This window comes from Mobula birostris, chromosome 11 (genome assembly GCF_030028105.1).
Source record: "Mobula birostris isolate sMobBir1 chromosome 11, sMobBir1.hap1, whole genome shotgun sequence".
Taxonomy (NCBI): domain Eukaryota; kingdom Metazoa; phylum Chordata; class Chondrichthyes; order Myliobatiformes; family Myliobatidae; genus Mobula; species Mobula birostris.
In genome coordinates, this window is record NC_092380.1 from 28,164,592 (window position 1) to 28,231,275 (window position 66,684).

The 66,684-nt window shown below is 45.1% G+C and overlaps 1 pseudogene; it reads right to left on the minus strand.

Moving 5' to 3' along the window:
- Nucleotides 1-31,032: 31,032 nt before the first annotated feature.
- LOC140204649 (guanylate-binding protein 1-like) lies at nucleotides 31,033-56,337 on the minus strand (annotated as a pseudogene).
- Nucleotides 56,338-66,684: the final 10,347 nt, after the last annotated feature.

The following is a 66,684-nucleotide window of genomic DNA, read 5'->3' on the forward strand; positions in this document are numbered from 1 at the left end:
TTCCCAGGATGCCTTGAACATTCTAGTATGATATGGCATACCATCCAGGAGTCAAAAAGGTTGAGAAGAAACCTGGCTGTAGTTTGGCTTGATCTGGCAAATGCATATGGTTCTGTTCCCAATGTCCTGATTGAGTTTGGGATGGAATTCCTATGGATTCCTGCTAAGGTGAGGAACTTTGTTATGCAGTACTACAAGGATTTCCGGATGAGGTTTTCCACTCAGCAGTTTACAACTAGGTAGCAGAGCTTAGATGTTGGAATCCCAATGGGATGTGCGATTTCACCCATCCTTTTTGTGTTAACCATGGAAGTTATTGTGAGGGCTGCAGAAGCAGTGGGACCAGGTGTCGCACTTGATGGCGGAGGGGAGTTACCACCAATATGAGCGTTCATGGATGATCTTACCTTTTTGGGTCCCAGCACAGAAGCAGTGGAAAATGTACTTTCTAGACTCGAGGAGCTAATGGATTGGGGAAGAACGAAGTTCAAGACTAAGAAGTCAAGAAGCCTTGTTCTTAGGAGAGGAAAGCTGGTTGACTTTCATTTCATCCTTTGTGGAGAGGAGATTCCATTCATTCAGGACCAATCAGTTAAGAGCCTCGGGCGATGGTACACAGAGGAGCTGAGAGACACCAAGAGGGTTCAAAGAGGGTTCAAGAGACAGGAGAACAGATCAGTAGAGGTCTGATATCTGTTGACAAGTGTGGCTTGCCTGGCAAGTTGAAGTTGTGGTGCTTGCAGTGTGGACTAATGCCACGGATAATGTGGCCACTAACTGTCTATGAAGTGGCAATGTCCCATGTTGAGGCAATGGAACAGAAGATCAACAAGATGTGAAGAAGTGGCTTGGAGTACAGAGCAGCCTCACCAATGTTGCAATCCACAGTAGCCAGACAAAGCTTACCATCCCAGTGCAATCCCTTGTAGAAGAGGTCAAGGTTGCCAAGGTAAGATCATTCTTGATGCTTCGAGACTCAAAAGACCTTGTCATCAAGAACACCCAGCCGGATGTGAGATCAGGCAGGAAGTGGTCAGCCTGTGTAGCAGTTGATGAGGCAGAGTCTAGATTGAAGCACAAGTAGATGGTTGGGGCTATCCAGCTAGGCCGCCAGGGACTTGGTCATCTTCTACAGGTAAGGAGCACCTTGAGCTTGTAACACAAGAAATACGAGAGGTAGAAGAGGAGAAGAGGTTAGCTAAAACAGCTGGCCTAGCCAAACAAGGGGCTTGGACCTGGTGGGAAAGTGTTGAACGACGACATCTATCTTGGAATGTTCTGTGGCAGATGGAACCGCTCCGCATTTCTTTTCTATGCAGAGCAGCGTACGAGCTGTTCCCAACACCTGCCAACCTCAGCACTTGGTATGAAGATAAGACAGACAGGTGTGCTGCTTGTGGCGAGAAGGGAACACTTCAACATATTCTGAGTGCATGCAGAGTCAATCTTTCCAGCGGCATGTACACTTGGAGACATAACAATGTTCTCAAAGTTGTAACAGAAGCGGTTGAGCAGAGAGTACTGCAGCACAACTTATCTCATGCCCCATGCTGCACAGAACATCGCATATCATTTGTGAAAGAAGGCTCCAAGTCAAGGGTGTACAGCGCAGGCTCACGATCAAGCATACTGTCTTCAGCCAATGATTGGTGCGTCAAGGCCAACCAGAAGGGAAAGGCAGTTTCCTGGTGCAAATAGCTTTCACAACATTGCGTCTGGATATAACTGTATGGTCTGACACCAGTAGAGAAGTGGTTATTGGTGAACTCACAGTCCCCTGGGAAGACAACATCGATGAAGCCCAAGAGCGCAAGTTAACGAAGTATACAGAATTAAGATCAGAGTGCAGAGACAGAGAGTGGAAGGTCTCATGCTATCCATTCGAAGTAGGCTGCCGTGAGTTTATTGCGTTCACTCTCCAGAAGTGGCTGCGTGACTTTGGCTTCACTAGAAGAGAGATCAAGTCAACCAGCAGGGCTGTAGCTGAGGCAGCAGAGAAAGGATCAGCATGGGTGTGGACCAAGTATGTCCAGAGGGGCAGATAGTCAGACAGTGTATACATATCTTGCAGACCCTTCAGTAGTTGCATAGTCACCTGAAGAGCAGACTATCTGTTGGATGGAAGTGACTGATAGAGGTAGATGCCAAGTTTTTAAGCTCACCAGTGGGAGGTGGTTCTTTAGCACTGCTGGCCCACCACCTCGAGGGAGTCTTGATCATAATCGGGCCGAAATTCCTGAAGACAGGTGGCAGATCAACTGATGATCCCACTGGTGATAGCACAGGACAGTTAACATCTTAGTCCACGTGTATTTTTAACTCTAACTCTGCACCTCTGACCGCCTACCTAAGGAAAGATATCAATAAGATTGAAAGAGTACATAGAACATACATGAGGATGTTGCTAGGACTTGAGGGCTTGTTACAGGGAAAGGTTAAATAGGTTAGGACTCTTGCCCCGGAGCTGGAGAATGAGTGGTGATTTGACAGAGGTACACAAAATGATGAAGGGAAAGGGGAGAAAGAAGTCAACTTAAAAAGACAGTACCAATTTAGCAATATTAAGGCTAAGATGTAAGTTCTGGCCAGAAAAATAGAAAGGGAGATGTACTGTGATTGAAAACTAACTCAATTAACTACAGATTACAACAGGAAATAGAAAAGGCATTTTCAAAGGGGCAATGTTATGATAGTCATGGAGATTTCAACATACAGGTCAATTGGGAGAAATCAGTTTGGTAATGGATCTCAAGAGAGTGAGTTTGTTGAATGCCTATGAGATGGCTTTTCAGAGCAGTTTGTCATTGAGCCTACTAAAGGATCAACTATACGGGTGTTATGTAATAACCCGACATGATTAGGAAGCTTAAGGTAAAAGAACCCTTACGAGGCAGTGATCACAATTTGATTAAATTCAACTTAAAATTTGAGAGGGAGAAAGTTAAGTCTGACATAGCAGTATTTCAATGAAGCAAAGGAAGTTAACGTGGTATGAGAGAGTTGGCCAAAGTAAATTGGATGGAGATGCTGGCAGAGATGACAGCAGAGCAGCAATGGCGTTAGTTTCTGGGGAAAATGAGGAAGGTGTATTGCAAAAATGAAGAAATGCTCAAATGGCAAAATAGTGAAACCATGGCTGACAAGGGAAGTCAAAGCTAATGTAAAAGCAAAAGAGAGGACATACAACAAAACAAAAATTAGCAGGAAGATAAAGGATTAGGAAGCTTTTAAAAGCCTACAGAGAACAACTAAGACTATCATTAGGAGGGAAAAGATAAAATATGAAAGCAAGCTAGCAAACAATATCAAAGTGAATAGTAGAAGCTTTTTCCAGTATGTAAAAAAATAAAAGAGAGATGAGAGTGGATATAATAACGGGGAACAAGGAGATGACAGATGAAATAAATAAGTATTTTTTATCAGTCTTCACTGTTAAAGATACTAGTAGTGTGCCAGATATTGAAGGGTGTCAGGGACCAGAAGTGAGTGAACTTACTATTACAGAGGAGAAGGTGCTCAAAAAGCTGAAAGACCTCGGGGTACATAAGTCACCCGGACCAGATAAACTACACCCCAGGGTTTTGAAAGTGTTAGTGATAGAGATTGTGGAGGCATTAGTAATGACCTTTCAAAAATTATTGGAGTCTCTCATAGTGCCAGAGGACTGCAAAATTGCAAATGTCACTCTACTCTTTAAGAATGGAGGAAGGCGGCAGAAAGGAAATTATCGACCAGTTAACCTGACCTCAGTGGTTGGGAAGATTTTGAAGTCAATTGTTTAGGATGTGCTATGGAGTACTTGGTGACACAGGACAAGATAGGACAAAGTCAACATGGTTTCCTTCAGAGAAAGTCTTGTCTGACAAACCTGTTGGAATTCTTTGAGGGGCTTACACACAGGATAGGTAAAGGGGATGCAGTGGATGTTGTATATCTGGCCTTTCAGAAGGCCTTTGACAAGGTGCCATACATGAGGCTGCTTACTAAGTTAAGAGCCCATGGTATTACAACAAAGTTACTGGCATGGTTATAGCATTGGCTGATTATTTGGAGATCGTGACTGGGAATGAAAGTATCCTTTCCTGGTTGGCTGCCAGTGACTAGTGGTGTTCCACAGGGGTTGGTGTTGGGATTGCTTCTTTTTATGCTATATATCAGTAATTTAGATGTTTGCCACGTGTGCAGATGATCTGAAGATTGGTGGAGGAGCGGGTAGTGGTGAGGAAACAGATAGGCTGCAGAAGGACTTAGACAGATTAGGAGAATGGACAAGAAAGTGGCAAATGAAATACAATGTTGGAAGACATATGGCCATGTACTCTGGTAATAGAAATAAATGTGTAGAATATTTTCTAAACAGGGACAAAATCCAAAAACCTGAGGTGCAAAAGGACTTGGGAGTCCTTGTGCACAACACCCTGTAGGTTAACTTCAGGTAGAGTCGTGGTGAGGAACACAAATGCAATGTTAGCATTAATTTCAAGAGGTCTAGAATACAAGAGCAGGGATGTGATGCTGAGGCTTTATAAGGCACTGGTGAGGCCTCACCTTTAGCATTGTGAATAGTTTTGGGCTCCCTATCTAAGAATAAATGAGCTGGCATTGGAGAGGGCCCAGAGGAGGTTCACAAGGATGATTCCAGGAATTAAAGGGATGTCATACGAGAAACGTTTGATAGCTCTGCTTCCTTACTCGCTGGAATTTAGTAGGATAAGGGGGAATCTCATTAAAACCTTTCGAATGTTGAAAGGCCTAGACAGAGTAGATGTGGAAAGGATATTTCCCATGGTGGGGGAATCTAGGACAACAGCGCACAGCCTCAGGATAGAGCGGCGCCTATTTAAAACAAAGATATGGGGAAATTGCTTTAGCCAGAAGGCAATGACTTGTCTATTTTTTTACCAGGGGAAGCTGTGGAGGACAGGTCATTGGGTGCATTAAAGGCAGAGCTTGTTAGGTTCTTGATAGCACATGGCATCAAAGGTTATGGGGAGAAGTCGGGGATGTGCGGCTGAGGAGGGGAAAGGATCTGCCTTGATTGAACGGCAGAGCAGGCTCGGTGGGCCATCTGGCCATATTCTGTTCTTATGTTTTATGGTAATGAAAGTAAATGCGCAAAGACCACCGATGCTATGCTGAAGAGAAGAGGCACAACCTTGAAGCCTGCCAATCCACCAACAGAGGCTTCAATGGATAAACATACTGAGAAAGGGATAAAGAAGTACAAGAAGACTGAACAACTTCTGGGGCAGCCCCTAGTGCTTCAAGCTTCCAGGCAAACACTGTACGCCTGGAAACTGAAAAGAGTAGGTACTGTATGTGATTACATTTTCTTGTGGTTTATACCAATAGAGCCAGTGAGACAGGACCTATGGAGGCATTTTGATTTAAAGAATATTAACTACTGGAAAGGTGAGACCAAATGAGGCGATGGGGACCTGAATTGGGATTTGAAATACGTGATGTGGTGTTTCAATAAATGGGAAGGTTTGGCTAAAAAGGACCAACCTTCCCCACAAAGCCTAAACGTAAGACACAGGAGGGTTTGAATGTAACGCAAAGAATGGAAGTAGACCATCCTCACCCTCCCTCCCCTTGCAGACTCTATCCTAGGATGCTCGATGACGGGCTGATAGAAGATCCTACTATGGAAATAGCAATGTTTGTCGTAGCCGCCGCACAACAAAGAGCCTAGCAGCTGCAACGACAACTACAATTGTCTCAGTCTGATTCCAGGAGTTCACTTCCCTCATTGGAACAGGCTTCCAAACAGTGTCCCAAGCACAGGGGATCCTTCTGCTCCCATGGAATGGGAACAGTCACTACCAGTGGACACTTGACAGAGCATAGGGGTGCAAACGTGGTTACAGGCCAGGAGAGTACAGTCTACGGAGCAGGTCGCAGGACTTAGTGATAGCCACAGGGAAAGTGAGCTACCTGGTAGTACAACCCATACGCAGGTACCCCAAATAGCGGAAAGAGATATACTGATCCTTTACAGGGATTAGGAGTATGATCAGTGACGTCCCTAACCCTATTAGGAAACCTATCACATTCTACAATTGAAATTTTTAACCCTTTACCCAGCGATGTGAAGCGACTCCAGCGGGTCAAATATAATAGTGCCTGCTCCACCCTGAAACAAGGAATCGCTGTACCCCGGGAAACAAGTAGAGATTGGGTCCCAAATGAAATGGAGATGAAGGCAGCTTCAGGCAGAAATTGTTAGAACAGGCCAAAGAGATCATTTTAGAAAGAGCCAGACAGCTTAGTAACTTTGGGGAAGTCACAAGGAAAAGGGAGAGCCTGTAACAGATTTCATTTCACGGTTTAAAGATGCGTGGGAAGATAGTGAGAAATACCACTGCAAAATAGCAGACTTTTAGCAGTGCAAACCATTTAAAATTGTCTGCGACCCGAAGTAGAACACTCATTCCAATTAGCTAACCTAAAGTGGCAGGATAAAACATGAGAAGAGGTGATAACTTTCCTTTTTGATATGGAACGTAATGGATTGTTTAAAAGTACTGTACTGGAGAAGCGAAGGGACGGTATGTGCAGCAGGTAGGAGGGCGTTATGAAATGTCACAGGAGGAGAACTGAGGGAGGAAGAGCCAAACGAAGGATGAAAGTCAAGATATATTCTGCCGGTGCAGGAGAAAAGGACACTGGGCCAGGAATGTGTGGCATCCATTTTGAAGAGAACGAAAGGCAGGGAAATCTCAGAGAAGAAAGGATGGGAAGTGACTAATCCATTTTCCCACGTTCAGCAATAAAGGGACCAGGAGGGCTGGATGATTCAGGCAGCAATGATCAGGCTTTCTACTACACTCTTAGAAGACCCCCATAGCCGAATTACAAGTAGGCTGAAGACGGGTGTGAGTTCTGATTGATTCCAGCGCTACTTTATCGTCCGTATACTCCTCTGTGGATTTGCCAAAAGGATGGAAAAATGTGGGGATAGCCGGAATTCCTATGCTGGACTTTATCTGAATCTGTTAGTATTAAATTGGGAGACCACACAGTAGAAAATCATTTGTAGTGGCCCAAAATTCATCCATTAATTTGCTGGGTCGAAGAGTTTTGTGCAAACTAAATGCAAGCATCCACTGTATCTCAGACAGATTGTATCTTGATTTACCTGAACCCCATGTGCCATGATTTTAGGGAATGATATTAAAGCAATCTGCTGCTCAAAAGAAGTCGCCTGCCCTATATTGTTGGCAGATGAAGGGGAAACCTGGGAAAATATACTGCAAACCGTAATTAGAAATTAAACTACATACGGGGACATTTTGGTGGGGCTAACTACAACTTGCAAATTACTATTGACAATACATTGCACGGATGCTTTCCGGTTTCCTGATACTGATGATGGATATAAGAAATAAAAACCTGAGGTTCATGACGGAGACCATTACAATATGTGCTTTAAGGGCCAAATATTTTTAGCCCTAAAGGGATAGCTGCCGAAACATAAAAACATAGAAATCTACAGCAGATTACAGGTCCTTCAGTCAACAATGTTGTGTCGACCGTGTAACTTACTCTAGAAGCTGCCTTAAATTTCCCTACGGCATAGCCCCCTATTTTTCTAAGCTCCACGTACCTATCTAAGAGTCTCTTGAAATTATCGTATCCGCCTCTATCACTGTCGCTGGCAGTGCATTCCATGCACCCACCACTCTCTGTGTGAAAAACTTACCTCTGACATCCCTCTTATACCTACTTCCAAGCACCTAAAAACTATGCCCCCTCGTGTTATTCATTTCAGCCCTGGGGAAAAGCCTCTGGCTATCCAAATGATCAATGCCTCCCATCATCTTGTATACCTCTATCAGGTTAGCTCTCATCCTCTGTCGCTCCAAGGATAAAAGGCCAAGTTCACTCAAACTATGCTCCCCAATCCAGGCAAAACCCTTGTAAATCTCCTCTGCACTCTCTCTATCGTATCCACATCCTTCCTGTAGTGAGGTGACCAGAACTGAATACAGTACCCCAAATGGGGTCAAACTAAGGTAACATAAGGTAGCAGTAACATTACCTCATGGCTCTTGAACTCAGTCCCACGGTTGATGAAGGCCAACACCCCATACGCCTTCTTATCAACACTGTCAACCTGTGCAGCAGCTTTGAGTGTCCTGGGGACACAGACCCCAAGATCTCAGTGATCCTTCACACTGCCAAGTGTCTGACCATTAATATTACATTTTGTCTTCAAATTTCATCTACTGAAATGAACCACTTAACACTTATCTGGGTTGGTCTCCATCTGCCACTTCTCAGCCCAGTTCTGCAGCCTATTGATGTCATGCTGCAACCTCTGACAACCCTCCATATTATCGACAATACTCCCAAATTTTGTGTCATCAGCAAACTTACTAACCCACCATTCTACTTCTCCATCCAGGTCATTTATAATAATCGCAAAGAGGAGGGGTCTCAGAACAGATCCCTGCGACACACACTGGTCACTGTCCTCCATGCAGAAAACAAATCATCTACAAATACTCTTTGCCTTCTATGGGCAAGCCAATTCTGGATCCACTAAGCAAACTCTCCTTGGATCCCATGCCTCAATACTTTCTGAATGAGCCTTCCACGGGGAACCTTATCAAATACCTTACTGAAATCCACTGCTCTACCTTCATCAATGTGTTTTCTTACATTCTCAAAGAATTCAATCAGGCTCGTAAAGCATGACCTACCCTTGAGAAAGCCATGCTGACTGTCCCTAATCAAATGATGTCTCTCCAAATGGTCACAATTCCTGCCTCTCAGGATCTTCTCCAACAACTTGTTCACCATTGAAGTAAGACTCACTGGTCTATAATTTCCAAGGTAATCTCTACTCCCTTTCGTGAACAAGGGAACAACGTTTGCAAACTGCCAATCCCCTGATATTTTCTTGACCCTATTGATGATGCAAAGATCATCACCAGAGGCTCAGCAATCTCCTCCCTCGCTTCCCACAGTAGTAGCCTGGGGTATATCTCATCTGGTCGCAGCAACTTATCTAACTTAATACCTTACAAAATCTCCAGCACATCCTCTTTCTTAATGGCTATACACTCAAGCATTTCAGTCCGTTGTCAGTCATCCCCACAGTTGCCAAGGTCCTTTTCACTGGTGAATACTGAAGCAAAGTATTCATTAAATATCTCCGCTACCTCCTCCGGCTCCAAGTATATGTTTCCACTATTGCTTCTGATTCTTCCTGTTCTCACACGGCTCATCCTCTTGCTCTTCATATACTTGTAAAATACCTTGGGGTTTTCCATGATCCTGCTCACCAAGGACTTCTCATGGCCCCTTCTAAGTCTTCTAATTTCATTCTTGAGCTCCTTCCTGGTACCTTTGTAAATTTCTAGAGCTCCAATAGTATCTAGTTTCTTGGACCTTTCAAAAGTTTTTCTTTTCCTCTTAACTAGATTTTCTAGTTCTTTTACCCTACCATCCTTTCCATGCCTCAATGGAACATACCTATGCAGTACGCCATGCAAATATTCCCTGACCATTTGCCATATATCTGCAGTGCATTTCCCTGAGAACATCTGCTCCCAATTTAGGTTCCCAAGTTCCTGCCTAATAGCGTCATATTTCCCCTTACCCAAATTAAATGTTTCCCAAATTCCCTCTCCAGCGCTCTGTTAAAGGAGATCACTACCTCCAAAATGCTCCGCCACCAAGAGATCTGACACCTGACCAGATTCATTTCGCAATACCAGATCGGGTACAGCCTGTCATCTAGTAAGTTTATCAACATATTGCATCAGGAAACCTTCCTGAACACACCTAACAAACCCCACCCCATCGAAACCCTTGCTCTAAGGAGATGCCAGTCCATTTTAGAAATGTTAAATCACTCATCACAGCAACCCTATTATTTTTGCACCGTTCCAGAATCTGCCTCCTATCTGCTCCTCAATGTCTCTGGTACTATTGAGGGATCTATAAATGACACACAGTGGACTTATCGCCCCCTTCCTGTTTCTGACTTCCACTCACAATGACTCAGAAGGCAATCCCTCAATGACTCCCTCCTTTTCTGCAGCCGTGATACTATCCCCGATTATCAATGCCACTCCCTCACCTCTTTTGCTTCCCTTCCTTTTTGAAACAGCCAAAGCCTGGCATACTCAGCAGCCATTCCTGCCTGAGACATCCAAGTCTCTGTAATACCAACAACATCATAGTTCCACGTATTGATCCACGTTCTAAGTTTGTCTGCCTTGCTCATCATACTCCTTGCATTAAATAGACACATCACAAACCATATATGTCTGAGTGTATCTTTGCTCTATCGTCTGTTTCTCCTTCCTCACAAACTCCCTACAAGGGGTCTCTCCTTGTACGCCAATCGCCCCATCCTCTGCCTCTTCACTTCGTTCCCACCCCTCTGCAAATCTAGTTTAAATCCTCCCCAACAGCATTAGTAAACCTTGCTCCCAGGACATTGATTCCCCTCCAGTTCAGGTGCAACCCGTCCCACTTGTACAGGTCACCCTACCCCAGAAAACGTTCTAATGATCCATGAACTTGAAACCCTGCCCCCTGCACCATCTCCAAAGCCACTCATTCATCTGTGCTAGCTTCCTGTTCTGAACTTCACTAGCTCGTGGCACCAGGAGTAATCACCAGGCACCAGGAGATTACCACATTCTGTTGCCGCAGAATCTCCTGTTGTCCCCCTAACTATCGAGTCCCCTATGCCTATTGTTCCGCCTAAATTCACCCTACCCTTCAGAGACTCAGAGCCCACCACAGAGCTATTAGCCTGGGTGATACTGCCTTGGCCAAGCAGGTCATCCCTCACAGCAGTATCCAATTTACTATTTCTAAGGTTTTCTCATCTGTGCATATCTGTGCTGTTGGAGCACTTGTCAAAGGGGGCATTAGAACCCGTGCGCCTAGGTCTTCCTATCGACACTTCAAAAGGGGTCAATTTGATGGAACTGTTAACATGATTTCTTAAAGTGTACAGAGCATTTGACAGCACCTCAGGTCATTTCAAACCCCTCTCTTGGCATACTTTGGCCAGACTGTCTTTCAGTGCCCCATTCATCCTTTTCACTGTTTCCAATGATTGTGGTTGGTAGGGCACTTGCCACTCCCAGGAGATTCCCAGAGTTTGCCCCAATGCTTCAGTTAATTTCCCTGTAAAGTGCATTCTTCTATCACAATTAAACTTAGAAGGAATCCCAATTTGGGGAATAATCTCCTTCATCAGCAATTTGGACACTCTTGTAGTGTCATTTTTTACGCTGGAAAGGCCTCTATCCATTTAGAAAACATGTCCAATATTACTAGCAGATACTTATATCCTCCACTAAGTACAAAGTCTGTCTGTAGATTCGTAAATTGTGCCTCTGAGGTGTGCAGATGATCAGATTTAGCAGAGGACATCTTCCGGTTATTTCTTTGGCAAATCTAACAAGCTCTGACCATCTGTTCTGCTACTGTTAACCCTGGCCCAGACCACTGCTGTCCTATTTAGTGTGTCACTCTTCCTTTCCCTACATGTTTTTGGCCATGTGCCGGTATAACAAGGCATAGAGGAGACAACAGGGACTAACTGGGCCATCAGGTGCGACCGTAATTCACCGGCATTACGGGTGCAATGTTTATTTTTCCAAAGCTGCTGTTCCTCTGCACCGCCGTCTGCTGCGCAGCCAGTAAGGAATCTATGGTCGGGGGTCTGGGTGTCGATTGTCGTAAATTCATTGAATTGCTTATGGCATATTCAAAAGCTCGACAGCTTTAGCGGCTGCACCTGCTCAACATTATCATGTGTCTCCGGGTAGGAGTTTCCATTGCCATTTCAATCCCAAAATCATTAGGTTCACACGATGAACCGTCAGTATAAAGAATCAGATCTTTAAAGAAGTGGAACTCAAATCAGGACGAGGGAAGGTTGTGGCTTTCACAGTTAACACACAATCATGTCGTTCAGTGTCACTGTGAATGTGAACAAGGGCGGCGGATTAAGAGCAGTTGCCCTTTTAAAAAATCAAATTGGCTTTGGTACTAGCAAGCTGTTATGCCCTGGTCGCCTTGCTGCTGGGAAGTGTTGGTAGCTGCTGAACTGAGGAGTAGCATCACTGCGTGAGGAATCAACACTGCAGGAATGGTCCAATATTACAGGCTTTGCCTTTTCGACCGTCACTGCTGCTTCTGCCACACCTCGGAGGCAGCCAGACAGTCCGCGGACCAGGGGTGGCAATTGATCGGACTAATATGCTGCCGGTCTGTTCCAGCCACTGTGTTTCTGAATCACGGTGCTCGCAAACTCCTCCTTTTTCATTAGTATTTAACTGGAAGGATTTAGAGTAGTCAGGAATGCCCAGGCTGGTGAGTGGAGCAGTTTCTCCTTCAGAGTCTCATATGCCTGTTCCATTTCCGGACTCCATTGAAGTTGAGACGCTGCATCCACAGCGTCATAGATTCTGTATTCAGGAACACAGTGTCGATAGTAATTTGTCATTCGGAGAAATGCAAGCATCTGTTTTTTTTTAATGTTCTGGTCTAGGAGAGTATACAATTGCAATTACACGTTCCGGACCAAGTGCTCGAGCGCCTTGCCACAGAACATCGCCCAACTAGGTAACAGTTGTTTGTCAGAACTGTAACTTAGATAATGAGACTCGGTGTCTATGCGTTGCTAGCTGGTTTAATAATTCTATACCCTTTCTGGCAATCCGCCAGCGTCTTGGAAGCCAGCGGCAGATCATCAGCATATTGTAAAATTACTCTAGTGCCTGGCAACAGTAATGTGTTCAAATCGCCTTGTACTGCAGCTGCAGATACCGATGGGCTCTCAGTATAACCCCGAGGCAACTTCGACCAGTTTATTGAGCCCATTATAGGTAAAGGCGAACAGGTATTGACTGTCCTCGTGCAGAGGGACCGAGAAGAAGGCGGACAGAGGTCAATCACAGTGTATCATCGAGATTCAGATGATATAGAGGCCAAAATGACACTTGTGTGAAGTTTAACCGGGAAAATGGGCTGTACCATCTGGTTGATAGCCCACAAATACGGCATAAACCACTACTGGTCTATCCTGCCGGGTTTTGGGATTGGCAATATGGGGACATGGCATGGGCTTTGTGCCATGGACAGAGAACATAACTATCATGCTCTTCAGCACAGTCTTTGACAAGATCCCGCATTACAGGCTAGTCTGGAAGGTTCGATTGCACACAATCCAGAGAGAGATTTAGTTAATTAAATTCATAATTGGTAGGTCAAATATGATGGCAGAATATCGTGTTAATGGTAAGACTCTTGGCAGTATGGAGGATTAGAGGGATCTTGGGGTCTGAGTCCATAGGATGCTCAAAGCAGCTGCACAGATTGACTCTGTGGTTAAGAAGGCATACGGTGTATTGGCCTTCATCAATTGTGGAATTGAATTTAGGGGCCGAGACGTAATGATGCAGTTACATAGGACCCTGGTCAGACCCCACTTGGAGTACTGTGCTCAGTTCTGGTCGCCTCACTGCAAGGAGAGTGTGGAAACCATAGAAAGGGTGCAGAGGAGATTTACAAGGATGTTGCCTGCATTGGGGAGCATGCCTTGTGAAACCAGGTTGAGAGAACTCGGCCTTTTCTCCTTGGAGTGACAGAGGATGAGAGGTGACCTGATAGAGGTGTATAAGATGATGAGAGGCATTGATCGTGTGTATAGTCAGAGGCTTTTTCCCAGGGCTGAAATGGCTGCCACAAGAAGGCACAGGTTTAAGGTGCTTGGGAGTAGGTACAGAGGAGATGTCAGGGGTAAGATTTGTACACAGAGTGGTGAGTGCGTGGGATGGGCTGCCGGCAAAGGTGGTGGAGGCGGATACGATACCGTCTTTTGAGAAACATTTGGATAGGTACATGGAGCTTAAAAAAATAGAGGGTTACAGGTAACCCTAGTAATTTCTAAGGTAGGGACATGCTCGACACAACTTAGTGGGCCGAAGGGCTTGTATTGTGCTGTAGGTTTTCTACTGGCTCAATGGTCAAAGGTTGTCTCTCCTACTAGAGGATTGTCGGTAGTGGTGTTCCTCACAAATTGGTGCTGGAACCTTCATAGGTCATTATTTAATTAAACAATATAGATGTGCACATCCAAGGCACTATCAGTAAGTTTGTGGATGACAGTAAAATAGACAATATTGTGGAGAGTGAGAAAGGTTATCAAAACTAACAGAGGCATCTTGAGCAGCTGGGGTAAGTGGTTCAAACAATGACAAGTGGCATTCAACTTGGATAAGTGTGAAGTGTAGCATTTTGGGAAGTCAAACCAGGGTGTGACTCTCACAGTGAACAGTAGAACTCTGGAGTGTTGTAGAATATAGGGACCGAGGAGCACAGGTACATAGTTCACTGAGAGTGGGGTCACACATAGACTGGGTGGTGATGGTGGCTTCTGGCACTAGTCATTTTTTTTCCCTCTCAGCAACTTGTGATGCATTGGGCGGCAACCTTGCCATTTTTTAGCATTTGTCTGCTTTTTACGAGGCTGAGTTGCTAGCTCAATGTTCATCCCAGCATGGGTGGAAAGCATGCAAGGAGCTGGCCGGATTCAAACTCACCTCAAAATCAACTGCAGATACCATTACGCCACTGGCCAACTGGCCGGCTAACAGTCAGGTTATTTAATATAGAATTTAAGAGGCTATGTTGCCATTGCACAAGATATTAATGAGACATTACTTAGAATATTGTGTTCAGTTTTGGTCATTCTAATACAGGGAAAAAGACATCATTAAACCAGAAGGAATGCAAAGAAGTTGTTGAGAATGCTGCCAGGGCTCAAGAGCCAAAGATAGAGAGAGAGGTTGTGTAGGCTAGAATGCTAATCATAGAAACAGAGAAAACCTACAGCACAATACAGGCCTTTCGGTCCACAAAGCTGTGCCAAACATGCCTTACCTTAGAAATTACCTAGGATTACCCATAACCTTCTATTTTTTGAAGCTCCGCCTACCTATCCAGGAGTCTTTTAAAAGACCTTATCATATACACCTCCACCACCGTCGCCGGCAACCCATTCCATGCACCCACAACTCTCTGTGGAAAAAACTTACCCCGACATCTCCTCTGTACTGACTTCCAAGCACTTTAAAACTGTGCCCTCTCATGCCAGCCATTTCAGCCCTGGGAAAAAGCCTCTGACTATCCACAAGATCAATGCCTCTCATCATCTTATACACCTCTATCAGGACATCTCTCATCCTCTGTCATTCCAATGAGAAAAGATCGAGTTCACTCAACCTATTCTCGTAAGGCATGCTCCCCAATCCAGGCAACATCCTTGTAAATCTCCTCTGCACCCTTTCTATGGTTTCCACATCCTTCCTGTAGTGAGGCGACCAGAACTGAGCTCAGTACTCCAAATGGGGTTTGACCAGGGTCCTATATAGCTGCAACATTACCTCTTGTTTCCCAAACGCAATTCCACAATTGAAGAAGGCCAATACACCGTATGCCTTCTTAACCACAGAGTCAACCTACGCAGCAGCTTTGGGTGTCCTATGGACTTGGACCCCAAGATCCCTCTGATACTCCACACTACTAACAGTCTCACCATTAATACTATATTCTGCAATCATATTTGACCCACCAAAATGAACCACCACACACTTATCTTGGTTGAACTCCATCTGCCAATCTCAGCCCAGTTTTGCATCCTATCATGTCCCACTATAACCTCTGACAGCCCTGCACACCACCCACAACACCCCCAACCTTTGTGTCATCACCAAATTTACTAACCCATCTCTCCACTTCCTCATCCAGGTCATTTATAAAAATCACAAAGAGTAGGGGTCCCAGAACAGATTCCTGAGTCACACCACTGGTCACCGGCCTCCATGCAGAATATGACCCAGCTACAACCACTCTTTGCCTTCTGTGGGCAAGCCAGTTCTGGATCCACAAAGCCATGCCTCCTTACTTTCTCAATAAGCCTTGCATGGGGTTCCTTATCAAATGCCTTGCTAAAATCCATATACATTACATTTACTGCTCTACCTTCATCAATGTGTTTAGTCACATCCTCAGAGAATTCAATCAGGCTCATAAGGCACAACCTCCCTTTGACAAAGCTATGCTGACTATTCCTTGTCATATTTTGCCTCTCCAAACATACATAAATCCTGCCTCTCAGGACCTTCTCCATCAACTTACCAACCACTGAAGTAAGACTCTGAAGCACCTTCAATAACTCCAAAAGACTGAAGTTGGGTAAAGTACTGAAAGGCTTTTATTTGATGTACAATATGACCTCCATGGCGAGTGTCTGCCCCCGGACTGAGAGGGAGGGGCAAGGCGAAACACCTTTATTCAGGGGTCTGTGGGAGGAGCCACAGGGGTAGTCAGCAGTGGGGCGTGTCCAGACAGGTAATCCAGTTACAACATATATATGGTTTACCACATTCACCCCTCCTTTTTTTAAAAAGAGTCCCGCGGGGTGATGTGACTGACAATATTTAAACAATTTTATTTACAAGTAAATCTATCAGGCGGTCAAGTCAGTCGCTGTGATCTACGTAGCACCAGTGGTGATTGCATCAGCGACAGTGGTTGTGCTAGATCCGGCCTGACTTGAGGTGCCAGCACGTTAGGCGTCGGTAATCCCTCATGCGTGTGCGTTGCGCCCAGTATGGGAGTGTCATGTGGTGTCTGTGTAGGGCTTGGAGTGTGCGGTGTCTCGTGGGTACATACATTGGTGGGTACGGGGTCAATAGTCACCACAGAGTGCTCAGGGTAGGGGCCCGGATCTCCTGCGGGCGCCAGGTCGCGGATGGAGACCGTGTCCTCCCGCCCATCATGTAAAACCACATAGGCATACTGGGGATTCGCATGAAGTAAGTGAACCCTCTTGACCATCGGGGAGTATTTATTGCTCCTCGCATGTTTCCAGAGCAGCACTGGCCCCAAGGACGTCAGCCAAGTTGGTAGGGTGGTCCCAGTGGTCGACTTTCTGGGAAATGAAAAGAGCCGCTCATGAGGGGTGGCATTGGTGGACGTGCATAACAGGGAGCAGATGGAGTGGAGTGCCTCGGGAAGGACCTCCTGCCAGCGGGAGACCGGCAGTCCCTTTGACCTGAGGGCTAAGAGTGTGGCTTTCCACACCGTGGCATTCTCCTTCTCTACCTGTCCATTCCCCCGGGGATTATAGCTCGTGGTCCTACTAGTTGCAACTCCCCTAGCCAGTAGGTATTGGCGCAGCTCGTCACTCCTAAATGAGGACCCTCTGTCACTGTGGATATAGCATGGGTATCCGAACAGAGTGAAGAGCTTGCACAGAGCTTTTATAATTGATGTGGTAGTGGTGTCGGGGCAGGGGATGGCGAAGGGGAACCGCGAGTATTCGTCAATAACGTTAAGAAAATACACGTTGCGGTCGGTGGAGGGAAGGGAACCCTTAAAGTCAACACTCAGTCACTCAAAGGGGCGAGTGGCCTTGATTAGTTGTGCCTTTTCGGGTCAGTAGAAGTGCGGTTTGCACTCTGCGCAGACTTGGCAGTCCCTGGTCATCGTCCTGATCTCCACAAGGGAGTAAGGCAGGTTCCGGGCTTTCACGAAGTGGAAAAGCCGGGTGACCCCCGGGTGGCAAAGATCTACATGTAGGGTGTATAGCCGGTCCATCTGCGCGCTGGCACACGTTCCCTGGGGTAGGGCATCGGAAGGCTCGTTGAGCTTCCCAGGCCTGTACATGATGTCATAGTTGTGGGTGGAGAGTTCGATTCTCCACCTCAGAATTTTATCATTTTTGATTTTACCCCGCTGTTGGTTATTAAACATGAATGCGACTGAGCGCAGGTCAGTCAGCAGGGTGAACCTTTTGCCAGCGGGATAGTGCCTCCAGTGCCTAATAGCTTCCACTATGTCCTGGGCCTCTTTCTCTACCGCAGAGTGCCAAATTTCAGGGCCTTGAAGGGTACGGGAGAAGAACGCCACCGGTCTTCCCGCCTGGTTCAGGGTAGCAGCCAGTGCGAAGTCGGAGGCGTCACTCTCTACTTGGAAGGGAATGGCCTCATCCACCACATGCATTGCTGCTTTGGCAATGTTCCCTTTTATGTGGCTGACGGCTGCGCGGGCCTCGGCTGAGAGGGGGAATGTGGTGGACTTGACCAGGGGGCGGGCCTTGTCTGCATAGTTAGAGACCCATTGGGCGTAATATGAAAAGAAGCCCAGGCAGCTTTCGAGGGCTCTGAGGGTGTTGGGAAGAGGGAGTTCCAACAGGGGACGCATACGATCGGGGTCAGGGCCAATGACTCCGTCCTCCACGACACACCCAAGGATAGCAAGTCGGGTGGTCCTGAACACACACTTGTCCTTGTTATAGGTGAGGTTGAAAGCTTTGGCCGCTCGGAGAAATTTTTGGAGGTTGTTGTCGTGATCCTGTCGGTCGTGTCCGCAGATGGTGATGTTATCCAGATATGGGAACGTGGCCTTCAGTTGGCACTGGTCCACCATCCAGTCCATTGCCCTCTGGAAGACAGATACACCATTCGTGACACCAAAGGGGACGCGCAGGAATTGATAAAGCCTGCCGTCTGCCTCGAAGGCAGTGTAAGGGCGGTCCTCCCGGCGAATGAGGAGCTGATGGTAAGTGGGTTTTAGGTCTATGGTCGAGTACACCTTGTACTGTGCTATTTGATTGACCAAATCCCCGATGCGGGGTAGAGGGTACGCGTCAAGCTGCGTGAACCTATTGATGGTCTGGCTATAGTCCATGACCATCCTATTCTTCTCCCTGTTCCGAACAACGACCACCTGCGCCCTCCAAGGACTTGTGCTTGCCTCAATGACCCCCTCCCTGAGCAGCCGCTGCACCTCCGACTTAATGAAAGCTCTGTCCCCCGCACTGTACCTCCTGCTTTTAGTTGCCACAGGTTTACAGTCGGGGGTCCGGTTGGCGAACAGCGGTGGGGGAGGGACCTTGAGGGTGGAGAGGCCGCAAGTGGCGTTGGTAGTGCGACAGTTGGCATGGTGTTGGGTGAGATGTGTGGGTCAGTCTGTGTGTGTGTGTGTGTGTGTGGTCAGTAGCAGGATATGTGACGTATCCCTACAAAACTGGGGATTTACGACAGTAATTGGTGGGAGGGGCCCATCATACTTCATTGCCACGCTTTTCAGGTGGCTCTGGAAGTCCAGCCCCAATAGCACAGGGGCACACAGTTGAGGAATGACCAGTAACGTAAAGTCTCAATATTCTGTGCCCTGCACCACTAGCGTCGCTACACAACCCCTCCACCGGATGTCTGTTGTATGTGACCCGGAAGCCATGGTGACCCTCTGACTTACTGGCTGTATCACGAGTCTGCAATGCTGCACCGTGTCAGGGTGGATAAAACTCTCCATGCTGCCTGTGTGAAACAGGCAGCTTGTCCTACTCCCCTCCACCAGGATGTCCATCTTGACCTTGCGAGCTGGTGGGGAGCGCTTTGGTCGAGAGTCACGGAGGCCAGGGTTGAGTCGCTGTCTTGGTCTGGCGCGGTGGGGTGCCCCGTGAGCACCCGTGCACCGTAGGCGCTGACCAAGATGGCCAGCCCCATGTCTCGCATGTGGTGGCGGCGTGCAGGGAAGATGGCAACCCCCATGTCTCGCACGTGGTGGTGGCGTGCAGGGAAGATGTTGGCAGGCAAGGTGGCGACCCCCACGTCTCGCAAGCAGCGCTGCTCGATCTCGTTCGCGGTTTGGACTTACAGACCTTGGCGAAGTGGCCCTTCTTTCTGCAGCTGGAGCAGGTAGCTTGTCGGGCCGTGCAGCGTTTCCGGGGGTGCTTCTCCAGTCCGCAGAAGTAGCACTTCGTGGACTCACGACTGGCAGCAGCCGAGGTCGATTCGCCAGCGGGTTGCGGGGTCTGCGGCGCCCATGAGGACGTTGGGGGGTCGCGTGCTTGGAGAGCCTTAGAGTTATGCAGAGCCACTTCCAGCGTGTCAGCCAGCTGGATCGCCGAACTTAAGGTAAGATCGTCTTTTTCCAACAGCCGCTGGGACACATACACTGACCTGGTCCCCGTGACAAAGGCGTCTCTCACTTGGAGTTCTGCATGCTGCGCTGTCATCAGCTCCTGGAAATTGCAGGATTGCACGAGTGTCTGTAGGGCTCGGATGAACTCAGCACTTGATTCCCCGGGCCGTTGTTGCCATGTCGCTAAGCGATGTCGCGCGTAGATGCTGTTTATCAGCCGCAGGTATTGTCCTTTGAGAGTGCTCATCGCGCCGTCATAGCTCGGCTGGTCTCTGATCAGCGAATAGACCCGCGGACTGACCCTGGAGAGTAGAACTCTGTGCTTCGCTGTGGGATCAGTCGCTTTAATCTCCTCTAGGTACGCTTCGAAGCAGGCCAGCCAGAGTTCGAAAGTGTTTCCAGCGTCAGGCATTTGCGGATTGAGGTCTAACTTGTCAGGTCTCAGAGCGCATTCCATGCTTTAAAATGTACAGCGAATAAAATTATAGCACCTTCAATAGTTACAAAAGACTGAAGTTGGGTAAAATATTGAAAGGCTTTTATTCGCTGTATAATACAACCTCCGTGCTGAGTGTCTGCCCCTGGACTGAGGGGGAGGGGCAAGGCAAAATCACCTTTATTCAGGGGTCTGTGGGAGGAGCCACAGGGGCAGTCAGCAGAGGGGTGTGTCCAGACAGTTAACCCAGTTACAACATGGTTTACCATGGACTCACTGGTCTATAATTTCCTGGGCTATCCCTACTCCCTTTCTTGAATAAAGGAACAACAGCCGCAACTCTCCAATCCTCCAGAACTCTCCCGTCCCCATCCATTGATGATGCAAAGATCATTGCCAGAGGCTCAGCAATCTCCTCCCTCACTGCCCACAGTAGCCTGGGGTACATCTCGTCCGTTCCTGATGACTTATCTAACTCGATGCTTTCCAAAAGCTCCAGCACATCCTCTTTCTTAATATGTACATGCTCAAGCTTTTCAGTCCACTGTAAGTCATCTCTACAATCACCAAGATCACTTTCAGTAGTGAATACTGAAGCAAAGTATTCATTAAGTACCTCTGCTATCTCCTCCGGTTCCATACACACTTTCCCACTGTCACTGTTGATTGGTCCTATTCTTTCACATCTTATCCTCTTGCTCTTCACTTGCTTGTAAAATGCCTTGGGGTTTTCCTTAATCCTGTCTGCCAAAGCCCTCTCATGGCCCCTTCTGGCTCTCCTAATTTCATTCTTAAGCTCCTTCCTGCTAGCCTTATAATCTTCTAGATCTCTATCATTACCTAGTTTTTTGAACATTTCATAAACTTTTCTTTTCTTCTTCACTAGATTTACATGTCATGGTCTGGTCTGTGAAGTCTGCATTCCGGTTCATGGTGCGGTCCGACGACTCAGGACTCCAGGTCTTCCAGCTGTCCATTGTTTGAGTTAATCATAGGCACCTGATTCCCATCATGGAGCTTGGAATATAAGTAGCCTTGGGGTTGAGTATGGGCTGCTGCTTTCTCTTGTCAAGATTCCCTGGGAGCAACCTGCTGGTGGAAGGCTAGTGTGGCCACATGGTTAAAGAACCATCACTTCATGGAGCCTTCCTGTCCGTAGTCAGAGCTGTCTTTGCAGTATGGAGTCGGCTGTTTCCTGGGTCAGCTGAGTGGCTGCCAGCCACTCTGAGCTAGGTAGGGATCCAGCTGTTACCGTAGCCAGCTGAGGTTGCTGGCTGAACTGAGACTCTGAGCTTCCCTGGAGCAGAGATGGAACTGTCTGTCATTCTTTGGTGTTTGTCTCTTCTTGTCCTCGCCTCTGTGGTGTAAGCCAGGCCGTTCTGTTGTTGCCCTGTGGAGGGTCCTGTTTTGTCTTGTCCTCTCCTACGTGGGGTAAGTCAGGCCGTTTTACTGTTGTCCTGTGGGGGCATCTGTCTTGTCTTGTTCTCGCCTCTGTTGGGTAAGCCCGGCCGTTCTGCTATTACCTGATGAAGGGACCTGTCCCACCTTGGTCTGGAGATGAAGTTGGGTCCCAGCTTGACCCAGGATAAGTCCTGGCTCTATGTCTATGTTCTGTCCTGTCTCATGTTAGTGTCGTGTTAAAGATGAGTCCTGGCTTGTCCAAGGATAAGTCCCAGCTCTATGTTGATGTTTGGTTCCCAGTCTGTCTCTGAGCTCCAAGAACCCAAGCCTCGATGATCCCGCAGCCGAGCTCCAAGAACCCAAGCCTCAACGATCCCGCAGCCGAGCTCCAAGAACCCAAGCCTTGACAGTCCCACAACCAAGCTCCAAGAAGCCAAGGCTCGATGGTCCCGCAGCCGAGCTCCAAGAAGCCAAACCTCAACGGTCCCACAACCAAGCTCCAAGAAGCCAAGCCTCGATGGTCCCACAGCCGAGCTTCAAGAACAAAAGCCTGGAGGGTCCCAAGCTGAGCTCCGGGAGCACCCGCCTGGAGGGTCCCAAGCTGAGCTCCGGGAGCACCCGCCTGGAGGGTCCCAAGCTGAGCTCCGGGAGCACCCGCCTGGAGGGTCCCAAGCTGGGCTCCAGGAGCACCTGCCTGGAGGGTCCCAAGCCGAGCTCCAAGAACACTATCCTCAAGCCTCACGAGCAAATACCCCAGCCTGTCTCCAAGCTCAGGCCTCTAGACCCAGCCATGTCCTGTCCTGAAGTCATGTCATGTCCTTGCCTGGTTCTGGGGTCCAAGCCCGAGGCAAGACCCAGGTTCTGGGTCCACGTCCACTCTCAGGGTCGGAGTCGAAGCCTTGTCTCCTAGTCCATGGTTTCTAGTCCTGGTCCCGTTTTCTCTAGCCCTAGTCTGCGTTGTTGTCCTTGCTCCTTGTCTGAATCCTGTCATGTCCCTACTCTAGTCAAGTCCTGTTCCTTGTACTTTAATGTCTGTGTCTCGCATTTGGGTCGGTTCCCAGCACCCCTTTGTGACATTACAACAGACTTTGCACACCATGGTTGCTATACCCTACTATTCTTTCCCTGTCTCATTGGAACATACTTATGCAGAAATCCACGCAAATATCCCCTGAACATTTGCCACATTTCTTCCGTACATTTCCCTGAGAACATCTTTTCCCAATTTATGCTTCCAAGTTCCTGCCTGATAGCTTCATATTTCCCCTTACTCCAATTAAACTCTTCCCTGTCTGTTCCTATCCCTCTCCAATGTTATGGTAAAGGAGATAGAATTGTGATCACTATCTCCAAAATGCGCTCCCACTGAGAGATCTGACACCTGACCAGGTTCATTTCCTAATACCAGATCAGGTACAGCCTCTCCTCTTGTAGGTTTATCCACATATTGTGTCAAGAAACCTTTCTGATCACACCTAACGAACTACACCCCATCTAAACCCCTTGCTCTTGGGAGATGCCAATCAATATTTGGGAAATTAAAATCTCCCCCCATGACAACCCTGTTATTATTACACCTTTCTCGAATCTCTCTCCCTATCTGCTCCTCGGTGTCCCTGTTACTATCGGATCGTCTATAAAAAACAGCCAGTAGAGTTATTGACCCCTTCCTGTTCCTAACTTCCACCCACATAATCCATACACAATCCCTCCATGACTTCCTCCGTTTTTGCAGCTGTGACACTATCTCTGATCAACAGTGCTACACCCCCACCTCTTTTGCCTCCCTCCCTGTCCTTTCTGAAACATCTAAAGCCTGGGACTCGAAGTAACCATTCCTGCCCCAGGGCCATCCAAGTCTCTCTAATGGCCACAACATCATAGCTCCAAGTACCGATCCACGCTCTAAGTCATCTGCTTTGTTCATAATACTCCTTGCATTAAAATAGACACATCTCAAACAATTGGTCTAAGCGAGTCCCTTCTCTACCACCTGCCTATCCTCCCTCTCACACTGTCTCCAAGCTTTCTCTATTTGTGAGCCAGCCGCCTCTTCCTCTGTCTTTTCAGTTCGGTTCCCAACCCCCAGCAATTCTAGTTTAATTAGGGCTCAATAGCCTTAGCAAACCTCCCCACCAGGTTATTGGTCCCCCTTGGATTCAAGTGCAACCCATTCTTTCTGTACAGGTGATACCTGCCCCAAAAGAGGTCCCAATGATCCAGAAATCTGAATCCCTGCCCCCTGCTCCAATCCCTCAGCCACGCATTTATCCTCCACCTCATTCTATTTCCATACTCACTGTCACATGGCACAGGCAGTAATCCTAAGATTACTACCTTTGAGGTCCTGCTTCTCCAAACTCCCTGTAGTCTGTTTTCAGGACCTCCTCCCTTTTCCTACCTATGTCATTGGTACCAATATGTAACACAACCTTTGGCTGTTCTCCTTCCCACTTCAAGATATCGTGGATGTGATCAGAAACATCTGGACCCTGGCACCTAGAAGGCAAACTACCATCCGTGCTTCTTTCCTGCATCCACAGAATTGCCTGTCTGACCCGCTAATTATAGAGTCCCCTATCACTGCTGCCATAGAAACCATAGAAAAACTACAGCACAGAAACAGGCCATTTGGCCCTTCTTGGCTGTGCCGAACCATTTTCTGCCTAGTTCCACTGACCTGCACACGGACCATATCCCTCCATACACCTCCCATCCATGTATCTGTCCAATTTATTCTTAAATGTTTAAAAAGAACCCGCATTTACCACCTCGTCTGGCAGCTCATTCCACACTCCCACCACTCCCTGTGTGAAGAAGCCCCTGCTAATGTTCCCTTTAAACTTTTCCCCCCTCAACCTTAACCCATGTCCTCTGGAAAAAGCCTGCTTGCATTCACTCTATCTATACCATCATAATTTTATATACCTCTATCAAATCTCCCCTCATTCTTCTACGCTCTGGGGAATGAAGTCCTAACCTATTCAACCTTTCTCTGTAACTGAGTTTCTCAAGTCCCGGCAACATCCTTGTAAACCTTCTCTTCACTCTTTCAACCCTTTTAATATCCTTCCTGTAATTTGGTGACCAAAACTGAACACAATACCCCAGATTCAGCCTCACCAATGCCTTATACAACCTCATCATAACATTCCAGCTCTTATACTCAATACTTAGATTAATAAAGGGCATTGTACCAAAAGCTCTCTTTACGACCCTATCTACCTGTGATGCCACTTTTAGGGAATTTTGTATCTGTATTCCCAAATCCCTCTGTTCTACTGCACTCCTCAGTGCCTTACCATTTACCCTGTATGTTCTACCTTGGTTTGTCCTTCCAAAGTGCAATACCTCACACTTGTCTGTATTAAACTCCATCTGCCATTTTTCAGCCCATTTTTCCAGCTGGTCCAAATCCCTCTGCAAGCTTTGAAAACCTTCCTCACTGTCCACTACACCTCCAATCTTTGTATCATCAGCAAATTTGCTGATCCAATTTACCACATTATCATCCAGATCATTGATATAGATGACAAATAACAATGGACCCAGCACTGATCCCTGTGGCACACCACTAGTCACAGGCCTCCACTCTGAGAAGCAATCCTCTACTATCACTCTTTGGCTTCTTCCATTGAGCCAGTGTCTAATCCAATTTACCACTTCTCCATGTATACCTAGCGACTGAATTTTCCTAACTAACCTCCCATGCGGGACCTTGTCAAAGGCCTTACTGAAGTCCATGTAGACAACAGCCACTGCCTTCTCTTCATTCACTTTCCTGGTAACCTCCTGGAAAAACTTCAATAGATTGGTCAAATATGACCTACCACACACAAAGCCATGTTGACTCTCCCTAATAAGTCCCTGTCTATCCAAATGCTTGTAGATTCTGTCTCTTAGTACTCCCTCCAATAACTTACCCACTACCGTCGTCAAACTTACCGGCCTATAATTTCCTGGATTACTTTTCGATCCTTTTTTAAACAACGGAACAACATGAGCCATTCTCCAATCCTCCAGCACCTCACCCGTAGACACCAACATTTTAAATATATCTGCCAGGGCCCCTGCAATTTCAACACTCATCTCCTTCAAGTCCGAGGGAATACCCTGTCAGGTCCTGGGGATTTATCCACTTTAATTTTCCTCAAGACAGCAAGGACCTCCTCCTTTTCGATCTGTACAGTTTCCATGATCTCACTACTTGTTTCCCTTAATTCCATAAACTTTATGCCAGATTCCTTAGTAAATACAGACGCAAGAAACCCACTTAGGATCTTCCCCATTTCTTTTGGTTCCGCACATAGCCCACCACTCTGATCTTCAAGAGGACTAATTTTATCCCTTACAATCCTTTTACTCTTAATATACCTGTAAAAGCTCTTTGGATTATCCTTCACTTTGACTGCAAAGGCAACCTCATATCTTCTTTTAGCCCTCCTGATTTCCCTCTTAAGTATTTTCTTGCACTTTTTATACTCCTCAAGCACCTTATTTACTCCCTGTTTCCTATACATGTCATACAACTCTCTCTTCTTCTTTATCAGAGTTCCAATATCCCTTGAGAACCAAGGTTTCCTTATTCCTATTCACTTTGCCTTTAATCCTGACAGGAACATACAAGCCCTGCACTCTCAAAATTTCTCCTTTGAAGGCTTCCCACTTACTGATCACATCTTTGCCAGAGAACAACCTGTCCCAGTCCACGCTTTTTAGATCCTTTCTCATTTCTTCAAATTTGGCCGCCTTCCAGTTTAGAACCTCAACCCTAGGACCAGATCTATCTTTATCCATGATCAAGTTGAAACTAATGGTGTTATGATCACTGGAACCAAAGTGCTCCCCTACACACACTTCCGTCACTTGTCCTAACTCGTTTCCTAATAGGAGATCTAATATTGCATTTCCTCTAGTTGGTAACTCTATATATTGACTTAGAAAACTTTCCTGAACACATTTTACAAACTCCAACCCACCAAGACCCTTAACAGTATGGGAGTCCCAATCAATATGTGGAAAATTAAAATCCCCTACCACCACAACTTTGTTTCCTGCAGTTACCTGCTATCTCTCTGCAGATTTGCTCTTCCAATTCTCGTTGACTATTGGGTGGTCTATAATACAACCCCACTAATGTGGCCATACCTTTCCTGTTTCTCAGCTCCACCCATAAGGACTCAGTAGACAAGCCCTCTAATCTGTCCTGCCTGAGCACTGCGGTAACAGTTTCCCTGACAAGCAATGCCATTCTCTTCCTTGCCCCTATCCATCTGAGCCACAGGGTCAGACTCTGTGCCACAGGTGTGGCCACTATTGCTTCCTCCAGGTAGGCCGTTTCCCGCCGCCCCCCCCCCCAACAACAGTACTCAAACAGAAGTACTTATTGTCAAGAGCGACAGCCACAGGGGTACTCTCAAGCATCTGACTCCTACCCTTCCCTCTCCTGACTGTTACCCACTTTATCTGTCTCCCAAGGCCCCGGTGTGACTAGCTGTCTATAGCCCCTCTTTATCACATCCTCACTTGCCCTGACCAGATGAAGGTCATCAAACTGCATCTCCAGTTCCCTAAGACGGTCCCTAAGGAGCTGCAGCTCGATGCACCTGGTGCAGATGTGGCCGTCCAGGAGGCTGGGAGTCTCCCGGACATCCCACGTCTGACACCACGCACAGAACACCGGACTCTCACACATATTCCTCAGCACATAGAAGATTGAAAGGTGACTTTATGGAGGTGTATAAAATTATGTGGGTATAGATAAGGAGAATGGTCACAGTCGTTTTCCTAGAGAAGAGGAACTAAAGGTGAGGGGTGAAAGATATAAATGGGACCTGAGGGGCAGAGAGAATGAAGCATTTGTGGAAAGTGCCACCAGATGAAGTTATTGAGGCAGGTACAACTACAACATTTGAAAGGTATTTGGACCAGAACGTAGATAGGGAAGTATTGGAAAGATCTGGGCCAAATTCCATATTTGAAGTACTGTTTACAGTTGTGACACCGTTTTAGAATGCCATGGTTAAATTGGAAATAATGCAGAGAGGGTGAGGTTGCTGCTAGTTATAAGGAGGGCTTGGCCAGGATAGGTCTTTATTCCTTAAAATGTCAGAGAACGAGGAGTGACTTTGTAGAAAGGTTTTCATTTATGAGAGGCATAGATAGAAACATAGAAACGTAGAAAATAGGTGCAGGAGTCAGCCATTCGGCCCTTCGAGCCTGCACCGCCATTTATTATGATCATGGCTGATCATCCAACTCAGAACCCTGCCCCAGCCTTCCCTCCATACCCCCTGATCCCCGTAGCCACAAGGGCCATATCTAACTCCCTCTTAAATATAGCCAATGAACTGGCCTCAACTGTTTCCTGTGGCAGAGAATTCCACAGATTCACCACTCTCTGTATGAAGAAGTTTTTTCTAATCTCGGTCCTAAAAGGATTCCCCTTTATCCTCAAACTGTGACCCCTCATTCTGGACTTCCCCAACATCGGGAACAATCTTCCTGTATCTAGCCTGTCCAATCCCTTTAGGATTTTATATGTTTCAATCAGATCCCCCCTCAATCTTCTAAATTCCAACGAGTACAAGCCCAGTTCATCCAGTCTTTCTTCATATGAAAGTCCTGCCATCCCAGGAATCAATCTGGTGAAAATTCTTTGTACTCCCTCTATGGCAAGGATGTCTTTCCTCAGATTAGGGGACCAAAACTGCACACAAAACTCCAGGTGTGGTCTCACCAAGTCCTTGTACAACTGCAGTAGTACCTCCCTGCTCCTGTACTCGAATCCTCTCGCTATAAATGCCAGCATACCATTCGCCTTTTTCACCGCCTGCTGTACCTGCATGCCCACTTTCAATGACTGGTGTATAATGACACCCAGGTCTCGTTGCACCTCCCCTTTTCCTAATCAGCCACCATTCAGATAATAATCTGTTTTCCTATTTTTGCCACCAAAGTGGATAACTTCACATTTATCCACATTAAATTGCATCTGCCAGGAATTTGCCCACTCACCCAACCTATCCAAGTCACTCTGCATCCTCTTAGCATCCTCCTCACAGCTAACACTGCCACCCAGCTTCGTGTCATCCGCAAACTTGGAGATGCTGCATTTAATTCCCTCATCCAAGTCATTAATATATATTGTAAACAACTGGGGTCCCAGCACTGAGCCTTGCGGTACCCCACTAGTCACCACTTGCCATTCTGAAAAGGTCCCGTTTATTCCCACTCTTTGCTTCCTGTCTGCTAACCAATTCTCTATCCACATCAATACCTTACCCCCAATACCGTGTGCTTTAAGTTTGCACACTAATCTCCTGTGTGGGACCTTGTCAAAAGCCTTTTGAAAATCCAAATACACCACATCCACTGGTTCTCCCCTATCCACTCTACTAGTTACATCCTCAAAAAATTCTGTGAGATTCGTCAGACATGATTTTCCTTTCACAAATCCATGCTGACTTTGTCCGATGATTTCACTGCTTTCCAAATGTGCTGTTATCACATCTTTGATAACTGACTCCAGCAGTTTCCCCACCACCGACGTTAGGCTAACCGGTCTATAATTCCCTGGTTCCTCTCTCCCTCCTTTTTTAAAAAGTGGGGTTACATTAGCCACCCTCCAATCCTCAGGAACTAGTCCAGAATCTAACGAGTTTTGAAAAATTATCACTAATGCATCCACTATTTCATGGGCTACTTCCTTAAGCACTCTGGGATGCAGACCATCTGGCCCTGGGGATTTATCTGCCTTCAATCCCTTCAATTTACCTAACATCATTTCCCTACTAACATGTATTTCGCTCAGTTCCTCCATCTCACTGGACCCTCTGTCCCCTACTATTTCTGGAAGATTATTTATGTCCTCCTTAGTGAAAACAGAACCAAAGTAATTATTCAATTGGTCTGCCATGTCCTTGCTCCCCATAATCAATTCACCTGTTTCTGTCCGTAGGGGACCTACATTTGTCTTTACCAGTCTTTTCCTTTTTACATATCTATAAAAGCTTTTACAGTCAGTTTTTATGTTCCCTGCCAGTTTTCTCTCATAATCTTTTTTCCCCTTCCTAATTAAGCCCTTTGTCCTCCTCTGCTGAACTCTGAATTTCTCCCAGTCCTCAGGTGAGCCACTTTTTCTGGCTAATTTGTATGCTTCTTCTTTGGAATTGATACTATCCCTAATTTCTCTTGTCAGCCACGGGTGCACTACCTTCCTTGATTTATTCTTTTGCCAAACTGGAATGAACAATTGTTGTAGTTCATCCATGCAATCTTTAAATGCTTGCCATTGCATATCCACCGTCAATCCTTTAAGTGTCATTTGCCAGATAATGTGGATGGTAATAATTTTTTCCCCAGGGTCAGGGAGTCTAAAACCAGGGGATATAGATTTAAAGTGAAAGGGGAAAGATTTAAAAGCACCAGAGTAGCATCTTTTTCAACAGAGAGTGGGTGGTTTGTATGTGGAATGAGCTGCCAGAGGAAGTGGTTTGAAGTTAGAATAGTATCATTTATGAAGCACTAACATGGAGGGAAATGGGCTGATTACAGGAACATGGGGCCAGCCAGTTGGAGAATGTGGTTGGCATGGACTAGTTGGGCTGAAAGGCCTGAATCCATGCTGTATTACTGTGTCGCTACTGCCAAGCCCTTATGTCTCCTTCTATCTCTCATAATTCCTTTATTGGCCAACGTATGATTCTCAAAAGCCCTGTCTAATTTTTGTTTCTTTTAAATTTTAAATATACTTCCTTCATCCTCTTGACTAAATGTTCCACCTCCCTTGTTCCTTCAGCTACTATCCTTTTCCTCTCTCAGTGGGACGGACCTATCTAGAAGCCTATGCAAGTGTTCGCTAAACAACCTCTACATTACATTTCTGCCATGTATTTTTCTGAAAATACCTTCTCCCTATCTAGGCTCCCAATTTCCTGCCCATTGTCACTTGACTTGCCCTTCGCCAATTAAATACATGGGTCTTGTCCTGAAACATCGACTGTTCATGCATTTCCATAGTTGCTGCCTGACCTGCTGAGTTCCCCCAGAATTATATTTGTGCTGCTGTAGATTTCCAGCATCTGCAGAATCTCTTGTGTTTACATAAGCTAAATGAGATTTACCAAAAGCAAAAAACATATATTGCCACGTTCCTCAAATATGTTATGTGGTAACTTGTTGTAAGCAACTTTCTTTTATGCATTCCACAGTCTGATTGCTATGCAAGGATTTATTTGACAGTGGCACTGAAGCCTGTGAAGGCACCGTACATCCAGTTGTACAACAAAATGTGAACTGAATCTAAAGTACTGTTTCCATGGGAAAGGAAGCATACATTTCCAATGTCCTCGAGATCACTAACAGGTACTTTACTTCATTTAAAACAGTTTTATTTAACGCACTTCATGCTGGAGTGCTTAGGAATTAGTTACTTGAATGTGCAACTTCATTCTTACAAGATATATATTTATTACTTTAAGTCTAGATTTGCCTGTGCTTATAATTGGGAGGAGTGCCTGTGAGCTGCAGGAGAGGATTCAGTGAGAGAGGAGAGCTGATAATTGGAAAGAGTGTCTGTGGGCTACGTGAGGGGATTCAGTAGGTGGGGGAGTTGGTGACGAGGGAGACAATCTGTGAGATTGTTGAGTGGGTCCAGTGGGTGGGGAGAGCTGGTTCTTGGAGAGTTTCCGTCAGCTATGGGAGAGGATTCAATGAGTTAGTGGGGGGGGCGTTGGTGATGAGAGAGACCACACATTGGACATGCAAGGGGATTCTGTGGGGTGAGGGAGTTGGTAATTAGAGAGATTGTCTGCAAGCTGTGGGAAACTGTTCAATGGATGGCAGAAGAGCGATTGGGGAGAGCATCCATGGGCTACGGGAGGGGATTCAGTGGGTGGAGACAGTCGGTGATGGGGAAGAATGTCCATGGGTTGTGGGAGCGGATTTGAAACAGGAGGGGGCCAGTGACGGAGGAGAGTGCCTGTGGTGTGGTAGGGGATTTAGTGAGTGGGACATATTACACCAGGTCATGGGGAGATAATGATCTCATTCACATCCCTATAATTCTGAGATTCACCAGCTGGAATCTGTGGAAAAATTGGGTGAAAGTTCCTGACCCTGCTTTAAATGTTCCAGTGTGTGTGCCCCCGATATTGGGCTAGGGATTGGATGTGAAATGTGTGGGATGGACAATATTTGGGGTCCAATCCATTGATCAGATTGGTGCAGGGTGTTGGAAGATTTTTGGGATGTCACAGGATTGGTGCTGTGGACACATTTCTAAGTGATTGTTTTTGACTGCTTTCCTGCTTTGAATCATTTGAATTTTACCACAGCAGCCCCCACAGTTAGCAGCACACCAAAAATTGCAGGGGCATACTTCATTATGAAACTCCACTTCCTTTCCTCTTCGTACGTCTTCTCCAGGTAGATGCACCTCTGCTGAGCACTTTCCGCATCCTCCATCCTGCCCTCGACTTTGTATTTCTCCTTCTCACTCCTCATATGCTCCATGGCTTCCTTCAGTTCCTCCACACTGCATGTTTTAACCTCCTGAAACCTTCTCCTGATCTGCTCCATCATCTCATTATCCCTGCATTCCTCAAATGCTTTCCTCTTCTGCTCCATCTTCTCCATCTCCTGTTTCACCCCTAAGAGCTCCTCTTCCAAAGCTGACAAAAGGGGCAGAGGATGAATTGGTTAGTCTGTGCAGAGAGTGTTGAAAGGATCACTTCCCTAGGTGCCCGTGACAGGACATTGAGAAGGAGCTTCACTCACTGCTCAATCTAAGACAACACACATAAAATGGTGGAGGAACTCAGCAGGTCAGGCAGCATCTAAGGAACTGAATAGACAGTCAACATTTCACCCGAGTCCTGGTTTCAGGACTGAGAAGGAAGGGGGAAGATGCCAGAATAAAAAGTCAAGTGGGAAAAGATTCCAGCCGGAAGGTGACAGGTGAATCCAAGTGGGTGGGAAAGGTCAAGGGCTGGAAAGGAAGCAATCTGATAGGAGAGGAGAATGGACTATAGGAGAGTGAGGAGGGAATCCAGGAGAAGGTCACAGTGGGGAATAGAGGAAGGAGCGATGGGGATTTGTTTATCAAAGGAGAAATCGATGTTCATGCCATCAGATTGGAGGCTTCCCAAATAGGATACAGGTGTTGTTCCTCCACCCCTAAGGGTGGCCTCTTCTTGGCACAAGAGGAGGCCATGGACCAACATGTCAGAATAGGAATCCGGACAAAAATATTTGGCCACTGTTAAGTCCCTCTTGTGGTGGATGGTGCAGAGGTGATTGATGAAGCGGTCCCCCAGTTTATGATGGGTCTTGCCAATGTAAAGGAAACTGCATCAGGAGCACCAAACACAACAGATGACTCCAGCAGATTTGCAGGTGTAGTGTTGTCTCACCTGGAAGCATTGGTTTGGGGCCCTGAATGGAGATGATGGAGGAGGTGTACGGGCAGGTGAGAACTTAGGCTACTTGCAGGGATAAGTGCCAGGATACACATGCAATCAACAACAAAATATTTAATATCAACAATCAACAACCTCATGAGATGTACCATTTCCCACCTGGAAGTCAGTAGCCAGCAGAGTCTAATTGAAGAACTAGGATGAGAGGAATCATCATACAGGACACACAACAGTCCATCTTCTCACTGTCAACGGTCATCAACACCCCCAACTATAACAAGTACCTGTCGTCCCCCCCCCCCACCCCAGGAAGAAGCTACTCACAGCTGACACATGCATTCCTCTCTCTGCAGTGGGTGTCCGAAACCTATCAGCTTGTTCCATCTCCAACACAATCCTAACCCCAGGATCAGTGGTGAAGGAATCCTCAGACACCTTAAGGGAATCTGAGCCTGTTGCTGACCAGAGGGGCGGGCTCATCTCCACATCAGGCATCAGACTGAAGGATGGCCCCATTTTTCCTGGGTCTGGAAGTCCAGCCAGAGCCACGTCCTGAGGTAGAGATGAGCCAGTCTCCTCACCGCATCCTTTTGCACAGTCTCTGAACAAGTCTAGGGGAATTATTCCTTGTTAAGAAATGGGCAGCTCTTGGCCTAGCCTGGAGTCTGAACGTAAAATCCAACCTTTATGGTCTGCGTCCTTTTTGTTAATGAGTTCACTGTCCCAGCAACACTGGGAGATCCCCTGAACACTGGAGCACCCTTGCTCTGCCCCATGAGAGGGGTCAGTGTCCCACAGCTTCTTTCCATTCCTAACATGCATTGCCACGATTGGGGTAAATACTGGGGTCCCACTCCTGCAGCCACTGTCCCACCATGTAGCCTATGTTTCTAATCTACACTATCTAACCCCTTCTCTCATCCAGTTGTATTTTCTCTTGTTTAGGCATAATACAGTGGGTTTTTCTTCAAACTATTTGTACAAAAAATTCAATGATACTCTGATCACCCTTTCCATGATGATCTCTAACAACAAGATCGTTACCCTCTCTCATTACACAGAATCAGGAAAAGATAGCATGCTCCCCTGTAGGTTCAGTAACACACTGTTTTAGAAAGCTATCACAGATGCATTCTATGAAGTCCTCCTCAAGACTGCATTGACCAATTTGATCTGTCCAATCAATGTGCAAGTCCCCAACACACCTGCCAATCTATTCTAAAACGCATAGGATATTTTTGTTCATTGCCTCTGCCACTGTAATGTTATTATTTCATACCAGCACTGGATCCTACTGCTCCTCATCTTCTAACAACTTCTCCCACCCACTCCTGGTCTCCCATGCCTCCCAGTATCCCACAACCCCTCCAACCCTCTGAGCGCTCCACTTTTTAACTGCCTACTTTGTACAATCCTAGTTTTTTGAGCACTTTGTTTATTTTCTTACCAGAGGCACACAATCCTTCCTCTGTCAGCTTGCTGTCCATCTCCTGTACATGGTCTAGACAAGGTTTTTCCTCTTCCAGGAAGTGAGTGAGGACAGCCAACCCCTACAAAGAAGACAAAATACAATCATTTACATCCAACTCTCTCCCACCACACCAGTCCACAAGAGACCAGAGACGGGCTCTCACCATCAAACATCTAGTGCTGGGGATTGATACACAATTAGGGAACTCCTCTTACCAATCTACAGGAAATTGGTAAGACCACAACTGGAGACTACATATAATTTATACCATGGCCTTGGATGAGGCAGAAAATATTTTTAAATGATACAAGTATAAGTTCTAAAAATGACACCCAGTGGTGACAGAGGAGAGAGATAGGTTCTGTGAATGGACAAGGACCAGGCAAATCGAGCACAATGTGGGATTATGCAAAATATCCATTGTGGCAGAAAGATAAATAGAAGCATATTATCCAAATGGGAGAGTTTGTGAAGTTCTGAGATGCAGAGAGATCTTGCTGTCTGAGTACAAAATTTGCAAAGTGTTTGTGTGCAAGTAAGTGGGAGAGATCAAGTGTGTTTAAAAAAAAAAAAAAAGTAGAAGGAAAATACTTCAGTTCTATCAGGTTTTGGTGAGATTGCATCTGGAATATAGACAGTGTGGGTCTCCTTTAACACTAACACATTGGAAACAGTTCAGAGATTGTTTCTTAGACTGATGCCTGGATGAACAGGTTACCTTATTAGAGAAGGTAGGACAGATTAGGACCAGACACAAGAAAAACCAGCATGAGGAGTCATAGACTGGATGGTTAGAGAATGGAAGATGGCCATGAATCTCAAAGCTGAGTGTGGTAAACAGCTAGCTGTATCAACGGAGATAGGAGACAAGCATTTTTCTCTCAATGCATGATGGGTTTTTGGAACTCTCTCCATTGATATTCAGTGGAAGCAAGAAGTTGAGATTTTTATGGGAGATATTAGAAGGCTCTTGAAAACCAGTGTTGAAAGATAATTCCCACAGACATAGATACTCTGCCCCATTACTGACTCTCCAACCACTGAATCCCCTCTCACATTCTATGGACATTTCCACGATCACGAACTCTTCTTACCCACTGAATCCCCTCCCACAGCTACAAAAGGCACTTGCCCTCATCACTGACAAATCCCACCCACTGAAACTCCCCCACAGCTCCCCGGCTCTTGTTCCCTGATCACAGACTCACTCCATACAGTTAATCCCATTCCAGATGTTGCATTTGTTGGGTGACATGGATGGAGATGGGGGCAAGCGGAGTTTTCTGAATCCATGCAAGGCAGAGGAAGGAAAAGCTATGAGAATTGAAAAGTAAGTGCCTTGCTCCATAATATTGGACACACCTCCATTTCATCCATGGTCTTTTCTTCATTCTCTTTGATGACCTTATCAATTTCTGATTTCAGCTCCTGGAAACCACCAGGTCTCTGGTAATGTCCAGATGTAAGGTTTTCTTCAATTGATGACATTTCTTTTGCTAGTTGTGCCCTACATTGCTCTTAGCCATGAGAGACTTGAAAGTAGAACTCATTGTCTCCTGGAAATGAAGGAAAGATGTACAGTAAGGTAGAATACCAAGTATTGTACACTGACTGGTGTCTCTCAGTCCCTGTCTCTCAGGGAGATATCTGTACACTGAACACTGTCTCTCAGTCCATCTCTTTCAGGGGTCTATCTGCACACTATTGTGTCTCTCAGTCAATCTCTCTCTCTGAGAGAGGTCTGTACACTAAATGTATCTCTGAGTTGCTCTCTCTCAAGGGGAGATCTGTACACTGACCGGTGTCTCTCAGTCCCTCTCTCTCAGGGAGAGATCTGTACACTGACTGTATCTCTGAATCACTCTCTCTCTCAGGGAGATATATGTACACTGACTGGGAGTGATCTGTATTCCAAATGGTGTCTCTCAATCCCTCACTTTCAGGATAATATCTATGCTCTCTGTCTCTGTCTATGTCTGTATGGGTTGGGTCCAGGAACTGATGTTCGGAGATGAGACAGTTGGTAATCACAGAATATTAGAAGCTCAACTCCAGCTGTTGGATGTGTTTCCCACTGTTGTTATTCATAGATCTTTTGTGGAAGATATTGAATGCCTCTAAACTCTTCATATTGTAATAGTCATAGTCATACTTTATTGATCTGGGGGGAAATTGGTTTTCGTTACAGTTGCACCATAAATAGTAAATAATAAATAGTAATAGAAAAATAGTAATAAATAGTTAAATAGTAATATGTAAATTATGCCAGTAAATTATGAAATAAGTCCAGGACCAGCCTATCGGCTCAGGATGTCTGACCCTCCAAGGGAGGAGTTGTAAAGTTTGATGGCCACAGGCAGGAATGACTTCCTATGACGCTCTGTGCTGCATCTCGGAGGAATGAGTCTCTGGCTGAATGTACTCCTGTGCCCACCCAGTACATTATGTAGTGGATGGGAGACATTGACCAAGATGGCATGCAACTTAGACGGCATCCTTTTTTCAGACACCACCGTGAGAGAGTCCAGTTCCATCCTCACAACATCACTGGCCTTACGAATGAGTTTGTTGATTCTGTTGGTGTCTGTTACCCTCAGCCTGCTGCCCCAGCACACAACAGCAAACATGATCGCACTGGCCACCACAGACTCATAGAACATCCTCAGCATCGTCCGGCAGATGTTAAGGGACCTCAGTCTCCTCAGGAAATAGAGACGGCTCTGACCCTTCTTGTAGACAGCCTCAGTGTTCTTAGACCAGTCCAGTTTATTGTCAATTCGTATCCCCAGGTATTTGTAATCCTCCACCATGTCCACATGACCCCCTGGATGGAAACAGGGGTCACCGGTACCTTAGCTCTCCTCAGGTCTACCACCAGCTCCTTAGACTTTTTCACATTAAGCTGCAGATAATTCTGCTCACACCATGTGACAAAATAATACTCTACGTATTTCGTAATACTCTACGAGTTTGTTCATAGTAAGACAGCCAGATTCTGAGAATTTTTTCATTTCATCATTATAGATTTCAGGGCTTCATCTACACCTGCTTGGTTTTCCACCTCTGCTAATTTGGCGACACAGTTCTCCACACACGGTAGGACCCCTTCTTCCATCATGCCCACGTACGCCTTGATCAATTTATCAAATCTTATGTGGGATGTTTCTGAAGGTCAGCGCTTGGGGATCTGATCACAACCTCAATCCCCACTCTTCACATCCCAATGTTTCCAACCCATTCTCATTCACATCCACACCCCCCTACAGTTCACTCCCATTGTTCACAGACAGAATGGGACCCCACTCCTTTCCCATTCAATCCCACAGTCAACACTTCCAATCCTTCCCATTCAGTACCACACTTGATATTCCCAATGGGACCCCAGACCTTCCCATTCACTCGCAATGGACTCTGTCTCTTTCCATTCTCTCCCACCCTCTACACCCATACTGGTATCCCACACCATCCCACTCATTCCCATCATCTGTAGTCCCAATGGGATCCAACCTCTTCCCCTTTACTCCCACTGTATACACATCCAATGAGATCCCCACCCTTTTCCCATTCACTCCCATTGTACCCACATCCAATGGGATCCCAAAACCTTTCACATTCATTTCCACCGTATACACTTCCAATGTGACATCAGCCCCTTTGCATTCTCTTCTATTGTCCACAATTCTAATGGAATCCCAATTTTTTCCCGTTTTATGTTTCCGAGGTTTCCAATCCCTTTCCATTCACTTCCATTGTACACAAATTCAATGGCATTCAATCTCATTGTCCACACTCTCATGTACTCCGATAGTATATTTCTGTTCCAGGCATGTGTTTTGGGCTGAGACCCTTCGTCAGGAATGGAAAGGAAGGGGAGATATCAGAATAAGAGTGTTGGGAAGGGAGCAGGAAGAAGTCTAAGGTGGCAGGTGATAGTTGATACCGAGAGAGGAGGAGGAGGTGAAGTTAAGAGCTGGGAAGTTGATTGGTGAAAGAGATAAAGGGCTGGAGTAGGAGGAATCTGAAAGGAGAGGAGTGAAGACCATGGAAGAAAGGGAAGGGGGGGAGCAACAGAGGGAGCTGATGGGCAGGTAAGAAGTTTGAGAAACTTATGTTCATGCCATCAGGCTGGAGGCCACCCAGACCGAATATAAGCTGGCTTCATTGTGCCAATGGAGAAGGCTATGGACTGACATGTTGGAAAGGGAATGGAAAGTAGGATTGAAATGGATGGCTACCGGGAAATCTCGCTTTTTGTGGCAGACGGAGTGAAGGTGCTCAACCTGATGCCATGAACATCGATTTCTTGAACTTCCAGTAATTGCCACCACCCCTATCTCTTTCACCATTCCCCATTCTTGTTGCCCTCTCACACCATCTCTTTTCACCTGCCCATCACCTCCATCTGGTGTTCCTCCCCCTTCCCTTTTTTCTATGGTCTCCAGTCTTCTATCAGATTCCCTCTTCTTCAGCCCTTCATCCCTTTCACCAATTGACTTCCCAGCTCCTTTTTCACCCCTCCGCTCTCCCAGTTTCACCTTGTATTTCTTCCTCCTCCCCCCTCTGCATCTTCTTATTCTGATCTCTCCCCTTCCTTCCTTTCCAATCCTGATTAAGGGTCGTGGCACAAAACATCGACTGTTTACTCTTTTCCATAGATGCTGCCTAGCCTGCTGAGTTCCTCCAGCATTTTGTGTGTGTGTTGCTTTGGATGTCCAGCATCTGCAGTTTTTCTGATGCCAGGTTGCTGAAGAGAGGTGGTGAGATTATACCCAGTTACTCACTCCTGCCTGTGACCAGCTGACCCCCAAGAACTCTCTTCACTCTCTTGTGACTGTGAATGTAATTGATGAGACTCTGCGGCTCCTTGATGAAATCCTTATCCAGATCCTTGACATCCAATTCCTGGAGCTGCTTGAGTTTCTTCCAGTGTGTGGGAGTGGAAATGCAAAGCAGCGACGTGAGGGGAAATTATCACGGATACACCTGCGGAGTTCATTATATTCCTTGTCCTGTTCACTGATCTCAACTGTAAAAAAGAACCAGGCTTCAGGCAGGAATCACCCTCACCGAGTCTGTTCTCCCATTCCCAACATGATGATTGTTACCCACCGGACCAATCGGAAGAAACTCTGATGGGAAGGAGGTGTCAGCTGGGTGGGAATGGTGCATTTATACCATCAAACCAGAGGATGGTGTACATTGGCATCAAGTTATTGCAGGCAATTGCGAGGTAATATGAATCAGGTGTAGGTTTTCGCGTGCAAAACAAAGTGTGGCATTTTGTTTAATGAAACCCGTAACACATTTTATGGAACTCCAAAGCCTAAATACTAAAAACACACTAAAAATCCTTACGTAATGGCATCGTCATGTCTGAAATCCCAACTCAATGTGAATTATGTACATTTCTCCCAATTACGTTACCCTCCAGGGAATTGTGAGGTAATGTGAATGTGAACAGGGCAGGGGGATGCAGAGTAATTGGGGAATGAGAGATGTGAAGGGGCCGGGAGACCCTGGAGTGTGTGTGCACAGATTCTCAAAGGTAACAGGTTGCCCCTTCCTCCACCACCCTCTCACACACTGAATTCAACCCTGCTCCCTCCCTTCTCTGGCCCCTTTCCAAGTTCACCCTATCTCCTCAGAGACTGGCACTGTCACATACTCACTGTCCTTCAGTTTCAGACTGTGCTCCAGGTACTCTTTAGGAGTTACATCTTTTCCATCAATCTTCAGTCTCAGAGTCAAATCACGAATCAACCAGACAAATTCAGTGAAGAAGCAGACAAAATCCCAACTGTCACAGCCATCCTGCTGGGACTTCATCTGGATCCGCTTGGACACTTCAGTCACAAAACTGGGAGCAACACCAAGGATAAATGAATGAACCGTTGGCAAGAAAATAGTGATGAATGTCAGTCACTGTTCAGATCTGCCCCTGAGACAGATACACTGAGAGACACTGGTCAGTGTACAGATACCCCTCTTGGCAAGATGGACTGAAACACTATCCAGTGTACAGATCTTCCCCTCAGCAAAATAGACTGAAACACTGGCTGGTGTACAGATCTCCCTCTTGGCAAGATGGACTGAAACAGTGGCCAGTGTACAGATCTCCCCCTCAGAAAGAGGGTGACTAAGAGACACATGCCATTGTGGAGATTTCTCCCTGAGAGAGAGGGTCTCGATGAGTAAAAGGCAAAGCTGCTGCTAGTTGGGAACCCAGGATGTCAAGGAATATTGTAAGTTTGCTCAAGAAAACAGGAGGTGTCTTGATCCAGATACAGGCAGCTGGGATCAAGTGAATCATTGAATAGACATTGAGGGGATGCCAGAGTAAACTCAGGATGGAAGTTTGGAGAGCAAAAGTGAAAGTGAGGTGACTTTAGCTAAGAAAATTAAGGAGAAAGCATACGGTGCATTGGCCCTCATCAATCGTGGGATTAAGTTTAAGGGCCAAGAGGTAATGTTGCAGCAATATATGACTCTGGTTAGACCGCACTTGGAGTACTGTGCTCAGTTCTGGTCGCCTCACTATAGGAAGGATGTGGAAACCATAGAAAGGGTGCAGAGGAGATTTACAAGGATGTTGCCTGGATTGGGGAGCATGCCTTATGAGAATAGGTTGAGTGAACTCGGCCTTTTTTCCTTGGAGCGACGGAGGATGAGAGGTGACCTGATAGAGGTGTATAAGATGATGAGAAGATTTGATCATGTGGATAGTCAGAGGCCTTTTCCCCAGGGCTGAACTGGCTAGCATGAGAGGGCATAGTTTTAAGGTGCATGGAAGCAGGTACAGAGGAGATGTTAGGGGTAAGTTTTTTTTTAAACGCAGAGAGTGGTGAATGTGTGGAATGGGCTGCCGGTGACAGTGGTGGAGGCAGATATGATAGGGTCTTTTAAGAGACTCCTGGACAGATACATGCAGCTCAGAAAAATAGAGGGCAATGGTTAACCCTAGGTAATTTCTAAGGTAAGGACATGTTCAGCACAGCTTTGTGAGCTCAACAGCCTGTACTGTGCTGTAGGTTTTCTATGTTTCTATGTAGAATTCTAAGTGACTTTACAAATATATTAATGAAAGAAGAGTACCATGGGGGCGAATAGGGCCCCTAAAAGATGGAAATGTATTTGTGGAACTGCTGGAGATGTGTACAGTTCTCAAGTATTAGTTCAATGTCACAGTGGACAGTGAAGAGGAGTACCAGCAAGTCCAGTAGGATCTTGGTTAGCTGGACATTTGGGCTCAGGAATGGCAAATGGAATTCAGATGAGTATGTAGAGTTACATTTCAGAAGGACTATTCATTGTAGGACTTTTATATTGAAGGCAAGGACTCCGGGTACCTTTGGACAACAGGAGGAGTTTAGAGTAGAGGTGCAGGAGTCCCTTAAAGGGAAGTTACATGTAGAGAGGATAGGGGTGTGAAGAAAGTTTTTAGCATACTGGTGTTCATCAGTTAGTAATCTAAATTTGAAGTTGGTGGTTACACTACGATTGTACAGAATGTTGGTGTGGTCACACTTGGAGTACTGGGTACAGCTCTGGTCATGTGGTTATAGCAAGGATGGGATTAAAAAGGAAAGAGAAGAAAGAAACATTTAGAAGGATGTTACCGGGAGTCATGGAACTGAGGTGAGACATCTTGGCCTTTATTCTTTGGAGCATAGAAGACTGAGGGGTGATCTTACAGCCGTAATAACAAAATCATGAAGGACATCGATAGGGTCAGTGGTCTTTGTTTGCAAGGTTGGGGGAATGAAAACTACAGGATATAGTATTACGGTTAGAGTGAAATTATTAATAAAAACCTGTGGTATCATTTTTTTTTTATTGACAAAGGGTGGTGATTATATTGAACCAGCCAGCGGAGAAAGTGGGTGAGGCATGTACATTCGACACATTTATGAAGTATGTGGACAGGTATGAAGGTGACGAGAATGCAGGAGGATTTGGAAAGTGTTGGAACAGCTTGAGAATACATTTTAGACGGTATGGACAAACATGGCTGAAGGAATGCTTTCCCTGCTGTTTAACTCAATGACTCTGTGATTGAGAGACAATGGTCAGTGTACAGATATATGCCAAAAGAAAGGGACAGAGGAACATCAGTCCATGCACTGATATCCCACTGAGAGAGACGGGGTTGAGATAAACTGATCAGACTACAATATCTCCCTAAGAGAGTGGGACTGAGAGACGTCAGTCACTATGCAGATATTCACGAGAGAGAGAGTTAGTGAGAGACACTGGTTACTGTAGAGATATCACCTTGAAAGAGAGGGACTGAGAGACACCAGTGAAGGATACTGTAGGTCTTGCAGGGATTTCTGGTCTATTTGATTTTTATCATTGTAAATGAGGATGCTGCTCAGAAGGATAGCTAGTGAATAGATGGAATTATCATTGTGGCTGTCTCCCTGCAGGTAGGACAGACAACCAGTTAGTAGGGCTCTTGCTCAGAGATCAGTTTGCGAGATGTGATGGCGAGGGACAGAATGTGTGGGAGGGGCATCAAGTGCATTGTAGTTGGGTCAGGTGACTTGGCATGGAGGGTAATGATGTGACATTGGTGTCATACAGTGTAGTTGAGGCTCATACTGATTGAGAGGTGTGTGTGTGTATGGGAGAGCGGCGCCAAGCCAATCAGATGAAACTCTGATGGGAAGGAGGTGACAGATGGGTGGGAGTGGAGCATTTATACCATCAAACCAGAGGACGCTGTACATTGGTATCAAGTTAATGCAGGGAATTGTGAGGTAATGTGAATGTGAACAGGGCAAGGGAATGCAGAGTAAGTGGAGAATGAGAGATGTGAAGGGGCCAGGAAACTCTGGAGTGTTCGTGCACAGATTCTCAAAGGTAACAGGTTGCCCCTTCCTCCACCACCCTCTCACACACTGAATTCAACCCTGCTCCCTCCCTTCTCTGGCCGCTTTCCAAGTTCACCCTATCTCCTCAGAGACTGCCACTGTCACATACTCACTGTCCTTCAGTTTCAGACTGTGCTCCAGGTACTCATTCGGAGTCACATCTTTTCCATCGATGTTCATATCCAGTGTCAAATCACAGATCACCCAGACAAATTCAGGGAAGAAACGGACAAAGTTCCAAATGTCAGAGCCATCGGGCTGGGACCTCATCTGGATCCACTTAGAGAGTTCAGTCACAAATCTGGGAGCAACATCAAGGATAAAGGAATAAAGGGTTGGCAAGAAAATTGTGAGGAATGTCAATCAGTGTACAGAACCACCACTGACAGAGTTACTGAAAGTTGCTGGTCAGTATACAGATGAGAGAGAGGGAGATACTTATTTGCACCTGTCAGAGTACAAATCCCCCCCTTCAAGAGAGTGTGACTAAGGGACATTGTGGAGGTATCTCCCTGAGAGAGACAGAGACGGAGAACCACTGGTCAGTGTACACATCCCTCCTTCAGAGAGAGGGTGATTAAGAGGCACGTGTCATTGTGGTGCTATCTCCCTCAGAGAGAGGGTCTCGATGAGTAAAAGGCAAATCTGGTAGTTCAGAAACCTGTCTGTCAAGAAATATTGTAACTTTAGCAAAGAAAGCAGGAGGTGTCTTGATTCAGATGCAGGTAGCTGGGATTAAGTGAATCAGTGAATATATACAGAGGATGCCAGAGAAAACTCAAGGTGGAAATTTGGAGGGCCGAAGTAGGATGAGGTGACTTTAGCTAAGAAAATTAAGGAGAATTTCTAGTGACTTTACAAATATATTCATAAAGGAAGAGTATTATGGGGGCAAGTAGGGCCCCAGAAAGATGGAAATGTATTTGTGGAACTGCTGGAGATGGGCACAGTTCTCAAGCATTATTTCACTGTCACAGAGGACAGTGAAGAGGGGTACCAGCAAGTGCAGTGGGATCTTGGTCAGCTGGGCAGCTGGGCTCAGGAATGTCAAATGGAATTCAGGTAAGTACATAGAGTTACGTTTTGGAAGGACTAATTATTGTGGGACTTTTACTTTGAATGCAAAGGTTCTAGGTACTGTACCTTTGTACAACAGAAGGACCTTGGAGTAGAAGTGCATGATTCCGTTAAAGGGGAGTTACATGTAGAGAGATTGGGGGTGTGAAGATAGTTTTTGGCAGCCTGGCTTTCATCAGTTAGTGCACTGAGTTTGAAGTGGGTGGTTGCACTCCGATTGTACAAAGCATTGGTGAAGTCACACTTGGAGTACAGTGTACAGTTCTGATCACACAGTTATAGCAAGGATGTGATTAAACCAGAAAGTAAAGAAACATTTAGAAGGATGTTGCCAGGAGTCATGGAACTGAGAGGTTAGACACCTTGGCTTTTAATCTTTGGAGCATAGAAGATTGAGGGGTGATCTCACAGGTGTAATAATAAAATCATGATGGGCATCAATAGGGTCAGTGGTCTTTGTTTGCAAGGTTGGGGAAATGAAAACTAAAGGGTATAGTACTATGGTTAGATTGAAATGATTAATAAGAACCTGTGATGTCATTTTTTTTATTGACGAAGGGTAGTGATCATATTGAACCAGCCAGCAGAGGAAGTGGCTGAAGCATGTACATTAGACACATTTACGAAGTATGTGGACAGGTACGAAGATGACAAGGATTCAGAGGGATATGGGAACCTGTGCTGGAAAACGGGATCAGCTTGAGAATACGTTTTAGTCAGCATGGACAAGCATGGATGAAGGGATGCTTTCCCTGGTGTGTAACTCAATGACCCTGTGATTGAGAGACAATGGTCAGTGCACAGATATATATCAAAAGAAGGGACAGAGAAATGTAAGTCTGTGCACAGATATCCCACTGAGAGAGACAGGTCAATATACAATATCTCCCCAAAACAGTGAGATTGAGAAACATCAGTCACAGCAGATATTCTTGAGAGAGGAGCTGAGAGACAATGGTCACTATGGAGATATCACCCTGGAAGAGAGGGATTGAGAGACACCAGTGAAGGATACTGTAGGTCTTGCAGAGATTGCTGGTCTATTTGTTTCTGACCATTGTAAATGAGGATGCTGCTCAGAAGGATAGCCAGTGAATAGATGGAATGATCATTGTCGATGTCTCCCAGCAGGTAGGACAGACAACCAGTTAGTGAGAGCTCTTGCTCAGAGATCAGTCTGATAGATAATGATCCCATTTCTGGACATTTCTTGCTCAGTGTTTACAGAGGTTGGTTGGTGAGGTTTCCCTCCACAGCATCCTTCCTGTCAATGCCACCAGTGACAGGTGTATGGACAAGGGAAGCCTTACAGACCGAGTCTCAGCCAGTGTTCACCAATACAGTGCTGGGGGAGAGCACACTGTCATGGTACCTTAACATCCTTTTCATTTGGGAGGATGGAGATGGGAGTTGGTGTGGGTGGGACAGGAAACTTGGAGTGGGTAATTGTCTTGGACCACCTGCTGTTCTAATGGAAAATATGACAGAATTCCTCCCTGAAGCTCAGCATGAACCTGTGATAAAAATGTTAGTTAAATAATTAAAAAAATAATTAAGTTTTACTTGAAATCAAAACTGTAAACAGCATTTAAATGTCCACACTGCCTGTGGTGGAATTTGAACTCTGGTCTGTGGATCATTCATCTGTCTGTGGGTTACCCATTTGGTAATAAAACCACTGTTCTGAGGAGGGGGATAGTTGAAAGGGAGGGACTGACCTTCTCAGGATCTCCCAGGCCCTTGGTGTCCAACAACAGGAGGACCTCATTGGGTCTCTGAGGGAGGGATCGACACCACATCCAGATTCCTTTGGTGTGAGCCTGCATGTCTGAATCCACTGAGAATCCTGCAGAGGCAGAGAGATAGAGAGAGACAGAGATGTAAAGTTTGCAAGGACATAAGTGGGTCTGTGAGTACCCTATTCCTAGTTTGTGATTGAGGAATCGGATTTGAGTGGAATTGTTGGAAACATGGGAAGAATAAAATGGGATTGTTGTAGAATTCTTGAAAGAGAACAATTGATGGTCGACTCAGAGTCAGTTTTACAGCAAATAACTCTAGTTGCCATTAATGAGACCAGTGTGCTCTCTGCACCCAAGATTTGAGGCAAGCATGCTGTTGAAGTTCCTCAGATTTCTCTAGATCGATTGTCCAAAACAGTGGTGGGATCACCAACACGACACCAATGGATGTCTCCAGTGCATTTCCCACTTCTGACAGCTTGACAATGCAAATGTGCTCTGTGTGTCCAGGTCTCCGGATAATTTCTGCAAGACAGATAGTGAAAAGAGGTGAAAGGTTAGAGGTGGAAGTTTACAGCCACTGCCCTTACCCTTCTTGTCTCCTGCAAGACAGTTCATGAGGTAGGACTTCCCTGTACGAGCAGCACCAACCACAGCCACAACAACCACTGGATCCTCAATGGACTGGAGGACCTTCAGAGCATCTGGGTTAAGCTGCAGCTTCCCGTCCCTGTTATAAACCAGCTGCAAGGGTTTCTCCATCTTCTGATTGGTGGCGGCAGTATCCCTGGTTACCGACATCAGACAGTCCATTCCCGAAATGTCTACAAAGTCAGAGCAAGTGAATCTCACACTGCTTGAATCAGAGTAAATGGAACAGACAAGACACGGAGCACATCAGCAAAACATCTGTATCTCAATCCTGAGCCCCTGGAGTAGATCCCAAACTTAAATTTATTCACTGGGATCTGTTAATCCACGGTACATATGAATCCCCGATACCAGTGATTGTATCCCAGCCTCTACATCACTACCAAGATCTGTTATTTTATATATACTCCCTCTGAACACCTGGAATGGATTACGGCCTATAATTCACTCCTAGGAATCTGCTATACAAAATATAATCTCCCCAGATCCCTGCATCAGATCCAATCCTCTAAAGCATTCCCAGTGATTTATTTTTCTCTCTGCATAGAAAGTTCCAAACCCTTAGATTAGGTCTCAGCCTGTAGTTCACTCCTAGGAGTCTATTGTTGTATAGCATAACACCCCAATCAACTCTTCTGTTACTCACACCAAGGGATCTGCTGTGATATTGTCATGGTCCTGACTGAATAGTGGCAGGGATCCAAGATCCAGTGCTCCAATTCCCCGGAGTGTGGTTAGCTGCCATTGTCCCTAGTGACTCAGACTGACAAATATTGCCTGCAACATTCCTTCATGGAAAGTCTGTACTTAAAAGCCCAAGCTATGCCTTCCTCTTTGTCGGCTGTGTAGAACAGATTATGTTTGAAACCTTGCCCAGTTTTACTCCTCAACTCTTCCTCACTACATTGATGACAGTGTTGGTACTGCTTCATGCACCCACGCTGAGCTCAGTAATTTTATCAATATTGCCTCTAACTTCCACCCTGCACTTAATTTAACTTGGTCATCTCTGACACCTCCCTTCACTTTCTTGCTCTCTCTGTCTCCATATCTGGAGAGAAACTGACAACCAACATCTTTTATAAACCTACTGATTCTTGACTTTACTTTTTCAGTGGCTCAGGCGCGGTGAGTGTTACCGTCAGAGCCGTATGGTAGTTGGGAGAGAGCGTATAGAAGGAGCAGATTTGGGTAAGGCCAATCTTTCTCGGCTTCACAGGCATGGTAAGTGTTGGCATCAGAGGCCTAAACTCAGCTGCAGATCAATGAAGATCGGGTCAAGCAGAGTGGCTAATATTGGAGTGTGCCAGAGATAGAGTTGGAAGGCTTTGGCTTTACAGGCAAGAAAAAAATTCTGCAGATGCTGGTAACCAAAGCAACTCACATGAAATGCTGGAGGAACTCAGCAGGCCAGCAGCATCTGTGGAAAAGTGCAAACAGCCGACATTAAAGTCAGGTAGTGTGGGAGTGATCAGGGATTCATTAGTTAGGGGTGTTGTCTCCGAGATGCCAGGGCATTCCTTTACTGGGTCCTTCTGTAGTTTTGCTTCTTTTCTTCTCTGTTTGATTAACTGCTGCCTTACTTTCTAAAGATTTTCCTGTCCTCACAGTCTCACTTGAAATGGCCATCTTCTCAAGTGAAAATACCAATCACCTCTCTTGTCAATTCAGCAGTTTTTCTCTGCTCTGCAAGTCCTCCTGGTGGGTTTCCCAATGGACTGTCACGTTTAGCTGAAACATTAGTAGACATCCATCGAGTCAGATCAGCTTGAAGGGTTTTCACCTCATTCCTCAAAACCTCTATCTCTGTGGCATCAGGGATCACTATAGCAGTAGAGGCTACCACTGGAAACACTCCTCAGCTTTTGGAAATGTCCCCCTTCTCAATCATGTTTTCCTCCTCTCTAACTCCTCTGAGCAACTCGGTGAAAGATGGAGCAGGGTGCATTTTATGGGTCATTCGAATACTTAGAACAATCATACCATGTGACGGCACGCCCTTCACAACTTGCTCCACCCTCAAGCAATTTCTCTCAGACAGTTGAATGCCCCTGTGTGGCACAAACAGTGCAGCAGTTTCTCCAGCCTGAAAAGGTAGACAGACAGCTTCTCTCTTTCCTCCTGGAATGTGTGTCTAAATTCATCATCAGATTGGCTGTACTTTCAGTAACACCAAAAGCATCTTCCAGAGCTTGCAAGTAATTAACTGACATGGCTAATGGGTTCTCTACCTTCAGGAACCTCACTGTGTCAGCTGCCGGACACTTCAAACCCTCCACCAATCTCTGTTTTTTTTATATTATCTGAGCACTGCCATTCATCCATTAACTGAGCCTCATGTTTTTCTTCCCCATCGGGTGTGGGTTTAACTCCAGAGAACATTCTCAGTCGACGATAAATTTGGCTTCCTGAAGGTACACTTTGGCATTTATCAACCAGAGATGTAATAGCTGAAACCAGCTGAAGGACTTAATAGAATTCTCACATCAGATAACTCCTTTCCTTCACTTTCCTTCACTTTAAAGTCTTTTCTCTCAGCTATATAACCCCCACCCCCTACCCAGAGATTTGAACCGGCCTTGACCCTGCCTCTCCAGGTGCCCCTAGCCTAGCAGGCAGCACGACTTCAGTCATGTCACTGCTAGTGTGAACTAACATAACATCCTTACCAGCTGACTGGACAAACGTCATTCAATCATTGTAACGTTCCCCAACACTTTTACAGATCTTGGCACTCTCAGTTGCAGTTCGTCAGGAAGTCAAATATCTATCCCACTCAGAAAAAAAGCATTACTTGTGGATAGCTTTTTCAAATCCCACCAAACCATAATACCCACAGCATCCATAATAAAGTACTTTAATTATGACACACCTTACTTCCCATGAACTCAAGTTTAATCACTGGCTTAACACATAAATAAACTGCTTAATCAATCCTTAAACAGCATATAGGGTTCTGGAATTCACACAGAATCCAATCTCCAGACAAGCATCTCACAATGTAACCCTCCTGTTAGTTTTAAAAAGAGCAACAGAAAAAAATATTGGAGGAACTCAGGAGGTTAAACAGCATCTATGGAGGAAAATAGACAACACATGTTCTCGGTTGAGATTGTTCATCTGGATGGGATAGAAAGAGAGCAGATAGCCAGAGGGGTGAAGGGGTGACCTGGAAGCTGATAGGTGGAAATCCTGGTGTTGAAGATGGTGAAATCTGATAGGAGAGGACAATGGACAAATGAACAAAGGGATGGAGGTGAAGAGGGGAATCGGAGTGAAGAATATCTGAATGATGGGTAGATCGAAAGGGCATGAGAGGAGAAAGAAAGTGTATTGGGTGGGTGGATATGAGAGATAAAGGAGGGGGAAGAGAGGGGAATGGTTACTGGAAGTTAGAGAAATCAATATTCATGCCATTGGTCTGGACACCACCAAGGTAGAATATGAGGTGCTGTTCCTCGCATCTGTGTGAAACGGCAACTCAGCAGTAGAGGAAGCTGTGGAAAAACATGTCAAAGTGGGAATGGAAATTGCAATATTGCCATTGGGTGATCGCAGCTGGTGTGTGAATGTGATCAATGTAACAATTCCCAAACTGCATTGAGTCACATTGGTATAGAGGAGACTGCACCAGGAGCAATAAATAACACCAGTGGATTCACAGGTGAAGGACATTGTCACTTGCAAAAATTATTTAGGACCCCGAATGGAGGTATATTGTCAGGTGTAACACCGAACGCAGTTGTAGGGATAAGTACCTGGAGGGGGATCGATGGGAAGGACAGGCAGACAAGGGAATCATGGAGAGAATGATACCTGCAGAGAGGCTACAGGAAGCGGGGAGATGTGCCTGGTGGTGGGATCCCATTAGAGGTGGTGGAAGCTGCACAGAATAATAGGTTGGATGCATATGCTTGTGGGGTGGTAGGTGAGGATGAGGGAAATTCTATAGCTGGGATTGTGGGAATGACGCGAGATTAAACATATGGGATACAGAAGTGATGCGGGCGAGGGCGACGGTGATAACAGTAGGGGATACACTTTTCTGAAAATAGAAGGATGTCCTGGTATCCTAGAATGGAATGCCTCATCACGACACCAGACGTGGCAAAGATGAGAAAAGGGAATAGTGTCCTCATGAGTGAGATCTGATGCTATGAAGAGACTGGACACTCTTGGGCTGTTTTCTCTAGTACAGCAGAGGCTGAGGGAAGACCTCAGGGATTTATAAGATTATGAGGGGCACAAATAGAATAGATAGCTGGTATGCTTTACCCCAGAGTGGAAATGTCCAATACCAGAGGACGTGCTTTTAAAATGAGAGGGGGTAAGTTCAAAGGAGATACGCCGGACAAGTCTTTACACAGAGAGTGATGGGTGTCTCAGTGTTGAATGTGTCTACACCTGCACCTGGCACTCCTTCTCTGCCACCTGCCCTACACCCTCTCGCAGCACCCCACCTTCGTTATTCTCCTATATCCTTTGCTCCTGCCAGATTTACAAACTCTCTCCACTGTACTGAAAAATATAGTACCGTACTAAAGTCTTAGGCACCCTCGCTATATATATATTTGTACCTTCAATAATACTGTGTAGTACTGTATATTCAATAATGGATACCCTCTATGATTTACAGACAGGGATTTTAAGATTCTTATCTCAGCACAGAGAAAAAGTATGTTCTGTAGTATGTTCTGAAAAGTTCCGGTTTCAGTTTTAATATTCCTTTTCATTAACTTGGGCTTTAATTCTGCAAGCAATGTGGTTTTAAGTTAGTGCAATATAAAGTATTAAATCAGTAGCTTTTATCCTCTCAGGAAGTTGTTTCCTGAACGGAAGTGTGTGGTTGTAGTCAGGTGATAACATTGAACATAGCTCTGGATCCTGGTGAAAGCTCAGAGCTCTTTTCTGAGAGGGTTTTTTGGTGAGTACTAGAATTCTGGGTGGTGCAGGTTAAAGAAGTGATCAGTGGTTATTGTCTAAGGACACAGCCTGGATAGGTCAGTCAGAGGGACAGGAGGGTGAGATGTGAGAGAGGCAGCTATGGGGATTCAGAAGGTAGCTACAGCAGTCTCCAGCCTTGCTTATGTCCAAAGGGGGTGGGGTTTCTTCATCAGAGGAGAGGCAGCAGGAAAGGTGAACTAACCAATTGCATTCAGGATGTGGGAGTGAAGAGGGAATATACTAGTGACAGGAACAGTAATGCAGGGGGAGAGATACTGTTCTCCACAGCCTTAACATTTGTGTTAAATCTTAACATTTGTGTTGTTTGTCTAAGCCTGGGGTTTGTCCTCAAACTTGGAGAGGAATGATCCAGTTTTCAATGTACACATTGAAGACAAGAATTAGGCCATCCTGTCCAGCGAGTCTGCTCTGCATGGCTGATTCATTTCCCTCTCAATCCCATTCTTCTGCCTTCTCCCCATGACCGTTCTTGCCCGAACTAAACTGAACCTATCAACCTCTGCCTTAAATATACCCAATGACTTGCTCTTCACAGCTGCATGTGGCAACAAATTCCACAGATTCACCATCTTCTGGCTAAAGAAATTCCTCCTCATTTCTATTCCAATTGGATGTCCCTCTATTCAGAGGCTGTGCCCCCGTCTCCTAGACTCGCCCACTATCGGAAACTTCCTCTCCATATCCACTCTTTCCATGCCTTTCAACATTTGATTGGATTCAATGAGATTCACCCTCTTTCTTCCAACTTCCAATGAGTAAAGGCCCAGAGCCATTAATCAGTCCTCAATGATAAGCCTTTCATTTTTGGAATTGTTGTCGTGATTTCCTCTGAATTCTCTCCAATGTCAGCATATACTTTCTTAAATAAGGAGCACAAAACTGCTCATGTCAAAAGGCTTCACTCGTGTCTTATAAAGCCTCAACATTACATCCTTGTTTTTATATTCTAGTGTTCTTGAAATAAATGCTAACATCACATTTGCCTTCTTCACAACTGACTCAATCTGCAGATGAACCATTTGGGAATCCTGCATGCGGACTCCCAAGTCAATTTGCACCTGAGAATTTTGAATATTCTCTCATTTAGAAAAGTCTTTGCATTTTTTCCTTCTACTAAAGTACACTTCCTGACTCTGAATTCCATTTGCCACTTCCTTGACCATTCTGCTAATCAGAAGGAGGAGGGAGAAGAAGATGGCGGCGCGACGCAACACGCGCGGCCGTTCCGAATGAATATCGTATGTGTAACTAGGGGCCGTGCACAATCCGGATTTGATGGAAACAGCCATGAGAAGTGCAGAGGAACATCTGGAGTAACTTCTGAAATGCCTGCTTCGCTGCCGCTGCTACTGTGTGATCGAGAATCTCCGGAGACGAAGGCCCCAGATCCTCGGCTTTGCGTATCGCCTGTTGCTGGGGCCGGGGTCGAAGCGCTCGGCAGGGATGGTGCTCGGTGTCGAATATGTGGTCGGAGGCTCGGAGTTTCTCAGATGGACTCAGAGTCGGACTGTGGTCGGATGCTTCCAGGATGCTGCACCGGCAAGTTGGCGGAGCTGGAGGTTTACCATCTGCGTGAGATGATGGGACTTTCGAGAGACTTTGAAACTTTTACTGTGCCATGGTCTGTTCTTATCAAATTATGGTATTGCTTTGCACTGTTGTAACTATGTGTTATAATTATGTGGTTCTTGTTAGTTTTTGAGTCGGTTTGTCATGTGTTTTTTGTGATATCATTCTGGAAAAACATTTTATCATTTCTTAATGCATATATTACTAAGTAACAATAAAAGGAGACTGCATGTCCTCATAATCATAATCTATTCAAATTCTGAAAACAGCCAATCAGAGATCGGGACTGAAAGGAGAGGTAACTCACACAAGTTGGAGGGTGTGAATTAAAAAGCAGCCTTCATGGGAGTTTCAATAAATGAACAGCAGACAATCAGAGATCAGGATTCATTAGCAAGGGCAAATTAAAAATAAGGCAAGGCAAGTGGAGTGGCCATTGTTAGATTGGGCAGTGTTAAAGTGGGGTTCTGAGGCTTTATTTCTTCAAAGCTTCTGTGAGGAGAGGCTTGAGTGAGACAAGGCGAATAGCTGGAGGTAGATTTTTTCAGTTTATTTATTGTTTCCTTCTTTAATAATTGCACAGTTAGAGCAGTAGTGATGCTAAGCAGGGTAGTTGAATACTCCTCTAGCAGGATATGGAAAGGCAGGAGACCTCCAATGTCCCTGATGATATCACCTGCAAGGAGTGCATCCAGCTGCAGCTTCTAATCCTCCGAGTTAAGGAGTTGGAGTTGGAACAGAATAAACTCTGGATCATTCAGGAGGCTAAGAGGGTGATGGGTAGGATACATGGAGAAGTAGTTACACCCAAGCTGCAGGACACAGGAAACTGGGTGACAGTCAGTAAGTGGAAAGAGGTTAAACAAACAGTGTAGAGTAGCCCTGTGGCTATCCCATTCAACAATAGGTATTACACTTTGGATACTGTTTCACAGGATGAACCAAGGAGACGGAGGCGGTGGAATAAGAGCTCAGTGTCATGGCCGGCGCGGAACTCACTGAGGTGTGGCTGCAGGGGGTCAGAAGTGAGGCCTTTACTGAGGACAGAACATTCTGCTTCAGAGAGGGGAAAGTCAGAGGGGATGGTGAAGACCCAGCATAGTAAAGAGCAGGGATCAGAGGGGGGAAGAAGGTTAGACAGGAGAGAGTTGGGGTATTCAGGGATGGTGGTTTGAGAGGAAGCTGAATCTCTGAGGACCCGAGAGCTGGCGGTGGGACCTGAGAGACACAGGATTTCAGAGTGGTTATGGGGGAAGGGTAGAGTGGGGTTCCAGCGGCAGCACGTACAGTCCCATCCTGGAAGTGCTGTCGGTCAAGGTCAAGGCTGGGGTCGGGGTTGGAGGTTGTGCAGTCAGCACTTTGGTGTCTGGGGTCATTGGAAACTGCATCGATAGCAGTGGAGTCCTGGTTCTGAATCAGTTAGGGATTGTCAGAACCATTGAGATTGGCAGCAGGAATCACGGTCTGAAGACATTCATGGCTGTGGCATTGGAGACTGCAGGTTCTGTAGTCTGTGACAGGCTATTTAATAACCCACCGACCACCAGAAAAAGCAGGATCTCCTGGTGGCCACACATTTCAATTCCACATCCCATTCCCTTTACAACATTCCAGTCTACCGCCGCAATGAGGCCACATTCAAGTTGGAGGGGCAACACCTTGTATTCCGTCTGGGTAGCCTCCAATCTCATGGAAAGAACATTGATTTCTTGAATTCTAGTTATTGCACCCTCACTTCATCATTCCCCATTCCTCTCTCATGTTATCGTTTTACCTGCCCATCACCTCCCTCTGGTGCTCCTTCTCCTTCCCTTTCTTCCGTGGCTTTCTGTCCTCTCCTATCAGATCTGCACTTCACCAATCACCTTCCCAGCTCATTTCCTAACCCCTCCCCCTCTCCTGGTTTCACCTATCACCTACTACCTTGTATTTCTTCCTACACTCCCCCCACTTTCTAATTCTGACCTCATTGTTTTTCCTTCAGTCCTGATGAAAGGTCTCAGCCTGAAACATCAACTGTTTACTGTTTCCCATAGATACTGCCGGACCTGTTGAGTTCCTCCAGCTTTTTGTGTGTGTGTTGCTTGGATTTCCAGCATCTACAGGTGTTCTCTTGTTATAAAATAGGCTGAAGTTACTTTATTGTGTTTATATGCTTATTACTAAACCTCCTGGACATTCAAATTGTTTGGATCTGGTCAACCCAGCTCATTATAGCTGTTAACATTTGAAACAAACGGCAACATTGCATTCGCCTTATTTACCACAGACTCAACTTGTAAATTAACCTTCTGGGAGCCTTGCAGGAGGACTCCAAAGTCCCTCTGCACCTCTGATGTTTGAATCTACTCCCCGTTTAGACAATACTCTGCACTAACGTACCTTTTACCAAAATGCATTGTCATTCATTTCCCAACACTATATTTCATCTTCCACCATTCTACCCATTTCTCACCTCTTCCATTTCTTTCCCCAGTCCAACTTTCCCTATGGTAATGAGAAGAAATAGCATATCTGCCAATGCAGAGTACAGCCGGGAAATACTTTCTCTGAGGTGATCACAAAGAAATAGTGTTTCTTAAAATAACTGACCTTTTGATGGAGTGATCATCGCACAAACCTCCTAACCTTTCAGGGGTTAATTCAAACGTGCATGCCACTATTCCCGAATGAATCCAAAATGTCAGTTATTTCGAAGATGAACCAGACGTCATTGACTTTTCCCAAATCCTTTGGGTTTCTGTGACATTGGCAATGTCTTCACTCCCTCTCCCTCTCGACAGTAAAACAACTGCGTAATCAAATCACTGCGGCAACTCTCTAACCACCTGGCAGCAAACTCTATGTAGCGGAATAAAAATGAAAGAAATGAAAGAGGTGAGAAATGGGTAGAATGGTGCAAGATGAATAATCAGGTCATTATGAATACCTACTTTAAAAACCATCCAAGACACTTGTGGACCTGGAAAAGTCCAGGTGATAACACTAGAAATCAAATTGACTTTATTACTATAAATCAAAGATTTACAAACTCAGTGACTCAATGCAAACCGTATCCAGGTGCAGACTGTAATAGTGACCATAACCCAGTAGTATGTCATGTAAACGTAAAACTTAAAAAAACTAAAGAAGCAAAAACCTGAACAATCTCGCAATTATTTAAATAAAACTTATGACAAAAATTTACAATTGAAGTAAGGAATAGATTTCAAAGTCCAGAAATAGAATCTGTTGAAGATGATAACAATCATGTAGAAATGAATTTTAACTCTCTAAAGGATGCCTTTGTAGAATCAGTAAAGACAGTGATTCCTAAAAAAGAAAAAAAAGCACGAAGAATAAATTGATGACAGATGAAATCAAAAATCTAGTGGACGAAAGGAGATGGAAGAAAGCAAATCCTATAGAATATAAGTCCTTAGATTAAAAAAAAGTTAAAAGCTTATATCGAAAAGCCAAAGAAGAATGGTTAAACCAGGAATGTGAGAAAGAATCCCTATTACTGATCCAGAAAGGTTACATGAACATATCAAGAATATCATATTTCAAAAAGCTCCTCTGTTCTTCAGGTGGATGTTTGAAAGCAAATGACAGTACCATTATCATGGAAAAAGATGAGATTATGAACAGATGGACTGAGTATATTCAGGAATTGTTTGTAGATGATTGAGGCAAAAAACCAGAAATTAAGAAAAACATTGAAGGTCCAAGTATTTTAAAATTTGAAGTTCGTAATGCAATAAATAAGATGAAGAAAGGAAAGGCAGCAGGTCCTGACGAATTAGTATTAGAACAAATTATCGTCCTTGAAGATTATGGAATTGAAAAACTTACTGATTTAATCAATGACATTTATGAGACTGGAATAATACTAGAAGAGATGAAAAATCAGTATTCATCACTCTTCCTAAGAAACCTGCGGCAATAGAATGTGAATTACATAGGACCATAAGTTTAATGAGTCATATCACCAAGATACTTCTAAGAATTTTGATGACAAGAGCTAAAAGTAAGATACAAGCTGAAATAGGTAAAGAACAATGTGGTTTTGTGAAAGACAAAGGTACAAGAAACACAATATTGATGTTAAGGATACTATCAGAATGAGCTATTCAAGTGCAAAAAGACTTCTTTGTTTTATCGACTATGCAACAGCATTTGATAAAGTGAAGTACAATAAGTTATTTGAAATATTACAGGAAACTCTAGATCTAGATTCGAAAGACCTCCGCCTAATCAGAAATCTGTACTGAGAACAAACTGCCGCTGTAAGAATAGATGGAGGGGTGAGTCAGTTTACGAAAATCAAGAGAGGCATTAGACAAGGGTGTGTTTTCTCCCAGATTTATTTAATGTGTACAGTGAAACAATATTACTAAAAATAAGAGACATCTTGGGAATCAAAGTTAGTGGTGAAATCATCAATAATTTCGGATATGCCGATGACACTGTGTTAGTTGCAAGTACGGAGGAAGAACTACAAAACTTAATTGATATAGTTGTTCAAGAAAGTGCAAAAATTGGTCTATCTATCAATTGCAAAAAGACAGAATGTATGGTGATATCCAAAAAGAAGGTGAATCCTATCTACAGGCTGAGAACAAACGGCGAAGACATAAAACAAGTACAGAACTTTTGCTACTTAGGAAGCTGGGTGACATCAGATGGCAGGTGTGACATGGCCATCAAAAGAAGAATAGGGATGGCGAAAGACACCTTTATGAGAATGAAGAGTATACGGACCAATACTAAACTAGGCATGACAACCCACCTCAGAGTATTGAAATGTTATGTTTATCCAGTTATGTTATATGGCTCAGAATGTTGGACAATATCTAGTAACATGAGGAAATTAATTGAAGTTGCAGAGATGTGGCTTTTGAGGAGGATGCAAAGAATATCATGGACAAAACGAATATCTGACGAGGATATCATGAACAGAGCAAGCACAAAAAGAGAAATAATGTATAAGATCATGAAAAGGCAACGTAACTTCATACCTTATATTCCGTCTGGGTAGCCTCCAACCTGACGGCATGAACATTGACTTCTCTAACTTCCGTTAATTCCCCTCATCCCCTTCTTACCCCATCCCTTATTTATTTATTTGTTTATTTGTTTGTTATTTTTCCTTTTCTTTCTCTCTCTTTTTTCTCTCTCTGTCCCTCTCACAATAACTCCTTGCCTGCTCTCCATCTTCCTCTGGTGCTCCCTTCCCCTTTTCTTTCTCCCTAGGCCTCCTGTCCCATGATCCTCTCCCTTCTCCAGCCTTGTATCCCTTTTGCCAATCAACTTTCCAGCTCTTAGCTCTATCCCTCCCCCCCCCCCCCCGTCTTCTCCTGTCACTTCGGATCTCCCCCTCCCCCTCACACTTTCAAATCTCTAACAATCTCTGACAAAGGGTCTCAGCCCGAAACGTTAACTGTGTTTTTTCCTATGGATGCTGTCTGGCCTGCTGCATTCCCCCAGCATCTTGTGTGTGGTGCTTAAATTTCCAGCATCTGCAGATTTCCTCGTGTTTGTTCAGCCGGAGGAGAAGATGGCAGCGCACCGCGCGTGCGCAGCTCTCCGGTGAAAAATGATATCGCATCTGTTAAATAGGGGCCGTGGACAATTCTGATTTGATGGAGAATGGACGTGAAAGCACAGAGGAACATCTGGAGAAATTTCTGAAACGCCCGTCTGCTGCTGTCGTTACTGTGTGGTCGGGAATCTTTCGGAGGGTTGGCCTCAAAATCCCAAAACCTTGCCTGCTTTTGGCGACCGAGAAGGAGGTCGAATCATTCGGCAGAGATGCCGCTCAGTACTCGGTGTCGGAGGACTGATCAGAGCTCAAAGTTTTCGGATGACTCAGAGTCGGATTGTGGTCGGCATGGCAGGGAGAGTTTTTCTTCCTTCTCCCGTCTGCGTGAGATGTGGGACATTTGAAAAACTTTGAACTTTACTGTGCTCATGGACTTCTTCATCAAGTTATGGTATTGTTAGACTGTTTGTAACTACATGTATAATTATGTGGTTTTTTCAGTCTTGTTTTGTCCTGTGTTTTGTGATATCACACCGGAGGAAATAATGTATCATTTCTTAATGCATGCATTACTAAATGACAATAAAAGGGGACTAGGTATCTTCATAATCTAACTTCATTGGACATGTGATTAGGAAAGAGGAGTTAGAATGCACAGTAATAATGGGAAAGACTGAAGGGAAGAAAGCAAGGGGAAGACAAAGACAAATGATGATGGAGACAGCAGCCAGAGAACTGGAAATGAATACCAATGAATTGATCCACTTGACCCGAAACAGGAGTGTGTGGGCCATGGCAGTCAAAGCTCAAACTGGGCATGGCACCTGATGATGATGATGATGATATTTCATCTGCCACCTTTTTTGCCCTTTCTTCAAATTTGTCTAAGTCCTGCTGTAATTGCATTGCTTTCTCAACTTACTTACTGCCCCAGCAATCTTCGTATCATCCACAAAATTTGCCACAAAGCCATCGATTCCATGATCCAAATCATTGACAAACAATTTATTTAATTTATTATTGAATTGAATTGTACTTAATTTGGAATTGAATTTAGGAGCTGAGAGGTAATGTTGCAGCTATATAGGACCCTGGTCAGACCCCACTTGGAGCACTGTGCTCAGTTCTGGTTACCTCACTACAGGAAGGATGTGGAACCCATAGAAAGCGTGCAGAGGAGATTTACAAGGATGTTGCCTGGATTGGGGTACATGCCTTATGAGAATAGGTTGAGTGAACTCGGCCGTTTCTCCTTGGTGACTGAGGATGAGAGGTGACCTGATAGAGGTGCATAAGATGACGAGAGGCATTGATTGTGCGGATAGTCAGAGGCATCTTCCCAGGGCTGAAATGGTTGCCACAAGAGGACACAGGTTTAAGGTACTAGGGAGTAGGTACAGAGGAGATGTCAGGGGTAAGTTTTTTACTCAGAGAGTGGTGAGTGCATGGAATGCGCTGCCGGCAACGGTGGTGGAGGTGGATACGATAGGGTCTTTTAAGAGACTTTTGGATAGGCACATGGAGGTTAGAAAAATAGAGGGCTATAGGTAAACCTAGTAATTTCTAAGGTATGGACATGTTCAGCACAACTTTGTGGGTCGAAGGGCCTGTATTGTGCTGTAGGTTTTCTATGTTTCTATATTTCAATGTGAAAAGTAGCAATCCCAATACTGATCCATGAGGAACACCACGAGTCACTGGCAGCAAACCAGAAGAAGTCCCTTTAATTTCCACTCACTCTCTCCTGCCTGTCATCCCTTCCTCTATCCATGTCATTTTTTTCCTGTAACCCTTGGGACTTTATCTTGTTAAGCAGCCTCATGTGTGACACTTTATCAAATGCCTTGTGAAAATCCAAGTAAATGACATCCACTGCCTCTCCTTTGTCCACCCTGCTTGTTAATTTCTCAAAGAATTCTAACAGATTTGTCAGGTAAGATTTCCCCTCACAGAAACAATGCTGACTTTGACTTAATTTATCATTAGTCTCCAAGTAACGTGAAACCTCATCCTTAATAATAGACTCCAACACATTCCTCACCATTGAGGTTAGGCTAACTGGCCTATAATTTTCTTTCTTTTGCCTTCCTCCTTTCTTAAAAAATGGAGTAGTATTTGCAATCTTCCAGTTCTCATACAATTTTGTATAACTTCTAAGAATGAAGTTACACATTCAAGTAACTAGTTTCTAAGCACTCCAGCATGAAATGCCTTAAAGAAAACTGTTTTAAATGATGTACAGTACCTGATAGTGATTTTGAGGACATTGGAAATGTATGCTTTCTCTCCGCTGGCAACACTACTTTAGATCCAGTGCACATTTTGTTACACAACTGGATGTATGGTACCTTCACAGGCTTCAGTGCCACTATGAAACAAATCCTTGCATAGTAATCAGGACTGTGGAATGCATTAAGTTGTTTACAACAAGTTACAACACAGTATTTTTGAGGAACATAGCAATACATGCCTTTTGCTCCGGTAAAACTCAATTAACTTATTTAAACATAAGAGGTTCTACAGATGCTAGAAATCTACAGCAGCACACATATAATGAGGTAGGCTGGTGGGGCAGTGGCATCAGCGCCGGACTTCGGAGCGAAGGCTCCGGAGTTCGTATCCAGCCGGCTCCCTTGCACGCTTTCCATCCGTACTGGGTTGAGCGTCGAGCTAGCAACATAACCTCATAAAAATAAGAAAGCCTCCTAAAAAAATGCCGTCATGACAGTGTCCCGCTGACTCCGCTCGGAGTTAAAGGCCTTCTTCTTCTTCTACACATATAATGCTGGAGGAACTCAGCAGGTCCGACAGCAACTATGGAAATGCATGAACAGTCGATGTTTCAGGCCAATACCCATGTATTTAAATAGGAAGGGCAGGAACTTGGGATCCTAGATTGGGAGCAGGTGTTCTCAGAAAAATGCACAGCAGAATTCTAGAGGTTGTTTAGGGAACACTTGCATGGGTTTCAAGATAGGTCTGTCCCACTGGAAAAGGGAAAGGACGGTAGCTGAAGGAACAAGGGAGGTGGAACATTTTGTCAAGAGGAAGATGAAGTATATTTAAAGTTTAAAAGAAACAAAAATTAGACAGGGTTTTCGAGAATTATACATTGGGCAATAAAGGACTTATGGAGATAGAAGGGAACATAAGAAGACCTTGGCAATAGAGACACAGCAATACAGCATGGATTCAGGCCTTTCAGCCCAACTAGTCCACGCCAACCACATTCTCCAACCAGCTGGCCCCAATTTCCTGCACTCAGCCCATTTCCCTCCATGCTATTGCTTCTGAAAAGATGCTGTTGTAACGTCCTCAACCACTTCCTCTGGCAGCTTGTTTCGTATACCCACTACCCTCTGATCCTTTTAGATCTTTCCCCTTGCACCCTAAACCTAAGTCCCCTCCGGTTAGACTCCCAGACCCTGGGGAAAAGATTATTACCATCCACATTACCTATGCCTCTCATAAATGAAAACCTTTCTACAAGGTCACTCCTCATTCTCCTACATTCCAAGGAATAAAGACCTAGTCTGGCCAAACCCTCCTTATAACAAGCAGCAACCTCACTCTTTCTGCATTCTTTCCAATTTAACCATGTTGTTCAGAAACAAGGTGTCAAAACTGTACTCCTTCTGATTTAATGATGTCTTTTTTTCTGTAACAGAACGACCAAAACTGAACACAATACTCTTAAGTAATGTCTCACTAATATTTTGTTCAACAGCAACATAACCTCCCAAATTCGATATTAAATGAGCCAACTAATGACTAATAGCCAGCCGGTGGTGTAGTGGCATCTGCAGTCAACTTCGAGACAGGTGGTCCTGGGTTTGTAACCGACCAGCTTCTTGCACCCTTTACCATCCATGATGGGTTGAGCATCGAGCTGACAATATGGCCTCATAAAAAGCAGAAAATGCTAAAGAAATGGCAAGATTGCTGCCTGATGCGCCACAAGTTGCAGAGAGGGAAAAAAAACTAAATCCAGAAGCCAGCTTCACCAACCAGTCTAACTGTGACCCCACTCTCAGTGAACTATGTACCTCTGCTCCTAGGTCCCTATATTCTACAACACTCTCCAGAGTTCTACTGTTCACTGTGAAAGTCACACCCTGGTTTGACTTCCCAAAATGCAACACTTCACACTTATCCAAGTTGAAAGACATTTATCATTGTTTGACCCAGTTGCTCAAGTTGCCTCTGTAATTTTTGATAACCTTTCTCACTCTCTACGATATTACATATTTTACTGGCATCCACGAACTTACTGATTGTGCCTTGGATGTTCACATCTATATCATTTATATAAATAATGAACTACAAAGGTCCCAGCACCAATTTGTGAGGAACACCACCACTGACAGGCCTCTAGTAGGAGAGACAACCTTTGACCATTGAGCCAATTACAAATTTAACTAGCTATCTTTCTCTGGATTGTATGCAGTCAAACCTTCCAGACTAGCCTGCCATGTGGGACCTTGTCAATGGCTGTGTTAAAGAGCATGCAGGTAATGTTCACTGCCCTATCCTCATCTACAGTTGAAGTCAGAAGTTTACATACACCTTAGCCAAATACATTTAAACTCAGTTTTTCACAATTCCGGACATTTAATCCTAGAAAACATTCCCTGTCTTAGGTCAGTTAGGATCACCACTTTATTTTAAGAATGTGAAATGTCAGAATAATAGTAGAGAGAATGATTTATTTCAGCTTTTATTTCTTTCATCAGCTTTTATTTCTTTCATCACTTTCCCAGTGGGTCAGAAGTTTACATACATTTTGTTAGTATTTGGTAGTATTGCCTTTAAATTGTTTAACTTGGGTCAAACGTTTTGGATAGCCTTCCACAAGCTTCTCACAGTAAGTTGCTGGAATTTTGTTCCATTCCTCAGGACAGAACTGCTGTAACTGAGTCAGATTTGTTGGCCTCCTTGCTCGCACATGCTTTTTCAGTTCTGCCCACAAATGTTCCATTGGAGTAAGGTCAGGACTTTGTGATGGCCACTCCAATACCTTGACTTTGTTGTCCTTAAGCAACTTTGCCACAACTTTGGAGGTATGCTTGGAGTCATTTCCATTTGGAAGAGCCATTTTCCACTGAGCTTTAACTTCTTGGCTGATGTCTTGAGATGTTGCTTCAATATATCCACATAATTTTCCTTCCTCATGATGCCATCTGTTTTGTGAAGTTCACCAGTCCCTCCTGCAGCAAAGCACCCCCACAACATGATGCTGCCACCCCCATGATTCACGGTTGGAATGGTGTTCTTCAGCTTGCAAGCCTCACCCTTTTTCCTCCAAACATAACGATGGTCATTATGGCCAAACAGTTCAATTGTTGTTTCATCAGACAAGAGGATATTTCTCCAAAAAGTAAGATCTTTGTCCCCATGTGCACTTGCAAACTTTAGTCTGGCTGTTTTATGGCGGTTTTGGAGTATTGACTTCTTCCTTGCTGAGCAGCCTTTCAGGTTATGTCGATATAGGACTCGTTTACTGTGGATATAGATACTTGTCTACTTGCTTCCTCCAGCAGTTCCACATGGTCCTTTGCTGTTGTTCTGGGATTGATTTGCACTTTTTGCGCCAAAGAACATTCATCTCTAGGAGACAGAATGTGTTTCCTTCCTGAGCGGTATGACGGCTGCATGGTCCCATGGTGTTTATACTTGTGTACTACTGTTTGTACAGATGAACGTGGTACCTTCAGGCGTTTCGAAATTGCTCCCAAGGATGAACCAGACTTGACATCATTTTCGGACTTCAATCTGATAGAAAATTTGTGGGCAGAACTGAAAAAGCGTGTGTGAGCAAGGAGGTCTACAAACCTGACTCAGTTACATCAGTTCTGTCTGGAGGAATGGAACAAAATTCCAGCAACTTACTGTGAGAAGCTTGTGGAAGGCTATCCAAAACATTTGACCTAAGTTAAACAATTTAAAGGCAATGCTACCAAATACTGACAAAGTGTATGTAAACTTTTGACCCACTGAGAAAGTGATGAAAGAAATAAAAGCTGAAATAAATCATTCTCTCTACTATTATTCTGACATTTCACATTCTTATGTTATGTTCATGCAACCCTGGGAAAGTACCGGTTACATGCACACAACACGGTAGAAGTATCAGCAGCAATAGAGCACACCTGGAGTCTGTTTTTGATGTTAAAATCCACTATCTTTATTAGTAACTACTAAATATAGTAACATAACCAGGTGATCAAAAGTTAGCAATGTTATGCATATATATAGGTGTAAAAGAATAAAGTTCCCAAACTTATTCAAGCTCAGGTGGCAAGAGTTACAGTCTTGTGATGGTATGTAAGAAAGTTCAGTTCAATCCTCAGGTTAATTAATGCAACATATTTGTAATTCAAAGGCGAATGTTGTAAGAAGGCAATTACATCGATATTCCACAGATTCCGCGACAGCAATACAAAATAACAATAGCAGTAGGTTTTATATCTGAAGTTGTTCCACTCCACATATGAAGTAGCACCAACAGTAGCTTATCACAAAGGGGACCATCTTCAAGGGAACCACCACCCAGGCAAGGGTAGACACACTGGTAGGTTCCACACAGTTACCCCAAACACACAACGTGATAACCACTTATCCAGTTCCATGACATACAAACGAACTACAACAGTGATTTGCCACAGGGGTACCGTCTTCCAGTGAACTACCACACCCAGACAAAGGGTAAACACACACGTGGTATTCACAAAGGTTTTCCCCTCACCAGAGAACCCACTCCTATGTGACAATCACACTTTCGCATGCAAATGGAATCAAACTCACCCTTATGGGCTGCTTGGAGAGAGTCCAAACAGTAACAACTTTGTCACTCGGTGTCTTCTGTTTCAAACCATTCTCTCCCCTCCTCTTTCTCTGCAAACTTCTTCTAGTTGCAGTACTTTGTGAGAGTCGTTTATCAATACTCTGGATCGATCTCAACTCAACCCTTTTGGGCTACTGAAATTTAAAACCAGCGACCCCACTCACTAGTGTCTTTTATTGATCGAAGCCATCTCGACTCTGAGCATGCGTCTCTCTATGTGTGACTGTGAGAGGATCATCTGACCTTGCTTATTCAAAACAAGCCGCGAGAATCCATAAACATTCATTGTCCATCAAACAACTCCACCTCTCTCACCATAGTAACCAAGCAATTTTGTAGTCAGCAGAAATCCAGCAGTGGTCAAAAGTCAGTCTCTTTCTCTCGGTGTTTTAAAGTTACAGTCCACAGAAAAAATGAAGCCTAGGGGTATATAACACTTAGAATAAAGTAGTAATCCTAACTGACCTAAGACGGGGAATCTCTTCTAGGATTAAATGTCAGGAATTGCGAAAAACTGAGTTTAAATTTGTCTGTCAGAATCCCCTCAAGTACCTTACTGACTACTGATGTCACACTCAGCTGTCTATACCTCTTGCCATGTCTTTGCTGCCCTTCTTAAGAGACAATACACTAGCCAGTCTCCAGTCTCCTTGTGGCTACAGCTGAAGCAAACATCTCTGTAAGGGCCTCCACAATGTCATTTGAAGCTTTTCACAAGGTCCAGGGATACACTTGGT